At 42.6% G+C, this 53,359-nt stretch overlaps 1 protein-coding gene across 1 annotated transcript; it reads left to right on the forward strand.

The window, feature by feature from the left end:
- Positions 1 to 5,884: 5,884 nt before the first annotated feature.
- Positions 5,885 to 50,925, forward strand: LOC144668162 (putative E3 ubiquitin-protein ligase HERC4). The gene is made up of 25 exons (XM_078529937.1): positions 5,885 to 6,083; positions 9,911 to 10,067; positions 11,330 to 11,406; positions 12,930 to 13,151; positions 13,838 to 13,929; positions 14,530 to 14,660; positions 15,493 to 15,647; positions 16,238 to 16,314; positions 16,663 to 16,763; positions 18,389 to 18,448; positions 20,736 to 20,841; positions 22,863 to 23,043; positions 24,211 to 24,359; positions 25,562 to 25,630; positions 27,090 to 27,140; positions 28,327 to 28,389; positions 32,716 to 32,805; positions 33,388 to 33,486; positions 37,263 to 37,400; positions 40,610 to 40,776; positions 41,126 to 41,192; positions 42,837 to 42,922; positions 45,275 to 45,455; positions 46,031 to 46,130; positions 48,606 to 50,925. The coding sequence occupies exons 1-25, from the start codon at positions 5,903 to 5,905 to the stop codon at positions 48,824 to 48,826; spliced, it is 3,021 nt and encodes a 1,006-aa protein (XP_078386063.1). The 5' UTR covers positions 5,885 to 5,902; the 3' UTR covers positions 48,827 to 50,925.
- Positions 50,926 to 53,359: the final 2,434 nt, after the last annotated feature.

Below are 53,359 nucleotides of genomic sequence, written 5' to 3' on the forward strand. Positions count from 1 at the left end.
ACAAATTTGTTAGTCTTCTGTATTTGCAGAGGCAGTAAATCACTGACAAATTATCCGATAAAGGAATTTCCTACACGTGCATTAAGGATTTGGAAATATTTCAGCCCTTATTGTTCTAAACATACAAGCAAGACGTTGATCGACATTTGTGTTTCTGTAAAAAGTTGAGATCACTGCTTCTTGCAATATTTTCCTCTTTCCATTCTCAGATCTCTTCTTATCAGGCACAACAAGGCTCATTGTGTGAGCACCTAGCTCTCTAGTTAGAACTATTTTGCACAAATCTCTTTGTCCTAGTGAAATATACATATGTGCATGAGTATGTCTTGATAATATGTGTTAGCTGTGGATGTGTGTGGCACTTTCATCCCTGTATTAGCAGGCTGTGTGTTCCAAGTTCACTCCTGTACAGTATTAAGGGAGTGCTACACCGTTGAAGGTGCTGTCTCTCAGATGAGACATTAATGATGATTAATATTGAATATTATATTGAATGATATGATATATATTGAAAGATCATATTGAATGGTGGAGCAGGCTCAAAGGGCTGAATAACCTTCTCATGGTCCTATTTTCTATGTTTCTAAACCACCTTTGTCATTGTCTGCTCTCTCTGGTGGATGTAAAAGATCCCATGGTGCAATTTGAAGAAGAAGAGAAGAATTCTCCACAGCATCCTGACCAATATCCCTCAACCAACGTCACTAAGAGAGATTATCTGGTCATTATCACGTTGCTGTTTGTGGGACCGAAGTTGGCTGTCACATTTCTGACGTAACACTGACGACATTTCTGTAATAATTCATTAGATGTAAAGAGCTTTAGGAAATCCTGAAATTGTGATAGGTGCTAAATAAGTACAAGTCTTTCTTTTAGAACAGTAGCATCTAATCTTCAAGTTCATCACTATCAAGTTATCTACTGGTAGATTTTTCTATATATTTATTCATGGCATATGGGCATCACTGGCAAGGCCAGCATTTAATGTCCATCCTTTGAGGTGGTGGTGGTGCTCAGCTTTCTTGAACCATATGGTGTAGATACACCCACAGTGTTTGTAAGGGATGGAGTTCCAGGATTTTGACCCAGCAATGATGAAGGAACAGCGACATATTTCCATGTCAGAATGGTGCCTTCTGACATTGCTTGACATAATTCTGCCAAAGGTGCAGTCAACTTAGTCAATTCAAGATATTGTTTCCTCAGGGGCTAAATAAAAGGTCAGCAAATAAAATCGGCAACTATACCTTGATCATAAGATAAGGCACAAATGTTTATCTCAAATCCTTAGACTGATGGCTCTCCTAGTGGAAAAAAAGAGGGTGGGACTTGATGGGTGAATTAGAGGTGAATCAGGCACAGAAAGAGAAATGAAGAGGGAAAGAAAGATTGAGATTCACTGGCACTCATTAACAATTAGCAGGTGGGTAAAAGGTTACTTACACAATGAGTTATTAAACTTTAATGTACAATTACTGTGCAAACCCAGCAAGTTCTTAATAATAACAGGGAGGCTAAGGGTGAATTGATGTTAATACAAAGCAAATGGTGGACCAATATGAATCGACCAGTGAGTTCCAAAGATTTGTTGTCTCTAATTCACCTAAATTTGTGGGCTGATATGCACATTAATAACAGCATGTGTCATTTATTCAGCAAGTTCCAGCCCATTGCATAGGAATTCTGTCCTAGGCTGATTGCAAAGCTCTTAAAAGTACTCGAACACACTCAGAAAGTAAAAGGAAGGGCCAACATTTATATTGTGAACAAAAACAGAAATACCTGGAAAAACTCAGCAGGTCTGGCAGCATCGGCGGAGAAGAGCAAAGTTGACGTTTCGAGTCCTCATGACCCTTCAACAGAACTAAGTAGAAATAGGAAAGGGGTGAAATATAAGCTGGTTTAAGGGGAGGGGGAGGTGGGAAGAATGGGGGGGGGGGGTGTTGTTGGGACAAGCAAGCAGTGATAGGAGCAGATAACCAAAAGATGTCACAGACAAAAGAATAAAGAGGCGTTGAAGGTGGTGATATTATCTAAAAGAATGTGCTAATTAAGAATGGAGAGCGGAACAAGCAAGGTAGCTCTAGTGGGGGTGGGGTGAAATAAACCATGGGTGGAAAACATTTAAAAATAATGGAAATAGGTGGGAAAAGAAAAATCTATATAAATTATTGGAAAAACAAAAGGGAGGGGGAAGAAACGGAAAGGGGGTGGGGATGGACGAGGGAGTTCAAGATCTAAAGTTGTTGGACTCAATATTCAATCCGGAAGGTTGTAAAGTGCCTAGTCAGAAGATGAGGTGTTGTTCCTCCAGTTTGCGTTGAGCTTCACTGGAATAACGCAGCTAGCCAAGGACAGACATGTGGGCAAGAGAGCAGGGTGGAGTGTTAAAATGGCAAGCGACAGGGAGGTCTGGGTCATGCTTGCGGACAGACCGAAGGTGTTCTGCAAAGCGGTCACCCAGTCTGCGTTTGGTCTCTCCAATGTAGAGAAACCACATTGGGAGCAATGAATGCAGTAGACTAAGTTGGGGGAAATGCAAGTAAAATGCTGCTTCACTTGAAAGGAGTGTTTGGGGCCCTTGGACGGTGAGGAGAGAGGAAGTGAAGGGGCAGGTGTTGCATATTTTGCGTTTGCATTGGGAGGTGCCATAGGTGGGGGTTGAGGAGTAGGGGGTGATGGAGGAGTGGATCAGGGTGTCATGGAGGGAACTATCCCTACAGAATGCCGCCGGGGGGAGGTGAAGGGAAGATGTGTTTGGTGGTGGCATCATGCTGGAGTTGGCGGAAATGGCGGAGGATGATCCTTTGAATGCAGAGGCTGGTGGGGTGATAAGTGAGGACAAGGGGGACCCTATCATATTTCTGGGAGGGAGGAGAAGGCGTGAGGGCGGATGCGCGGGAGATGGGCCGGACACAGTTGAGGGCCCTGTCAACTACTGTGGGTGGAAAACCTCGGTTAAGGAAGAAGGAGGACATGTCAGAGGAACTGTTTTTGAAGGTAGCATCATCAGAAAAAGATGCGACGGAGGCGAAGGAACTGAGAGAATGGGATGGAGTCCTTACAGGAAGCGGGATGTGAGGAGCTGTAGTCGAGGTAGCTGTGGGAATCGGTAGGCTAGTAATGGATATTGGTGGACAGTCTATCACCAGAAATTGAGACAGAGAGGTCAAGGAAGGGAAGGGAAGTGTCAGAGATGGACCATGTGAAAATGATGGAGGGGTGGAGATTGGAAGCAAAATTAATAAATTTTTCCAGGTCCCGACGAGAGCATGAAGCAGCACCGAAGTAACCATCGATGTACCGGAAAAAGAGTTGTGGGAGGGGGCCGGAGTAGGACTGGAACAAGGAATGTTCCACATACCCCATAAAGAGACAGGCATAGCTAGGGCCCATGCGGATACCCATAGCCACACCTTTTATTTGGAGGAAGTGAGAGGAGTTAAAGGAGAAATTGTTCAGTGTAAGAACAAGTTCAGCCAGACGGAGGAGAGTAGTGGTGGATGGGGATTGTTCGAGCCTCTGTTCGAGGAAGAAGCTGAGAGCCCTCAGAACATCCCGGTGGGGGATGGAGGTGTAGAGGGATTGGACATCCATGGTGAAGAGGAAGCGGTTGGGGCCAGGGAACTGGAAATTGTTGATGTGACGTAAGGTGTCAGAGGAATCATGGGTGTAGGTGGGAAGGGACTGGACAAGGGGAGAGAGAAGGGAGTCAAGATAGCGAGAAATGAGTTCCATGGGGCAGGAACAGGCTGACACAATGGGTCTGCCGGGACAGTCCTGTTTGTGGATTTTGGGTAGGAGGTAGAAGCGGGCCGTCCGAGGTTGGGCGACTATCAGGTTGGAAGCTGTGGAAGGAAGATCTCCAGAGGAGATGAGGTCAGTGACAGTCCTGGAAACAATGGCTTGATGTTCAGTGGTGGGGTCATGGTCCAGGGGGAGGTAGGAGGAAGTGTCTGTGAGTTGACGCTCAGCCTCCGTGAGGTAGAGATCAGTGCGCCAGACAACAACAGCACCACCCTTGTCAGCGGGTTTGATGACAATGTTAGGGTTGCACCTGAGAGAACTGAGTGCAGTAAGTTCAGAGAGAGACAGGTTAGAATGGGTGAGAGGAGCAGAGAAATTGAGACGACTAATGTCATGCCGACAGTTCTCAGTGAAAAGATCAAGAGAAGGTAAGAATCCAGAGGGAGGGGTCCAGGTGGAGGGAGAATATTTCTGTTTTTGTTTTGGATTTCCAGCATCCGCAGTTTTTTGTTTTTATTTATATTGTGACTTGCATGACCTCTGGATACCCCAAAGTGCTGAAAAGCCAACTAAATGGCGACGCGGGAAATGCAGCAACTCCATCAAACTGCAACGTGATAATGGCCGGAGAATCTTTTTGGTTAGTGATGTTGGTTGAGGGATAACTAATGTCCAAGACATTGGCGTGAACTCCGCCTGGAGCAGTACGGGATCATTTACATCCGCCTGGGGCGAGAGGGGGTAGATGCGCCTCAGTTAAACATCTAATCCAAAATTCAGCAGCTCCAGCCATGCAGCACCTCCTCAGTGTTCCACTCGGGGTGGCCCTCTGGACTTTGTGATCGGTGCTCTAGAGTGTGACTTGAACAGATGGCCATCCGACGCAGAGGCCTGAGAACTGGTGACATTCCGATTCCATGAGGGATTCCCTCTTGGTGATGGAAACTCAGGGTGGGCTCTTCCCAGATGGGGGGGTGGTGGATGTGCCGCCACTGGTGAGATTTTCAGGGCTGCCGCGCCCGGGTAGGAGAATGATGCCGGGATGAGATAATGGAGAGCTGGCAGGTGGGGGAGGCGGCCAGCTAAGGGTGGCAAGGCGGGCTTCCCGCACCTGCTGGTCGAAACAGGGTCTGCAACCTTGGCAGCACCACTGGGAGAGGCGGCATGGGATACGCGATGGCGCGACCATTTTGAGGTGCCCTCGCAGGGGTGCCAGAGAGCTGCTTGTTTTTTTTTCTTTTTTTGCCAGGGGCCAAGCAGGTCGTCGGGCAGCTTCCTGTTGGGTCAACGCCACTCGAGCCAACGCCGTCCTCGCCACTGGGAAAAACTCCCCAGCAGTGGGTCTGTGTTGGGCAGTCATGTCAACGAGGCTCCCTGGGGGTTTTACCCACCTCCACTTCCCACCCGCCTTCTCACCAAAACTTTGCCCATTGTTCAGATGCCCACTTTCAAAAGGGAATTCAATAAATACTTGGAAAAACAACATTTTGCAGGGCTATAGGGGAAGAACAGGGATGGGGACTGATCGGACAACATGTTGTGCTCCCTGCTAGGCTTGTATGATTATGGTTTCATGATCAGAAGACAAGTGAGTCAGGGCTTGGTCAAGTCACAGCTGCTTCATAGCTCAAGCCCCTCCCCAATACTAACAGACTAGCCTCCTCCTTAATGCAGTGCTTCCTGCGGGTCTATTTGCATGTTCTTTCACCGAGCTCATTGCTCGATCATTCATGACGTGTTCAGAGTCAGTTTCATTTGCAGTTACCTTTCTTCATTCTGACCGCACTCCAAGGACAAAGTGTGTCGGGGAATAGAAACTGGTCGGTGAACACAATTGAAAAGCTACTTCATCCAAACAATCCAACTGTTGTTGCCATCGGCTCGCTCTATTGGTTCAGAGGCGGGGCCAGGCAAAGGAATTTCCCCATGTACTGTCAATAAATATATTGTGTGTGTGAGAGAGAGAGAGAGAGAGATAAGTAGATAGATAGGCAGAGGCAGTCGGATTAATAGCAGCTCCGGAAAAGAAAGCCTTTTAATCTGACAGCTATGTTTCTGCGGTGAGTTGATTACTCTTTCTCTCTCTCTCTCTGGGTTCCCGGTTGTTTGAAAGAGGAGCCCAGTGCCGACAGAGAGAGGGAAGAGTGGGGGCAACATGTTGTGTTGGGGGAACTTGAGCTGGGTGACCGGGCAGAAAGACGCCTCACAGACACGGGAAGTTCTCAAATGGGAGAGAGTTCAGCATGTGTGCAGCCGGGACGGATTCACTGTGTTTGTGTTGGAAAATGGAAACATTTATATCAGAGTCTGTGGAAGGAAGAAGCAAACAAAGCCTGGTAAGGAAATCTTGTCTGCAATAGGAAAGAGAATGTTTTAAAATTAAATTATTATATTTAAAGTTGGCTGACACGACACCTGATTTAATTTAGGTATTGTAAAGTAAATAAAGTGTTCAGAGTTTGTAGCAAACTATATATTTGATAGATCATGTATTATTATCAATATTAAGTTCTTGTGTGACTCTTTTGGTGATTCATTCAGATTTGCACCAGGAATTATATTTAATGTTTAATTTAATGTTCTGTTTTCCATCCCCCGCATTGCATTCATTTTAAAAGTGGTTATGGTTTGAGTATCGGTTATAATTTGGGTGACGATTATAATGCGGGAGAATAGCATCTGGGTGTCAGGTGCCGGAACTATCCAGACCGATGCGGTTTCGTTTTCCTCCTTATCTCCCCTTCCCCGCCCGAACCAATTCTCCTTTTAACCTTTTTTGATTCCTTCACCCCACCCCCACTGGGGCTATCTGTACCTTGCTTGCCCTGCTTTCCACCCTTAAATAGCACATTCCTTAGATAATATCACCACCTTCAACAATATGATTCTGGTCAGTTTCCGTTTCGTTTCTCTGAGTCACAGTGACAACTGCAGCAGCAACACTGAGCTCGGCTCTCAATAGAGACCTTTAGTGCTTTAACCCAGCGCTTGTTAAAGCTAATATTGCACCATTAGCAGGAACTTGGTTGACTGACTGGATCCCGCTGCGAGTTTCGTAACCTGCCAATTCCCTAAATGGACCATTTTATCACTGGAGTTGACCAGAGGAGAGATTGTTTTAATGCTGACCTTATTTTTTTTAACCTGATTTTTTTTTTAATGTAATCTTTACTTGATTAAAATTGCCCCTTTTTTTAAAATGTCGATTTCTCCCTCACTGAGACATCCCGGCCCAATCAAAAGTGAATTGACTGTAGTACCTAATAGGTTAATCTCTTGCTTGAAACTGTTATTGTCATTGATTGTTGGAGAAGCCTTAAAGTGACAGAAAATACATTTAGGCATTGGCAGCTAATTGAGTTCGGGTTGACAGTGCCAACTAGGAACAAACAAAATGTTGTTCAAAACAAAAGCACAAATACCTGGAAAAACTCAGCAGGTCTGGCAGCATCTGCGGAGAGGAACACAGTTAACGTTTCGAATCCGAATGACCCTTCAACAGAACTAAGTAAAAATAGAAGGGAGGTGAAATATAAGCTGGTTTAAGGGGGGTGGGATAAGTAGAGCTGGATAGAGGGCCAGTGATAGGTGGAGATAACCAAAAGATGTCACAGACAAAAGGACAAAGAGGTGTTGAAGGTGGTGATATTATCTAAGGAATGTGCTAATTAAGGGTAGAAAGCAGGACAAGCAAGGTACAGATAGCCCCAGTGGGGGTGGGGTGAATACTTCCCCTCTCCTCACCGTCCAAGGGCCCAAACACTCCTTTCAAGTGAAGCAGCATTTCACTTGCACTTCCTTCAATTTAGTCTACTGCATTCGTTGCTCCCAATGTGGTTTCCTCTACATTGGAAAGACCAAACGCAGACTGGGTGACCGCTTTGCAGAACACCTTCGGTCTGTCCGCAAGCATTACCCAGACCTCCCTGTCGCTTGCCATTCAACGCTCCACCCTGCTCTCATGCCCACATGTCCGTCCTTGGCTTGCTGCATTGTTCCAGTGAAGCTCAACGCAAACTGGAGGAACAGCACCTCATCTTCCGACTAGGCACTTTACAGCCTTCCGGACTGAATATTGAGTTCAACAATTTTAGATCATGTACTCTCTCCTCCATCCCCACCCCCTTTCCCATTCCCCCCCCCCCCACCTTTTTTTCCAATAATTTATATAGATTTTTCTTTTCCCACCTATTTCCATTATTTTTAGATGTATTTCCATCCATTGTTTTATCTCTACCTTTTACCCTTTTTTGATTCCTTCACCCCACCCCACCCCCACTAGGGCTATCTGTACCTTGCTTGCCCTGCTTTCTACCCTTAATTAGCACATTCCTTAGATAATATCACCACCTTCAACACCTCTTTGTCCTTTTGGCTGTGACATCTTTTGGTTATCTCCAGCTATCACTGGCCCTCTATCCAGCTCTACATGTCCCCACCCCCCCCTGTTAAACCAGCTTATATTTCACCTCTCTTCTATTTTTACTTAGTTCTGTTGAAGGGTCATTCGGACTCGAAACGTTAACTGTGTTCCTCTCCGTAGATGCTGCCAGACCTGCTGAGTTTTTCCAGGTGTTTTTGTTTTTGTTTTGGATTTCCAGCATCCGCAGTTTTGTGCTTTTATCCAAATGTTGTTCAGACTTGTTATTTTGCAGGGAAGGATTAGATTAACAAGATCTGTGTATTGTTTGTGTCACAATTATATCATGGACAGTTTACTGATTTTAACCCCATGGGCGAGTGGGCAGTTATCATCGCCAGGTTAATTACCCCCCAGGAGACAACTAGTTGGCATTTTGACCTACACCAGAGAGAAGGTGCCGAGGAGATATACCTAAATCCAGTGGGTCCTTTTTTAAGATTGGCATGTCAGGTCTGGATGGCATCAATAAAATTCCGCAGGGCTCATTCCTGGAGCAGCTGACAACTTTCTCACCCCAGGCATACAGGTCCCCATGTTCCTGAGGGATTTGGGGGAACAATTTTGATTACTGAGCAAGGCAGGGAGGTTGAACCTCAAATGGGAACTGTTCCTTTTCCTAACATTCTTGCCTCAATGAATACAAAAGTCAACAAAATTATTTTGGTGAGAAACCTACCGGGAGAGGCGGGAGTTGAAATTTTCAAACTAGGGTTTACAAGTGTGTAAACTGCTGTTAGTGGCCATTCACATTTTCAAGTGGTTTCACTGAGTGTATTCATAGGAACAGGAGAAGACCATCCAGCCCCTGAAACCTGTTCCACCATTCAGTTAGATCCCAGCTGGCCTGTACCTCAATTTTATTTACTCAGCTATTCCTCAATACCCTTACCGAATAAAATTCATCAATCTCAGTCTTGAGAATTTTAATTGACACAACATCCACAGCCTATTGGGTATTTAGTTCCAGATCTCACTGCTCTTTGTTTAAGAAATGTTTCCTCATTTCACTCCCAAATGGCCTGTCTCTCCTTTTAAATTTGTGCTGCTTTGTTCCAGATTGCCCTACCAGAGGAAATAGAATAGATGCAGAGAAACTATCGAATCCCTTTATCGCTTTAAATATCTCAACTGAATTACTCCTCCACTGTTTAAACTCAAGAGATCACAAGCCAAGTTTATGCAACCTGTCCTCATAATCTAAACCTTTAAACCTTGTATAATTCCAGTGAAGTGATCAATGTTGTTACAGCTCCATTTGCTAGCAATGTGACAGCGGCTAGACACAACTACTCCTTCGAATTTAATTTGTCTGTATACTCTATGCATTTTTTTTAAATATTCACCACTAGGATGTGGGCAGCACTGGCAAGGCTGACATTTATTGCCCATCCTTAGTTGCCCTGTGAACACATTGGTGGGTCTTTCTGTCATGTTTTGATGTGATTAAGTGGCTTCCTGGGTCATTTTAGAGGGCAGTTCAGAGTGAAACGCATTGGTGTGGGACTGCAATCTCATATAGTGGCTGGCAATGGACGGCAGGTTTCCCTCCCTAACGGACATTAGTGAATCAGGTGGGTTACGACAATCAGACAGCTTCATGGTAACTGATTTTTTAAAAATGAATCCAAATTCTCAAACAGTAATGGTGGGATTTCAGCTCACATCCTCTGAGTTATTAGTCCAGTCACAAAGCACTGTGTCCTTTTATATTAATATTCTGTTTTCATTCTTTCCCTGTAGGACATTTCGCTCAATTCAGGAAGCAGAAAATCCACTTTGCGGAGAGTGGAACATCCCACATTCTGTTCCTTTCTAAAGCAGGGTCTGTTTTTCACAGTGAAGTTAACTCAAAGGAAACTGCAGCTAAAACAAAAGAATTCTTCATAATGGAACCACAGTAAGAGTTACTTTATTCCTGGTGGCTTTAAGTATAAAAAATGATGTTTTTATTTAATTCTGCACCATCGTGTTGTAAATTGAGTTGTTGTCTAAATGTTAGAAGATGTTAAAATAATGATAGAGTTTAGCACTTAGACGCAGCAGGTACAAGGAAAAAGTTGTCAAAATGTTAGTGTCTCATTGGAAAGACAGTGCCGGACTCTGTCAGTATTGCAGTGGCGGCAACAGCTATCCCTATAAAATGATGTCTAATCTGGGTTGTCAGTTTCTGCCATGGGTCTTCAAATGACTGAACAAGTTGGTTCTCACCTACATATCTCTGGGCACACGAGGTGGTGGGATCCGGAGTGCAGGATTTGCTTTCTTTTCTTTCCTTCCCTAAAACTGCTCTGTCCCATCATTAAGACTTTGTGACTCAAAGCGTGATGCAAAGTGATAGACAAGTTGTGGCCATTTGGTACAATTGGTAGAAAGCTCCTCCTAGTCATTAATATCAATGCTGCTGTGCTTTAAGGAGAGCTTCAGAGTCTTTGAAGCGTTTTCTTTATCCTCCCCTGGAATGATGGTTCTTTGAGAGTTGAGAGAACAGGACCTGGTGGGGGAGACTGTTTTCAGCTATCTGGACACAGTGTCCAGTCCATTGAAGTTGATTTTGCAGTTTTCCCCAAATCCTTGTTGAGGTTTTGCAATCCTCCCATTGAATCCAAAGGATGTGGCAGATGCATTGCTGATGGAATTTCTCTAGTACTCCTATGTGTCACTGATACTCAATCCAGGTCTCACTGCAGTACAGGAGTGTGGTGACAACAACTGCTCTGTACATTAGGGCTTTTGTTGACTTGCGGAGGTCTTTGTTATCAAACACTCTCTGCCTCCTATGTGTCAGTACTACCCTGAAGTGTCAGCACTGATTATGTGCTCAAGTCTCTGGAGTGGGACTTGAACTTACAACTTTATAATTTAGTCGACAAGAGTACTACCAGCTGAACCCAGGCTGACTCACTAACTCACTTGGGTGGACTCGGCAACTGTTTATTGAGTGATATCTCTCTGATAAACTGTAGACTTTGTGTTTGCTCCCTGTGCTCATACAGAGACACAAGGATAACAGAAAATCTACCAGCGTGCAGTTACATATTAAAGCCCAATGATGACACGCTGTAACTTTCATTAAAAAAAATTAATGAAAGAGATATGATATGTTCCTGAGAAAGATTTAGAAATGATGTGTTATTATGTTTATGTTTTACTTATGTTTAGGTTACTTAACAGTTTGAGTCTGAGAAACATAATTCAAGTGGCCTGTGGAAACCATCACTCACTGGCACTGTCCAAAGGTAAAAATTAAACTAAAATATACTTGTTGTAATTTACTATAAGCAGATTAAAATTAAGAAGCTGTGCACCTAGTCCAGCGGTGAACCAGGTCTGAATTTAGCATCATTTGTAACATGATTGTCAAATTCATGATTAATATTGGAGTGTTTGTATTTAGGAAAAGGTCAAATTTACACCAGGTGCAACAAAGGTCAAACCAATCACGGTACCTCACATAAAAATAATGGCTGTTCTTCTGTTTAATCTTAACCTAATTTATCTCATTGAGAAACTAAGAAGGAACAGGAGCCAATTAAAAAAGTAGTAAAATACTGCAGATGCTGGAGATCTGAAATAAAAACAGAAAGCACTGAAGAAACCTCAGCAGGTCTGGCAGCATCTGTGGAGAGAGAGACAGAGTTAACATTTCGAGTACAGTATCACCCTTCTTCGAAACTCTGTCATCAGTTCAGAGCTGAAGAGAGCAGGAACCTATTGTCAGTTTTTGGTAATACACTAACCCCCCCCCAACCCCACTCTTCACTCTTTCACCTAGACACCTATATAAGCTGGTGCTGAGTTGGTTGCATCCTTGTTCCTGGCACTGAAGATTGTGGGTTTATGTCCCAAACCTGGACTTGAACACAAAAAAAATGAAGGCCGTTACTAAAGGATGCTGTGCTGTTGGAGGTGTTGTCTTTTGGATGAAATGTTAAACCAAGGCCCTGTCTGCCCTTTCAGGTGGATATAATAAATCCCATGACATATGAAATGATTGATATTACTCGAATGTTAAAACTATTTAAAAGAATAACGTCAGGAACGGTGCTTGTGAGTCAGTCCCTTCTGTTCTGCCCTCAGACAGGTGCTAACTCAGGTCCCGCACACGTGATCCTTCAGCCACACACATGGGAAGAGCAGCTGACGTGGTTTCCCATTGCTTTCCTCATTGTTTATGAGCTTCAGAGCATCATCCCCCAGGTGGGCAGAAACCAAAGGTATAAAGCCCCATCTACTCTTTACTAAGGGATTGGGCAACACACAACTATCAGACACTAGTACCCCCGCTGGGCCACTATTCAGAGCTAGTGCTCTGGTCTCCGCTTGCCAGGGCTGTCTGGTGTGGGGTCCAAACTCAATCTTTTCACTACATCTGGCTATGAGTAGCTTGCCTGGTTATTAACACCATACTTAGAGACCATTCTCTAATCCCCACTCACCAGGACTGTCCTGAATGGGGCTCAAACCTTCTGATTCAAACCTGGGTACAACACCACTGAGTGGAACAGTGTATACTGAAGTATATGGAGTGCAGGAGAAGTAGTTTGCTGGTCATTTATAACTAACTGTTTATTATCCTGAACATTATTCATATTCAGTACTTTATAGAAACTGGCCTAGAGTAGAAAGAAATTTTCCTATTTCTCAGTTTTCTGGTAGAAGTTAAACATAATCATGAGTTAAATATAATCATTTCAAAATTAGAATACACTTATTAGAACCTAAAGGTAATATTTTTTTCTCATTTGTCTTCCGTTGAAAGATGGCAAACTCTTTGCCTGGGGACAGAACACTTATGGCCAGCTCGGCCTTGGTACGAAAGGTGGCTCCGAGGACAGCCCTCAGTGTGTGACATCTCTCACTGGGATGCCAGTGGCTCAGATCACCGCAGGAGGAGAACACAGCTTCGCCCTGTCTCTCTCGGGGGCCGTGTTCGGTTGGGGGAGAAACAATCACGGGCAGCTGGGGCTCAAGGACACAGAAGGTAAGAGTGTTTCCAAAAACTATTGTCCCTCCTTTTCCTTTCTGTTGCTTCCATTTCCTGAGCTTTGCATCTGCCCCACACCAGGGAATCCTTTAACAAAGGCCCAGATTTTGCAGCCAGTGGCGAAATGATGGTGCTCATCATGGGTCTCAAAGAAATCTGCCCACAATGACTTAGTGATCTCTGTTGCATGGGTTTCACTTTTCCTGATGTGAATTTCATTCTGGCACCAGCAATCAGTGATGTCAGCAAGCAGGCTTAGCAGCCAATCACTTTGAAGAATTCTCACTGACAGAAAATCAGGAAGTAACAAGGTAAAATAATGATTGGACATAGGCATTGGATTAAGGAAGAAGCCTAACTATCATAAAAAAAATTATTTCTTATAGTGTTCATTCCTCCAACCATTTTCATTCTGAGTTCTCATCTTAGGCTTTCCACATTCCTCTAGCCAAGTCCACACAAACTTCAGAAAACATTGATCTTCCTGGTGGGCTCTTCTGAGCCTGAATGTTCATTTCAAAATATTGGACCTCAGTCATTCTGACTCATTGAATAGCTTTTATTTGGAACCTCTGCGGTTAATCCATTCTGATAACTTCTGTTTAAAATACCTTAGAACAGATTATTACTTTGGAAATAGGAGGAGGAATGTGAGTTAATCGCTCTTTCAATCCTTCTTACAGATAGAGACAAGCCCAAATATGTGAAGCTGTTAGAGTGTAAGAAGACCATCCATATCTCTTGTGGACAAGAGCACACGGCTGTTCTGACAAAGGTTTGTTCAGGAGGAATTTGAAATTAAAATTTCAGTTATTTTGCCTTGTTCAGGTGTGGGATATCTCCACGTTGTAAATGTCAATTGAGGACCCTTTAGCCTTGGTTGCAGCCTATCTAGGATAAAATAGTCCAGTGATAAAAATTGTGGGTTGACAATGGGGAACCACCTCAGCTCCTTGTCCCTTGTAAGTGGCTCATGAATCCCAGGTGTGAGTCTTGAGTTAAGTCCAGCTCTAGAGAAGATGGATGGACTAACCTTTAGTTATTACACATGGATTAGCACAAAGTTAGAACTTCAATCTGTTACCATAGGGCAAATATATACAGTATTTCATTTATGATTACAGAGATTGGGGTATATTTTCTGATTGCACTGCTTCTCTTACAAATATTTGATGAGCTCACTCTAGATCTCTCAGAGAGACAAGAATGACTGCAAGATAGAATCAGTTAAAGTAACAATTTTCCATCACTAGATTCTGTTAATGTGTACTAGTTAATGAGAATAAAAGGGCGCTATACCACTGATATTTCAGTACCAAAGGCTTTCCTAGCAATGAGATGTCACATGCTCTGAAGTCATTGTCTTCTCCTCTAGGATGGGCTTGTTTTCACCTTTGGGGCCGGGAGTTATGGGCAACTTGGACACAACTCTACAGAGGATGAGATCAAACCTCGTCTAGTCGGCTGCCTGTTTGCAAATAAAGTCTCTCAGATAGCATGTGGGAGGTGAGTTTGTAAGACATCAACAAAATAAAACACAGCTATATCTTTCATTCTTTCGTTTGTGTGGACCTAAAAGATTTAAATTTCAGCTATTCTTGAGTTACTGAACATGAATGGCCATTAGCAGTGTGAGTCCATCTGGTTAACTTTATTATCTCTAGAGTTCAATTTTTAGACTGTTGAGATCTAAAAGGTTCTTATTCCTCACTTGGAAATAAATAATGTCTCAGTGCATGATATTAGCATGAGAGCCAGGAATGGTGAGTGGACATTCAGGCTGGCACAGTGAAATAGCTGCCGGGAACAAGATTTCTGTGGGGGTGGGGAGTGTTGGTTAGAATGATGGTTGGATGCATGGGACAGTGGAGGCCTGGACTTTCCTTGTGGGTCCTGGAGGCGCAATACTGCTCTGACTGACCCCATGAGGGAAATTCTTCTAAATGCACCTCAGATGGTCTCCCTGGCTTCCTGACAGCTTTACCAGGTTGACGTACCACTTGAGAATGGGTTAACATTCCAAAGGAATCTAATGGAGCTCTATGTTCCATTTATCATTGAGGCTTTTGACAGGATCTGGAGAGACCCTGACCTGCCACTAGAACCAATGGCATTAAAATGAGGAATGAGTGAGAACAGAGTGGGAAATGGAGCTGATCAATTTGAATTACACTTTTCCTACTGATCAGCAAGAGTAAATATTCACACTTACTTATCCTGAAGCACTACTCCGAGATTAATACCGATGTTTTATGAGTAACAGAGACTTTGCAATGTTTGAAGCTCACTGGGGAAAGGCATGTAGAGTTACAGATATACATATATATATTTTAAACAGCTATCACACACTTGTCTTCGTTCCATCGTCTGGTAAGATTTATTCTTTTGGTCGTGGCGAATTTGGGCAGTTGGGAAACAGAGAGACCAGCGATCAGTTAGTGCCTCTTCCTGTCAACATACTGGACACATCTGACAATAATAGAATGGAAAATGGTAAGCAATGTAAACTTCTATACTTTTATAACTCCATTGTATAGATTGTATGGAAAAGATTTGAACAAGACTGGCATGTAATGTTGATCTGCGGTTCTGCAATTTCAGCACTAATTTAATTTTATATAAAATACAAATAAAGCAAGTTAACCTCCTGTGGCATTGCACACAGGGAATTCAAACTAAATGTAGTTTCAGGTGGAGGAGACTTAGCTGCTGGGGATAACTGAAGCAATACGTATAGGCATAATTTAGTCCTCATTTTAAACTCACATTCAATCCTACTTTTTATTTATATTGACATTATAAATTCTTATGTCTGTATTTATAATGGAACTGTCTTATGTAAACCTGTCACAATGCAATTAGACTCTTACTCCAGTGATGGCGCTGCAACATACAAGGGCTGTGAGTGTGTAATTACATAGACACTTTCCATTACAAATATTGAGAAAGGAGTTTGTAACAGAAGAATATGTTTTGAAAGAGACACAGATGTAAAATTAACTTATGACATAGAGAGGAACAAGCTGACACATATTTTAAGTAACATTGCTGTCTACTTAATCAGTGTTGATGCAACTTGACAGGGCATTCAACCAAACCAGCTGTGAGAAGAATTTTTGCAGGAGGAGACCAAAGTTTTGCAGAGTGCCGTGATGAAGTGGTAAGAAGAGAAGTACATTTTAAGACCACATGGTGGGGTGTTTGTTGCAATAAGGAGATATTGCTGGTGCAAGGCCACACAATGGAAATGGATGTACATTTGGCCAAAAAGCATTTCAGATAATTATCATTCACACTTGAAAAATAACTTTTCCATCTTTAATTCAATTATTATTTAATTAGTTAACTAATTACTTCAATAGTACTTACCAAGATGATTGAATATAAACTTGAAGAGAAGAGACTTGCAGGAGAAAGAGCATTGTCTCCACTGGAGAGATTTGGTGTTTCTTATCAGAGTTCATGTAGACAGGTGGACATTTATTGCGCTTGGATTTTTTCTGTCTAGGGTTTGGTGCCCTCTGCTGACCAATCTTCTTTCAATACTTTGAGGAGAATCATGACAGTGGACAGTTTACTGGAGAAGGAATTGTGCAAAAAGACAAGAAGGTAATTTATCTTCCTGAAAATTTCAGTTTACCTTCCCCAATTTCCCTATACCTTCCTTCAGAACTTTTCATTAACTCTACTGGGCAAACACATGATAGATTTTAACAAAAAGCTAAAAGCTACTGCGGATGCTGGAAATCCAAAACAAAATAAAAACAGAATTACCTGGAAAAACTCAGCAAGTCTGGCAGCATCGGCGGAGAAGAAATCAGTCAACGTTTCGAGCCCTCATGGCCCTTCGGCAGAACTGAAGCATAGTTTCAACAAGGGAGAAATATAAATTGGTTTAAGGTGGGTGGGGGGGAAGAGACACATTGAGGGTGTGGTGTGAGCAGATAATCAAAAGATGTCAGAGACAAAAGGGTCAAAGAGGTGTTGAAGGTGGTGGTCTTTGTCTGAGAAAAGTGCTAATTAAGAATGGAAGACAGGATATTCAAAGTACAGCTCTAGTGGGGGTGGGGTGGAAAGACTAAAGGTTTTAGTTTTAGATTTAAAAATAATGGAAATAGGTGGGGAAAGAAGAATCTATATAAATTATTGAAAAAAAAGGCGGGTGGGGGGGGAAAAGAAACGGGATGGGGATGGGGGGAGGGGGAGTTTAAGATCTAAAGTTGTTGAATTCAATATTCAGCCCAGAAGGCTGTAAAGTGCCTAGTCGGAAGATGAGGTGCTGTTCCTCCAGTTTGCGTTGGGCTTCACTGGAACAATAGATTTTACCTGTTGGTGTTAAGTGTGGCATTAATACATCTATTTCAAATGGGTTAATCCTCATGTTAAAGTATCTCAAATCAGAAAATTTAAGTTCCAGTCTCTTGTGGTACACATCTATTAAGAACATAAGAAATAGGAGCAGGAGTAAGCCAGACACTCCCTTGAGCCTGTTCCACCATCCAATTGGATCATGACTGATCTTCAACCTCAACTTTACTTTCCTGCCTAATCCTGATCCCTTGATTCCCTTAGATTCCAAGAATCAGTTGATCTCAGCCTTGAATATACTGAACAACTGAGCATCCACAGCCCTTTAGGGTAGAGCATTCCAAATGTTGTGCCACTAGATGGGTTCCCAAGATGCCTCAGGCAGCCATTGTGAATACTCTGGTGGGGTCAGGAGCTGAGGTCAATGGTACTTGTGCCAGACTTCGATCATAGGAGTGAATTGGAGCCTCTGTTGATTTTATAATCCATATTGTGTTGGATGCCATATCGAGGACATTGGTGTACTGTACAACACCTGAGGACTCAATTCCCCAACAATTTTCAATCATCCACCAGCAAGTTCCACTGTAGTTACATTTTACAGCAAATCTCATCTTAGTTTTACATGCTCGATTGATGCAGTTTCTGAATAAAATCCAGGTTGAAGATGCCTATATATGATCTTAGCGCAGATTTCAATTCCACTGTTTCTGTTAACTCTCGTTATATAGAAGGCTGTGCAAAACATATATCTTTCACAGGATCCAGCTGTACAGTTACTAGAATTTGAATTGCCTATAAATTAATACAAGTATTTAGCATTTAAAAAAATATGTAATTAATCATAGTCCAAAAAGGACCATAGGCATCTCTTTCCATTCAAAGTACAATAACTTGAATTAAATTTGTCTGAATTTCATTTACAGGGCAATCGTTCAGGCATTTTCTTCTTCTCAAACTCTGTCTGGAAGTTTCCTGGATGTCAGGTAAACAAGTGTTCTATTGTCTAACAATTAGCATCAAAAGACTTGTTACAGATTCTATCTGAGTTTGTTGCTTTGTTCCCCAGGCCCAAACCAAAACTAAATCATTTTTGACAAAGGTTTTTATTTTATTTCATTTTCTTGAGCAAGTTCATACACCTGAACAAGCTGAAGGATGGAGAAGCTAAAGGATTGTGTAGAAATGTCACTTGATTTACTTGAACAGATTCAGTTTTTTACCTGCCCTCTCCATACTATGTCGATTTTTTTTATTCAATCATGGAATGTGGGCTTCGCTGGCTGGGCCAGCATTTATTGCCCGTCCTTAATTGCCCTTGAGAAGGCGGTGGTGAGCTGCCTTCTTGAACCGCTGCAGCCCACGTGGTGTAGGTACACCCACAGTGCTGTTGGAAAGGGAGTTCCAGGATTTTGACCCAGCGACAGTGAAGGAACGGCGATATATTTCCAAGTCAGGATGGTGAGTGACTTGGAGGGCAACCTCCAGGTGGTGGTGTTCCCATCTACATGCTGCCCTTGTCCTTCTTGATGGTAGTAGTCGCGGGTTTGGAAGGTGCTGTTGAAGGAGTCTTGGTGAATTCCTGCATCTTGTAGATGGTACACACTGCTGCTACTGTGCGTCGGTGGTAGAGGGAGTGAATGTTTGTGGATGTGGTGCCAGTCAAGCGAACTGCTTTGTCCTGGATGGTGTCAAGCTTCTTGAGTGTTGGGGATCTGCACTCATCCAGGCAAGTGGGGAGCATTACATCACACTCCTGACTTGTCCCTTGTAGATGGTGGACAGGTTTTGGGGAGTCAGGAGGTGGGTTACTCATCACACAATTCCTAGCCTCTGATCTGATCTTGTAGTCACAGGATTTATATGGCTTGTCCAGTTCAGTTCCTGGTCAATGGTAACCCCCAGGATGTTGATAGTGGGGGATTCAGTGATGGTAATACCATTGAACATCAAGGGGTGATGGTTGTATTCTCTCTTGTTGGAGATGGTTATTGCCTGACACTTGTGTGATGCGAAAGTTACTTGCCACTTGTCGGCCCAAGTATGTATATTGTCCAGGTCTTGCTGCATTTGGACATGGACTGCTTCAGCATTCGAGGAGTCGGGAATGGTGCTGAACATTGTGCAATCATCAGTGAACATCCCCACTTCTGACCTTATGATGGAAGGAAGGTCATTGATGAAGCAGCTGAAATGGTTGGGCTGAGGGCACTACCCTGAAGAACTCCTGCAGTGATGTCCTGGAACTGAGATGACTGAACTCCAACAACCACAATCATCTTCCTTTGTGCTAGGATATCAGGCTTTGTTAAATGATGAGTCTGTCTCTCCCCCAACGCTTCATCCCCCAGAGTCAAGTTTGGGAATTCACTGCCCAGAATTCCCTCTGAGCAAACACTTCCCATCCATTAGTTTGTACACATAACTGGGGACCTGCCTCAGTTCTGCGGGGAACCTCACTGTGCTGTTTTATTGCAAAGTAGTTTAACCAGCTGAACAGGTACTCCACAAAAAGTAAAGTTGACTGATAATGGATGGACCCAAGTCTTACAATTTCAACATTTTGAAAGAAAATATGATGTTGGCCTCATGTGCATCTCCAACTTCCTTTACCCCACCATTGATGACCATGCTTACAGCCATCTAGGCCTTAAGTTCTGGAATTCCCTCACTAAACCTCTGTGCCTCACCACCTTTCCTCCTTTTAAGGCACACCTTAAAACCTACCTCTTTGACTATGCCTTTGATCAACTGGCCTAATATCTTCTTTTTTGACCTGCTGTCAAATTTCTGTCTGAAGAGGCTCCTATGGGACCTTTTCTTATAGGTGCCATGTGAATGCAAGTTGTTGTTGATGAGATGGAAGTGGTTTCCTCAAAATCAATTTTATAGGTTGAGGACTTGTACGCCACAAAAAGTAATGAAGTTGACTGATAATGGGTGGACTCAAATCTTACCATTCCATGGGGTGCATTTTAATTGGAGTGAATAGCAGGTGGGGGTGGGGGTGGGGGTGGGAGGGCTGTATGAGTTTTACAGTTTTGCATATTCACTTTACTAGATCACTGTCCAGGTGGTGAAGGTGAAAATTTACCCCAATGAGACTCGAGTGTTTGAGCTCCAGCACGTTGTGTTTGAGACCACTGTATAGATTTGGGTCAGCACAAAGAACCAGTACCTCAAATCAACCTGCAGTCACATTATAAAAGCAAGAACAATGCCAGATTGTTTCTGCAATACATTAATTATCATTCTTGATATCTTTCAAAACAGCAAGGATGGCCATTTCAAAACAAATGGAGCGGTGTCTGGTCTAGATATGTCCGCAATGTATCTGGGTTTCGAGAAGTTGGCAAAAAACTCCTCAATGCTGGAACAGGTAATGTTACTGACTAATCACTCCTGAGTACCTAGAATTTCTCACACCTTAAGATGCTGGAACACACTTTAATCCCTCCCTAAACATCTCTGACTCTCTACCTCCCTTTCTTCCTTGAACATGTTCCTTAAAACCCAACTCATTGACCAAGCTGTTGATCATCCACCCTCATATTCCCTTACGTGGCCCAGTGTTTAATTTTGTTTCATAACACAATGAAACGCTTGGGAGGTTTTATTATGTCAAAGGCACGACATAAATATAAGCTGTTGTGATCATCTTTATGACAGCCACAAGTCTGATTAGGTCCATGTAGCAAGAGGATTTTATGGGCTCCCACAATTTATGCAGAGGGGGAAAGGAATCACCCACTGGACCTGAGTATCCTGCTGGATGGCAACCCAGGGTTCAGAACCACTTACTGGGAATGTCTAGAGAGGGGTTTGAACCCTGAACCTTTTCATTCAGAGGCAGGAATGCTACCATGAAGCCAAATCCTCAACCCCTTCTGGCTCAGTAAGACTGGATTTCACTGTGGAGGTATCTTAGCAAAGACGCTGAGACATTTAGGTTGATGTCTGACAGCAGTGTCTAAATATGCTTGATGTGACGTTATTCCAAGTCCCGGTGCCCTATTATTTTTACCAAAACGTCCCCTGACCATAGTTAATCTGACCTCATAAGATTGTGATTAAAGATGCTGAGGGATTTACATCAATAATTACAAATATTTGAATTTATTAATTCACAGACGCAAAATTGTAGTTAAAATATTTTAAAGTGTACAGGAGGTGAATTTGGGTCTCTAGCAGTCAAGGCGAATGGGGCCATGGTGAATCAACAGATCATTTTACACCATACCTGCTTTCCTTTTCCATCTCAGTGAATTCCGTGATGTAAATCGAGTCCGTTTCCCACAGCTGGCTTCGAACATTTTGACACCACCAGTTGCATTAGTGCTATCCTAAAAGCACCACACTCGCTGTTAGATAACAGAGCTAATTAGCTGTAATTGAAACAGAAGATGCAGGAAGCACACAGCAGGTCAGCAAAAGAAGATGAAAGTTTCATGTGTTCGGGGTGAGACCCTTCATCGGAACTGATGAAGTGTCACATCCTAGGACACCAGATCTGGATTTTGGAACAGGATTTCCCAATGGGATACATTTTATCCCTTCACAAGCTAACCTATATTGTTACCATGAATTTTGAGACACACCACTTCTTTCTCCCCTTGTTCCAAATAACAAAATGATTCTATTCATCCATAGTGTACTGCTGAATTTATTAGTTTCACAATAATAACTTTATCCTTGATGAGGTACAGTTTGAGCCCAGAAAATGCCAAGTTGTTGGGGGCACTTATACAATGCAGTGGTGTATTTAGAAGTGCTAATTATTATTGCTGCTTGATGCTGAGAACCTGGGTTGATTTAGGGTTTGAAATCCAGCACAAAATGCTTGTTGGATGGACTCCAGGCAGTTTTACAATACTCCTCAACCCTTCAAACACGACACACCGATAAACTTTCAAAATGAAATAAAAAGCTGCTTCTGCAAAACATTTAAAACATGCTTTTTTTCTGCCTAACTCTGATGTTGAAATTACAAAACAGCGTACAATTATAAAACAAAGCTCCTCTCCATTTACAGTCTTCTACAAATAATCTCAAAAATCCTCAAAAGATTACTGCAGGAATCATTGCATTGGAAACCTCCTAAATTAAATTGTTTTCCCGTGTAGCATGGAATGCAGGAGATCTGTTAGCATAGCCCCTGTCAGCTATAATACTATGGCATCAATACATGAACATCTGCACTGCAGTCAGCTATTGACAAGGACGATTATATATTTTGCTACAGGAATTCACCTGTGAAAATTAATGATCTTACATTGTGACGTCATTAAGGAATAGGAGAAAATCACATTTTGGAGTTTAATTATTGCACGAAGTGTATAAAATAAACTTTAGTTAGTATAAAGCTGTTACCGTCCTGCCGCTATTTTCACGATTTTACAGGTGAAAGCAGCAGTACAAGATGAACTGATGCCGTCACTACCTCGTTCTCCAGCTTGTGTGGAAACAATGCGAGTTTACATTATTCTAACACAACTCGTTGCTGTGCTGGAAGAGTCAATGCTGGCAGACTTTTTAAACAAAGCCATTCTCTCACTCGAAGGAAGTTATTTTAAAATTCTTGGTAAGATTTTTGTTCATGTTTAAACGTCATTGAAAACACTGCTGGTCACAATTAAAAGAAAATACTTCAGAAATCAAATTGGTTTTCACATTTTCTCCATTACAACAGGGATAATGCTTCAAAAAAAACACCTAAATGGTTGTAAAGTTAAAGGTATCCTGAGGTAATGAAAGCTGCTATAGAAATAGCCTGTCCATTCTACACCACCTTAAAGGCCCAAATGTCTTGAGTTATCATAATTGGACATAGTTTTCAAACATTGGTGCATCTCCTGATCAGAGCTTTCGTGGAAACACCACTATTAACACCTTGGGGTTACCATTGACCAGAAACTGAACTGAACTAGAATACTCTCCACTTCCCCACTTGCCTGGTTGAGTGCAGCTCCCATAACACTCAAGAAGCTCAACACCATCCAGGACAAAGCAGCCCGCTTGATTGGCAACTCATCCACAAACATTCACTCCCTCCACCACCAACACACAGTGGCAGCAGTGTGTACCATCTATAAGATGCACTGCAGGAGTTCACCAAGGCTCCTTAGACAGCAGCTTCCAAACACACGGCCGCTACCATCTAGAAGCACAAGGGTAGCAGATAGGTGGGAACACCACCACCTGGAGGTTCCCCTCCAAGCCACTCACCATCCTGACTTGGAAATATATCGTCGTTCCTTCACTGTCACTGGGTCAAAATCCTGGAACTCCCTCCCTAATATCACTTTGGGTGTACCTACACCACATGGACTGTAGCAGTTCAGGAAAGTGGCTCACCACCACCACCTTCTCAAGGGCAATTAGGAATGGGAAATAAATGCTGGCCTAGCCAGCGACACCCACATCGCTTAAATTAATTTTTTTTAAATGGCCTTAACACGGGGCAGGGTGAGACTTGTCATAGGTGGGATCAGAAAATTTAGAAAGCCAGCCAAAAGTCCATTGACTTTCGGCAGCACCACAAAATCCTGCCCACAGTCTCTGCCAAGGCAGCTGAATAAAGGAGCACTCCCGAGGAACTTATTGGCAAAGGAGTGACACGATCATTTTAATCGTAGCACACACTGTTCTATCTTTACATTTCATCATTATGTTTGCTTTTTTGACCAGTGACCAGTTGGTCGGCTGTGTTTTATTTTGCGTGAACATTTCCGTGCTCTTTCTTGACTAGAATGCTGGTGGAGTACAATGCCTGATTATTTCTTCATGCGCCTTGTGAGGATGTATCAAAAAAAATCAAATCAACTTGTTATGATGGGCATCTCAAGATACAACTCCCCGCTACACAGTTCATTAAAAATTTTACAAGCACTTTACAAGGTAGGTTCAAGTTTAAGTGAGTCCCCCTTCACTTTGTTCCACCTTTAGCTGTCTTGTACCCACACTCTGGAAATCAGCTTGCTACCTCCCTCCCCACTCTTCAGAAGAATCCTGAAACCCTATTTCTTTGACCAGTCACCTCCCTTCACTCTCCTTGCTCTATTATTTCTGTTTGTTTTTCACTCTGTAAACACCTTGCGATGTTTTGCAAGATGTGAGGGACTTTTATAAATCCAACAATGCTGTTACACTTAGAATGCAACTGGGTCAGGGCTGAGTGATGTAAAATTCACCGTTAGATGGATGTCATAGCCTCACTATACCTAACCCACCCGACAGGAAAAGGGAGAGTTCGGTTGGGACACCCGTTCTTCATCCCATCCAAGTGAGCTCTGCATTGAAGTTAAAATAAAATCAGACAGGGTGTAAATTGGATGTTTAACCCAACCCTGTCAGTTTCTTAATTTTAACTCAGGTCAGAATTGGGGCATTTGTAAAATGCTTCTATCAGGAAATCAAAAGTGCACATCCCATAATTTTCCAACAGATGTGACCAATGAATGAGACTAACATACTAGAGAGTTTACAAGATAGGCCCTTGCGGTTTTCTCTTGGATGTTGTACCTGTTGTTTAATTTGGTATATAACAGAGCAAATTGTGTGTGGCCTGTTGGAAGGAATGGGACTTGATGGACCAATTGACCTTTCTTATGCCGCATCATATTGTCATAGTCAATGTTCCCAATCAACTGAATGAGTACCAAGCCTGTAAGGTACCGGGTGGGGGTTGTTCTATAATAAATACCTCGTCTGCGTGACCATAAAACCTAATTTAAAGGAACCACGCACTAAGAAAACTGGCCACACTAACAAATGTTAAAGGGAGCATTAATAGTAACATAGGAATTGATAGGGATGTGGAAAACCAAAGATTGACTTATTCACCTTCTAGTGTTCTTCTAGTCACATGGTAAAATGATAAGGGACTTGACAACTAATCATGGCTGCTGCAGTCTCTATTGATTAATCTGCAGCAGAGCCAGACATGACAGGAGGAAAACCCTAGAGTTTGAAAACTTTGAACTATAGGTCCAAGGTCATCTGTTCTTCCCAAGCACGCTATGCTTACCACATGTCATGTCTCAAATTACTTCTGCACTATATCCCAAAATGTTAATTTACGTTTAATTCCATCCTGGCAGGTAAACTCGAGCAGATGTACGAAGATCACGGAGAGAAATTTTTGCATTCCTGCAATGGAAAATGTAGTGGTAGGTGGATAAATATTTCTATACAAGGTTGAGCTGAAAATGATTCCAAGGCTTCCTGTTTTTCTGGGCATTCATGTTAAGGGGCTGATAACCCAAGGCACCTTCTGGCATACTCCAGCTGCAATCCCCATGGAAGCATGTCGGAAGGGCTGGAAAATAGTCTTGGAGTTTCTCTGCTGCTAGCTCAGATCTTGCACAGAGTTTTGGCAGAGAAAAAGTAAGCAAAATTGATGGCAGTTTAAGAAGCGGAGTTGGAAAAAGCAGAGGGGTTTCTCTGCAGTACAGGCGACAAAACTGCAATGCCACCACTGGCAGGAAAGTATATTTACGGTGTGACATGTTACATAGGTGATTTCATTACAAATGTGGACTTTTTGGATTTCATAGTGGGAAAATTAAGTGCAAAATTGCAGATTATACTGCATCTTTACACACTTTCATTTTCCTTTGGGGAATAGTGAGAAAGTACCAGAAGGATTAGCATGCTGAATATCAATCTGTTGAACTGAGTTATGTACACTTTTTCTATGGCTAATGTCCAGGAATGGGACTTGAACCCATAGTTTCTGGGCTAAAGACAGGGTCATTACAGACCAAGCCACAGAATCTCCATACAAAAATCTGACAATAAGAAGTGAGGTTTTGTATATAGCGTACATGCAGATGGCAGATATTCAATATAATGTGGCATAGGTTATTCATAAATGTTTGATTACAGTTCCAATGGAGGTTTGAATGCTGCTTCACATTTTGTCAATCTAAACATGCAAATCATTGCTTAAAACAACATTTATTCAGGAAAATTAGGATTATAGAATTATACGGCACAGAAGGAAGACATTTGACCCATTGCGCCTGTGCTGGCTATTTGAAAGAACTACAGGAGTTAATCCCATTCTCCCTGCTCTTTCCCTGCAGCCCTGTAAATTTCACCTTTTCAGGTATTAATCAACTTTCTTTTGGAAGTTACTATTGAATCTGCTTCAGACAGAGCATTCCAGATCATCACAGCTTGCTGCATAAAAATGATTGTCACTCCCTGCATGATTCCATGATTTGTCAGTTACCTTAAAAAAGATATACCATTAAACTTCAGTGCTGATTTGGTGTTGTGCTAGACATACTAAGTGGTCTTATAACGTGGAGACAATGCGAGCTGAAACTAAAGCTCCATGTTATATTATGACACGACACACTTTATTCCCAGTGTGTGTGCCATTTCTAACATACTTGTTGTACAATGAAGAGCAGCTTCATTGTGGAAAGGGATTTGGTTACATTGGAGGGCTGAACATTACAGTTTATTTCAATGGACAGGAAACAATGTGAAAAGGCTCAACATCTGAAATGTTCACATTTTCCCTGCCCTGATTTGATTTATTATTTATTGATTGAGCACAAAGCAAAGTATTTATAAACAAATTCTCACTTTTACTTATTTTCATGTCATTGTTTTCAGGCAAGAGCTGCACAATGGATTTATGTCAATCCCCAAGTTTTGAATATTGAGGTACTTTTTAAGTTACTACAGTGATGTGTGAAGATGGCCAGAAATTGAATAGAGATAGAAATTCATAAACATTTTGTACAAAATCATTAATTAATTCCTGATAACTGAGAACACGATAAATGAATGTTTCCCTCAATTACCTCTTATATCATGATTGCAATTCAAATTGTGTGCAGTCACCTACCATGGAAAAAATATTTAATAATTTTTAAAAAAATATTTGCCTGGAGTTAGAGAGTCAGATAAGTCACCTGTTAGTTTGTATTGCTGACGCCATGAGCAGTTGAGGTGACCTGTTCCAGCCCGACTGTTTTAAAATTTATTCTTGGGATGTGGGCGTCACTGCAAGGCTGCATTTATCACCCATCTCTGGTTACCCAGATAGAACTAAGAGGCTGGCATAGGACCATCAGAGAGTAACAACTTCAAATCTGGTTTAATGTAATAAACTCTCTTAATAAGTGCTTCACAGGGCTGCAAGAGTCAACCACATCAGTGTGACTCTCGAGTCACATGTCAGTAAGGATGACAAGCTTCATTCTCTAAAAAGGTCTTCAGTGAGCCAATCGGGTTTGACAGCTTTGTGGTCACTTTTTACTTCTACCAGCTTTATTTCCTGAATATTTTTTTTTTTAAAAAAGGCAACTCAAATTTTCAAACTGCTATGGTGGGATTTGAATTCTGCAAATTATTAGTCCAGTAAGATAATCACTACACTTCCCAATATGAACTGACTCTATTTGATATTAAAAGAAATAAGTTGTGCAGACCTGTACACATTCTGTTCCAGTTGGACAGATCTAATGCATTGAGTAAACAGTATGAAATTTCAGGTATTATTTTCCTTGACATTCAGTCTGCAGTAAAATCAAAAACACATTGGTATGACTCAGAAACTAAAAAATGAGGTTAGAAATTAATATTGGGAACTGGAAACACAAGAGCAGAAGCCCTGAGTTCCAACCAGACTGACCATTCTTTCATACCCAGTCTCTACTCATACTTGAGTTGTGCTCTCAAGATTGTCCAGTTCTAAGACAGGTTCTTAATGGAATACTTCACAAGGCAATGTGTGTCATTCAGGGAAGCCAATACATTTGTAGGAATGTAAATAAGACACACACAGCCATTTCCTCGTCATGCTAGAGCAAATTGGATCTGTGATGTTTTTGTGTTTTCTTCACAGCTAATGAATGGCAATATCGGGCCAATATTTGCTATTCAGCAAAGCTTATCAGTGCTTGACACGGTAAGTTATCAGCATTGAATCAAAAACAGCAAATTATGGAAAAACTCAGCAGGCCTAGCATCTGTGGAGAGAGAAACAAAGTTAACGTTTCAAGTCCGTACGACTCTTCTTCAGGTGCTGCTAGACCGGCTGAGGTTTCCAGCATTTTCTGTTTTTGTTTCAGATTTCCAGCATCCGCAGTATTTTGCTTTTAAATCAGTATTGAATGATTGTTTTTGTGAATAATGACAATTTTGTTTTCTGATTTTCTCCCCATTCCATGACACACATGCCCAGGTGCCAAGAGAAGTCAGGAAACCTGCTCTCAGGCCCACACTAAAACTAGTTATGAGAAGATGTAGGCTTCTTCCACTCTCTTTGATCTGTGGGGGATGGACTTGGCCCTTGCTTGTTGTTCTCTCACAGTGAGCCAGCTGAGAATTCTAACTTCACATGGTAACTGAGCCACACCATCACAGAATTGTTGCAGCGCAAGAAGGAGGCCATTCAGCCCACCGTGTCTGTACTGGCTCTCAGTGAGCATTTCATCGAGTGCCATTCTCCCACCTTCTCTCCGTACGTAACCCTGCACATTGTTTCTTTTCAAATAACCATCTAATTCCCTTTTTAATGCCTCGGTTGAACCTACCTCCACCACCCTCTTAGGCAGTGCATTCCAAACCACTTGCTGTGTGAAAAAGTTGTTTTCTAGCTTTTGCTGCTTTTACCAATTTCCATAAAGTGGTGCCCTCTGGTTCTCGATCCTTCTGCCAACAGGAACAGTTTCTCCATATCTCCCCTGTCCGAGCCTCTTGTGATTTTGAATCCTTCTATCAAATCTCCTCTCAGCCTTCTTTTCTCCAAGGAAAAAAAACTTCTCCAACCTATCTTCATAACTGAAGTTTCATATCCATAGGATTATTCTCATCCACACTCACTCCAACACCTTCACAGCTTTCCTAAAATGCAGTGCCCATAACGGCACATAGTGCTCCAGCTGAGGTCTAACTAGTGTTTTATACAAGTTCAACATAACTTCCTTGCTCTTGCGCTCAATGATTGAGTTAATAAAGCCCAGGATACTGTATGCTTTATTAACCACCCTCTCAACCTGTCCTGCCACCTTTAATGACTTAGGCACATATACACCCTGGTCCCTCTGCACCCCTGTACCCTTCATTTTATACTGTCTCTCCATGTTCTTCCTATTAAAATGTATCACCTGACATTTCTCCGCACTGAACTTCATCTGCCACCTATCCAACCATCTTGCATATGTCCTTTTGAAGTTCTACACTGTCCTTCTCACAGTTTACACAGCTCCCAAGTTTTGTATTGTCCACAAGTTTTGAAATTGCTCCCTGTACACTGCAAATGCTAGGTACTATTTGAACTTAAATTCCAATTTTGTTCATTTGAGACTTTAACCATACAGGCAACAAGAGACAGTTTGGTGAAGTAAACTTTATAGGAAACTTTAATAAATTATAAATTAATACTTATCACAGCTGGGCAGCAACTTTACAGGCATACTACAGTTCTTGTTTCCCAGTTCAGCTTTAGGCACAGGTCGACACTCAGTCTCTTTTGCCTCTCCATCACTTCTGTGGTCTTCTGCTTCCCTGTGGACAGCAGGCTCTATAAACTTCAGTTTCTAACCTGGTGTACATCCTGGTTAGTGAAAGCTGTTGCTTATTACCCCTTTCCAAGCCACAACCCACAGCGTGATCAATTACGTTATTGCATTCTGATTGGCCTGCACAAGGCGAGGCTATTTTCTAATTGGCTTAAGGGGTGTGTGAGCAATCTGTGATTGGACCTCAAGGGTGATGGTCATCGATTGATGTCACTTCCCACTTTCATCTTACTGGCTTCTTAAAATGACAATTACCTGTAGGACCATCCTCCTCAATGTAGTTTGTTTTTGTCACTTTCATGGGCAGCGTTTTCCCATTGGTGGGGGGGGGGCCCACTTGCCAATGCGTAAAATGATGTGTGGTGATGTCGGGGCGTGCATCCCAATGTCACCGCACGTCATTCTGATCCTCAGTTCGGCGGGTGCGCAGCGGAGTCAGCATATTAAGGCTTGTTAAAAACTAATTAAAGTTATTAACTGAGCTGTCCGTCCAACCTTAAGGTTGGGGGGGGCAGGCAAAGAGCCCCAGCGGCCATCTCATTTTTCTTGAAACCTCATCCACGGGCGGGATGAGGTTTCATGAAGGATTTATTAATTAAATAAAAATTTTTGAAAAAATGCATTGACATGTCCCAGCTCATGTGGCACTGTCACATAAGGGGAGATATCTTAAAATATTTTTTTTCCTTTATTTAAATTTTAAAACCTTAAATTGATCTCCCTGAGGCACCTCTGCACTCTTTCGTGCGCATGTGCGAAAGAGCACAGGGAACCACTCAGGGAATTCCCTCCCTCTACCCGCACAGGGAGCGCTCAGCACTTCTGGGCGCGCGTCACGATGGGCGGGCCTTAATTTGCCCGCCTACATAAAATGGTGGTGCATCCCTGGTCGGGGGCGCCGATTGGATTTGCGCCCACCCCCGCACAATCCCCCCAACGGGGGGAAGTTTCTGCCCGATGACTTCTTGCTAAGATAAAGGGATGGTTTATGATATTTTCTTTGCTCATTTGTTCAGGCTAGGGAAAGTGTGCTATCATGCCCTCATGAATGATACCTTGAGTTCATCGTCTCGGATTTTGCTTAATTGGTGCAGGTTCCTCAGTAAATCAGAACTTTATCAGTGACTGTTCTTAGGGGCCGTTTGCTAGCTGATGTTTTTCTCAGTTGGTTGTTGGTAATGTGGAATGAGTTACTTCACTTTTTAAAACAAAGGATAGAATGGAAAAGTTGCTTATGACCTTAAAACTATGTAGACGAAATATAGAAGATTACAAAGTACTCAGAATCACAGAATCACACAGTGCAGATGAGGCCCTTTGGCCCATCAAGTCTGCACCAACACGTGAGAAACACCTGACCTATCTGCCTAATCCCATTTACCAGCACTTGGCCCATAGCCTTGAATGTTATGACGTGCCAAGTGCTCATCCAGGTACTTTTTAAAGGATGCAAGGCAACCCGCCTCCACCACCCTCCCAGGCAGCGCATTCCAGACCGTCACCACCCTCTAGGTAAAAAAGTTTTTCCTCACATCCCCCCTCATGCAAAAGATTACAAAATAAGTAATACTTAAAAGTCATACAGACTGTGTATAAAATATAAATGCATAGCCATAATCTGTGTTCAAAATGTAAGGTAGTAAAGGCTCCTTATACATTCAGCTAATACATAGTCGTGAGTGATAAAAGTCTAAAACGATTATGCAGGTACAAAACTAATCACAAACTGTTACAAAAATTAACTCTAATACAAAGAATACATTGAGCCAAATGTAATTGTTTTTTTCCAGAACACTACAAATTAAAAGTAACTTAATGTGGGACAGAGCTGTTATTATTCTTTCCTCCTCTCTGCACAATAAATCCCTTCTAACTTTCCTGCGCTGATAACATCAGGTTTCGGTAAAGTTTTACGATGCGAGGGGATGTAAGTTCGCCGATCAATATTGAAGGCGGCAAATTCTCGCAATGTGGCTCTATGCTATAGAAATAAGCACAACAGGGGCCTCTTCAGCAGTTGTTCTGTAATTAACTCACTAGTATGTTACCTCTATTGTTTCTAAGATCCAGTGGTGCCTTTCTCTGTCAAATGAAGCTAAGCAGAGTCACATGATATTAAATGCTGAAGCCCTCTATTTGTTAAAGTTTAAAAAGAATAATATACTATTAGGTTAATCAATTAATATACTTTGATCGTATGATCTAAACTAAATCATTCAACAATATAATTTCCCCATAATACCAAGGTTTAGATCATTAATATATATCAGGAAAAGAAAGAGTCCCAATACCCGATCCCTGGGGAACTCCACTACAAAACCTCCTCCAGCCTGAAAAACATCCATTAACCATTATTCTATGTTTCCTGTGGGAAGGATGTAGAGGAACAAACCTGCAAGTAAATTACAGAGAGGTGTAAACATTATAGAGCAGTTATAATGGGGGATTTTAATTATCCAGATATAGATTGGGATAGTAGTAGTGTAAAGGGCAGAAAGCAGTGTATATGTATAATATGCGGAGGTCTGAGATTCACATTGTCCCATATTCGTAGATAAGCGGTGAACTGGAGCAGTAAGACAACGTCACTAGGAAGTCTAAAACGGGGGTAAATATTTTAGATGGGAATCAATTGTTTTTTGTAGAAGTGAATATTAAACACATGTAACTGGTTTTGATCAGCAGCCATAATGTGTTCCTTGCTTCCATAGATCCAAGGGCAATTTATTGCTTATCCTTGCATCTTTGACATGAAAACAAAGCTTCAACTATTGACTATGGAATCCAAGGGAAAGCAAAGAGTATGTATTAAACTGTCTTCTAGAAGCGTATCCGAATATTTGAATACCCATACACACCGTACAGACTGGTGCACATTTCAACATAGTGGCACTTCACGGACTTTAGGTTATGTCACAGATTGTAAGAGAGAAGCTTACGCTGTCCGCTAACTTTAGCCCTGAGTTTTCGTTGCCTGCAGTCCTAGCAGTTGTGTCAAGATTGATCAGTGTCCTCCAAGACTGATCCCATCAGAGTATGCATGGATGGCATTAGGAGTTGCTCATGCTAAAATATATGTATCTTCAGTGTCCACGAATCTCCCCTCTCATACAGACATGAAAGATCTCATGGCATTATTTGGTAGTATTTTGCAGTTCAGCTGGGGTCCTGTCTAAAATAGACTACCCAGCAGCATCACCAAAACACATTATGTGGTCATTTGTGTGCAAATTGGCTTTGCTTTTCCTGCATTGCATCAGTGATGACACTTCAACAAGTCCGACATTTTATGTAAAGCGCTTTGAGATCCTGGTTGCCCTGAGAAATGCTATATGAATGCAAGTCTTTCTTTCTTTCTTTCTTTCTTTCTTTCTTTCTTTCAGCTAGCACTGGAATTCCAGGTATCAAGGAAAACAGTTCTTCAGGATGCTCTGGAAGGCTTAAGACCCAGCAGATCAGCTGCTTGTCATCTTGCACTTCAGGTACAAAACTGGTTCATATTGATGAATGATCAGGGTTTTTTTCACATGTGAAATATATCTTGTATCTAATCATCAACTAGCCATGACTGCTTAGTTTTTACATGTTAATAGTTTTGCATATTAATCGATATCCATTGGTATTGCACACCAAGGCAAAAGGTGTAATTCAGCTCCCATTTTAAAACCTTTAATTTTAGTCAATAATTAGGCAAAACTTGCGGCAATTTGGGATACACAAAAGTTGAGTTAGTTGTGCCGAAATGATTTTCCACAGTACAGGCCCAGGAGATTGGAGGCTATTGCAAGCATTAGGGGGAATGGTGGGGTGGCGGGTACAATTTTTAAAATATATTTGTTCACGGGATGCGGGTGTTGCTGGCTAGGCCAGCCTTTATTCCCCATTCCTAATGGCCCTCAAGAAGGTGGTGAAGAACTACCTTCTTGAACCACTGCAGTCCCTGTGGCATAGGTACACCCACAGTGCTGTTAAAAAGGGAGTTCCAAGATATGGCCCAAAAACAGCGAAGGAAGGGCAATGTATTTCCAAGCCAGGGTGGTGTGTGACTTAGAGGGGAACTTGCAGATTCTGGTGTCCCCATGTATCTGCTGCCCTTGTCCTCAGTGGTAGAGATCGCAGGTTTGGAAGGTGCTGTCAAAGGAGCCTTGGTGATTTGCTGCAGTGCATGTTTTAGATGGTACACACTGCTGCCGCTGTACATTGGATGGAAGGAGTGAATGTTGAAGGCAGTGGATATGGGGTGCCTATCAAGCAGGCTTTATCCTGGATGGTATCGAGCTTCTTGAGTGTTGTTACAGCTGCATTCATCCAGGCGAGTGGAGAGTGTTCCATCACAATCCTGGCATACTATTGCCGGAATATTGTCAGGGCCCGTAGCCTTTGCAGTATCCAGTGCCTTCAGCATTGATATCACATGAAGTGAATTGAATTGGCTGAAGATTGGCATTTGTGATGCTGGGGCCCTTAGGAGGAGGCTGAAATGGATCAACCACTCAGCACTTCTGGCCAAAGATGGCTGCAAATGCTTCAGCCTTGTCTTTTGCACAGATGTGCTGGGCTCCTCCATCATTGAGGATGGGGATATTTGTGGAGCCTCCTTCTCCAGTTAGCTATTGAATTGTCCCCCACTATTTGTGACTGGATATGGCTGGACTGTAGAGCTTAGTTCTCATCTATTGGTTGTGGGATCGCTTAGTTCTGTCTTATCGCATGATGCTTCCGCCTTTAGGCATGCAAGTCGTCCTGTGTTGCAACTTCATTAGGGTGACACCTCATTTTAGGTATCCCTGGTGCTGCTTCTGGCATGTCAGCCTGAACACTTCATTGAACCAGGGTTGATCCCCTGGCTTGATGGTAATGGTAGAGTGGGGGATATGCTGGGCCATGAGATTACAGATTGTGGTTGTATACAACTCTGTTGCTGCTGATGGCCCACAGTGCCTCATGGATGTCCAGTTTTGAATTGATAGATATGTTCGAAATCTATCTCACTTAGCAGATAAGGACAGCAGATTGTTGAGGAATCTCTGGGAAGTTCCTTCTCGACTGTATACCACTGTGCTGCCACTCTGGTGGGTCTGACCTGTCAGGTGGGACAGCACATACCCAAGGGTGGTGATGGTGATGTGTGGGACATTTTCAATGGCAAGTTTATATAAATTCCCATTCTGAATGTGAATGGAAAAGTTCATGCAAAATTGTGCCAAAGAAGTGTCAACAAGAAGTAAGATTTTGTAGACAGGAGGAAGATTTTTAATGCATTACCATTGTAAGGGTAATAGATCTCCCATGGTATCGTATCTAAACTAATGTATGGTCCTATGGTGAAATGCGGTTAGAGGGCAGGCGGATAATTGTACCCTGGAGTGCATAAATATAATTTTGTCCCCACTTTAAAATCATATATTTGTCCCCTATTTTCATATTGTCATTAGATTTGACCTTCTTGTTAATTTATTGACGCGATGCGGGCATTGCTGGCTAGGCCAGCATTTATTGCCCACTCCTAATTTCCCTATAAACACCAAACACTTGTCGGTCTTGATTTTGTTTTGCTTTCCATTAGGTGGCATAGTTAAGAACTGATAAGTCACCATATATACCCAAGGCTGGTTGATCTCTATAGCAGAGAAAATAGGGAATCATAGTTAGGGTATCATTGTTAGCTAGTAATTTGGGAAACAGGGAAGTAGAGTTCAATGGAGCGCCTGACCATCTCTGCGGGAGAGGCTGAGGAGGTGGGAGATACAAAACTGGTGTTACTGTGCCACCACTGTTAAGTGGGTGTGATTATAGCGTGACATGTGTACACAGGCAGTTTCCATTATAAAAGTGAACATGGAAGGTTATAGTGGAGAAAGTTGACGAGTGCACACAGACATAAAGGACCTGAAAATCCAGAGCCATTGATCTATCACTCTGGATACGTCAGGGGTGGGGAGAAGGTATTAGGCAAGAGAAGAAGCTCCAGCCAGTCACTGAATTTAACATGAGCAACTTGGTCCAACGAGTTTTTGTCATGTTCATCAGCCGCATTGAGGTGATCAATTCTAGAGCCTGACTCAGAATTGGTCAGGAGTGCACTTCACGCTTCAGTCTTAGACTCCTAGGTTCCACTTCTGTCAGCAGGAGCCTGGTTGGGCTCCTTTCACCCGCTATGTCACATTGATAATGGAAACTGCCTATGTAAACTTGTCATGCTGTAATCGGTTAAGGTGGGAGGCAGGGACATAGTGGTATTGTCACTGGACTAGTATTTTGGAGACCCAGGGTATTGCTTTGGGGTTTTGGGTTCGCATCCCACCATGGCAGGTGGTGAAATTTGAATTCACTAAAAAATCTGGAATTAAAAGTCCCATGATGACAATAAAACCATTTCTGATTGTTGTAAAAACCCATCCGGTTCACTAATGCCCTTTAGGGATGGAAACCTGTCATTCCTTGCCTGGCCTGGCCTACATGTTACTCCAGACCCACAGCAATGAGGTTGACCTCTGAACAAGAGCAATTAGGGAGGGGTAATAAATACTGGCCTAGCCAGTGATGCCTACATCCCATGAATGAATTTTTTTTTTTAAAAATCAGTGGTGGCACTGTAATATCTGTTTTGCATTTCCTACACCCTCAGCCTCTCCCACAGAGGTAATCCTGAGTTCCTTTCACTTAATATATATGACACTTTTGTAAATTGCAATTTGGGGCTGAGGAAACTTCTTCACTGAGAGTCCCCTCCACCAGCCATACCCCGTCTGATGCAGGCGATGCTGTTTGGGGCAGATGAAAGTTCTGTTGCAAATAAGGCCTGATGCAAATTAGAAGCAGAGGCCTAGACCGGCCTGTCAGAGTGCCAGCCAATTCACAGAATTGCTATTGTCCTCCTGTCCAACTTATGTAGTTAGAATGTGCTGGAAAACCCCATTGATCTTCAGGTCCAAGGCTGTCAATGTTATATAAGCTTACAGTTAACTGATTTCCTATTTACAATGCTATGGAGATCGATCAGCCCTCTGCATATATGGTGACTTATCAGTTCTTAACAGCCAGCTAATGGAAAGGTTATTACTCAGTGAAAAAACAAGACCAACAAGCGTTTGGTTGTTTACAGGCTAGCAATACATCAGGAATGTGGAATTGTGTATGTAAATGTATAAACAATACTATATAAAAAGAGAGAGAGAACACCAAAGGACATTAGAAGCCAAAACTCTGAAATATTTTAGAGTGTTTTAGTATTTTATGCCTGATGCTGTCATTTCAGGTCAGATTTAAAGATGAAGCATGTTATGGCCCTGGGGTAACGCAGGAATTCTTCACCCTCGTTGCTCGGGAACTGCATAGCAACAGACAGATATTTCAGTGCTCTGAGGATTCAGGGCTGCTTTGGTTCCCAGACTGGGTAAGGCTTATTATACAGCATGACCCGTGAAGGTGGGCATCAGAAATTTCAAAAAGCACGCCGGCAATACTTTCTGCTGCCTTCTTTTCTACTTCTGATACTGAAGATAAGTGGGTTTTAATAGACAAACGGCCAAGTCATAATGTGGGGACCGGAGCCCTGGTGCCATGGAGTTATTAACATTGAAAAAAATATATATAAAGTGATGTTGCACCAACAATCCCTCCCGTTGGTAACCCGGTCATCTTGGTACCTGAGCAACTTGCCACGTCTGATGATTTAAGAAGTCCCTATGCCGGAAGAACCCACTCTCTGATTTCTCGTGATAGCTATGTTGCGACCGCAGCCAGTGTTAATCCGAGAGGGAAACTTGGCTTGTGGGCCGTCGCTTTTTTTTTTGTATTCTGAAACTGAGAAGAAGACATGCCTGCCTCAGCAGTAAGAGGTCCAGTAACACTTTTGGGATTTTAAAAATGAGAAGTGTAAGTTTTATTCACAAAAAAATAAAAGAAATCTTAAACACACAAGATTGCAGTTACACAATTAAGGTTAGCCTTACAAAACGTTCCCCCAAAACTCTCTACTTGGTTAACCCAAGAAGTAAACACCTTCCAGTCAACTTTCCCTTATAGGTGTTTAAATGGGAAATCCAGTAATATTACTCAAGGCAAACTGCTGTAGCTTCAATAAAGCTGTACCACATGACCTTTACCCTCTTCCGCTCTGCTGTGGAGTCCACTTCAGAATAAAACTGCTTGCTGTAGTCCAAGACTTCTCTTGCTTTGATGGGTGATTCAAACTGCATCCACTCTCATCCCAGTGTTCCACCTATCTCAACAGCTCAAACAGCTCCAGCTATCTCCAGCCATCTCCAGCTCAACAGCTTTCCACAGTAACTCTAATATACCTTTTTCCCCTTTCATCTCAGTCCCTTTGTTCTCACACCCCTTTGGAACTCAAACCCTTCCAAATATAAGATCTTTCATGTGTGCATCTTGTCTCTGTACTTGATCAATAAAATATCATGCCCCCACTACTTGTTTACCTATGAACTCCTGCAAGATGCAAACATTTTTCTTGTCACCTCTTTGATATTAAAACTACCTCTTTGATATTAAAACAACCTTTCAACTTATCTAAAAATGCAAATGTTAGATCTAACCTATTTACTGGTAGCTGAAATTAACACCTCTATCCTTTTCATGTTTCCAAACTCCTTGACAACCTGCCTCCTATCAAATTCTGCCCAGCTTAATTAAATTACGCATGCACACAAGCACACACACACACACACACAGACACGCACACACAGACACGCACACACAGACACGCACACACAGACACGCACACACAGACACGCACACACAGACACGCACACACAGACACACACACAGGCACACACACACAGGCACACACACACAGACACACACAGGCACACACACAGACACACACACACACAGACACACACACACACAGATACACACACACACAGACACACACAGACACACACAGACACACAGACACACACACACACACACAGACACACACACACACAGACACACACACACACACACACACACACACAGACACACACACACAAGCACACAAGCACACACAGACACACACACACACACACAAACACAGACACCCAGTGTTCTTTAGAAAATTACACTTTATTCCCCAAAATATATTTTAAAAATCCACTCTCACACTAGGGATGGGCAATGAATACCGACCTTACCAGCTGCACCCATGTCCCATGAACAATAATAAGGTTTTAAAACTGCCGCTCCATAGCAGTCCAGTGGGACTGTACAATTCCTATTTCCTGTGTGCAGCTTAAATACCAGCACTACTGCACCTCCAAATGAAACAAAACCTGAGCATTATACAGGTGGACTTTATGAGTACATGCTCGCAAAATTCCCAATATGCAGTCAAGGTTGGGGCTCCAGTAATGTACAAGCAGTGGAATGTTATTTTTCTTTATAAATTTTAATATTTTGGGGTTAAGCATTAGATTGCTGGGGTTGATAACAGATTTTATACTTCAGAGATGGATTGCCAAGAAATAAATGTCTTAGCAACTTAGCTATATAAAAAAAGTAATTGAAGAATTCTTAGTCTTGGGATTGTGACCATGGGATTTTTCTTCATTATGGCCTGACTTAGCTGCAAAAGAGATGACTTTACGAATTCTTGACAGGCATGATCCTATTTCCTGAACCATAATCAGTAAACCATTGGAAAATCCTACAGAGCTCATGTCCAGATTCCCACTATAAGCTCTTCTGGCAGGTGCTTCCCTCTGGGAACACTTAATCTGAAAATGTCCCTGTGGAGTCAACTAAACCTAGGCCTGAATATAATGGTGGGGGGGGGGGGGTGGAGGAGGTGGGGCTGGTTGGCACCCCCTTCCCCCCCCACCCCCAGAAGCAAAATCTATTTGATACCGACCCAGCTGCAGCCATAACGTGCTGTGGGCGGGCTAAACGAGGGCTGAGTGGGACTTCCACCCCTCGCTGGGGGGGGTGGGGGGTGAGGGGTGGGGAGGGGGTGGGGTGGTGGGGGTGGAGATTGCCCAGTACCTCCATCAGCCCCAGCAGCACCAAGAGCGCATTAGTGGACTCTGCCAGGTCTGCAAGAGGAGGGGGGATGAAGACCCGCAGAAATAGGTAGGTGCGGTTCTTGGACAGGGAAGGTTTCGACAATTCGGGGAGGGAGCCAGGGGATGTGGCCAGGGTGGGTTTAAGGCTGTGGGTGGGCTGAAGGTGGGGGCAATGCCCCCAAACCACAAAGCGTGGCCCCCGAAAATTGAGTCTTCCCCTTCCTTCCCAGCCTTTGAAGAGATTATTTTAAAACTCGGGCTTCCCACTCCTGCCTGACTCCCCACGTTAAACACCTTATGGTGTGGGCAGCATATTATCAGGGTCAATTGGCTTGGTAAAAATCCTAATTGACCCTTGATTGTCTATTTAAATATGGTGAGTGGGCTGAAGATTTCGGCGCCCACCCACCCCTTGTGTTATGAGGCTGAGCTTGGCGGTGGGGGGAAAGGTGGGGCACCTGAACTATTTTACATGCCCAGCCCTGCCAAAAACATGACCAGTGGGGGCATATGAAATGCAGACCCTAGATTCTGTTGTTACAAAATATTGTGCAGACTTTGCAAGGAAGGATTTCACAGTTTTTTTTTGTAATATACACAGGAACCAGAAACGGATGATGCATTTCATCTGGTGGGAATTCTCTGTGGACTTGCTGTATCCAATTGTTTTATTTGCAATTTTAACTTCCCGTTGGCTTTGTACAAGAAGCTACTCCACGTGCAGCCAACACTGGAAGATCTGAAGGAACTCTCACCAACAGAAGGAAAGTGAGTGAACTTCAAACAATGACATGACTTTTTAATCCACCAAATTAGCTAGTCTATAATATCAGTCACTTCTGTTAAATGGATTTCTCATCCTTGGTTCAATGACCTGGGGAAAATAAGACCGATCCTATTTTTCAAATTACCGCAATCAATTATGGCAAATTAGTCATAAAAACGGTGACTTAAAATGTAAAGTTTGCAAAACTGTTTCGATGAATACTTTCTAATCAATCAAAATTAACCAATTTGCAATTAGCTGCAGTCTTATACAAATGCTGCTGTGAAACTGGTAATACAATGACGAATCTTACTGCCTAACTTTCGACTTCTCTATCTTTTCTCGGTAAAGTTCACTCCAGGAGATCCTTGACTACGAGTACGATGACATTGAAGACATGTTTTGTCTGGATTTTACTGTAAGTTTACTCTTGTACCACATCATTAATCAGCTTCCTTTCAAATTATTAACAAATTGAACTAACAATGGAAAGACCACCATGTAGGCTGGAGGGGACAAAGGAATGATTCAGAATCAGCAATGCTCAAGCAGTGAGCACTCCAACCCAGAGGACCAAGATGACCCTCATAAGTTTGGAGAGGCAGAGGCGTCTGTCATGACTCCACAAGCAGCTCACCAATCCTGGAGACAAATTGTTCAAAAACTTTGCTGGTTGTGACCCTGCGGCAGGTGCTGGGGCTGGGGAGGGTATGAGATTGTAACCAGTTTGTCAATAATCTGAAAAAAACAATGACTTATTTTGACCAATTTGCTTTATGTGGTAATAAAAGATTAAGGGGAATTAATTTACTCCTCCCCAACGATGAAATCCTGCTTGTAAATGGGAATCCTGCTGAACTCCCGCACAAGTTAAATAAGGGGACATCTGCAATGACTTGGTCATAATCATTGGATGGATGGCAGGTGTCTACCCAAAGACCTTCTGAATGGTAAACTGGCCACTGGGCCATGACCTGCTGGACTTCTACACCTTCGCTATAAGGACACCTGGACGTGAGATATGAAGATGAGTGGATGAGTGAAGCTCCAATACCACTCAAGAAGCTCGACACCATCTAGGATAATGCAACCCGCTTGATTGGCACCCTATCCTACCACCTTAAACATTCATTCCCGTCACCACCAACACACAGCAGCGTGTACCATCTAAAAGATGCACTGAAGAAATTCACCAAGTCTCCTTTGACAGCACCTTCCAAGCCTGCGATCCCTACCATCTAGAAGGACGTGCAGCAGATGCATAGGAACACCACCACCTGCAAGTTCCCCTCCAAGTCACAGGCCATCCTGACTTGGAAATATATCGCCATTCCTTCACTGTCGCTGGGTCAAAATCCTGGAACACTCTTCCAAACAGCACTGTGGGTGTAACTACACCACATGGAGTGCAGTGGTTCAAGAAGGCAGCTCACCACCACCTTCTCAAAGGCAACTAGGGATGGGTAATAAATGTTGTCCTGGTCAACGAGACCCACATCCCATGAAAGAATAAAAAGAAAAGATGGCGGTCATTGACGCTGACAACTGGGAGACAGCTGCTGACGGCCAAGACCTATGGAGGCTGAAAGGCTGGAGGGGCATTGGAAGAGATGAGGAGAAATGGATAACTCAGTTGGCTGAGGAGAGGGTGCAGAGAAAAAGAGGCCTGTGACTTCTGCACCTTCTCAGTCTTTATCTGCAGCATTTCCACCCCCACCGCTTCCCCACCCTCAGGGGAGAACTCATCTCAGGGGGGGGGGGATTTCCTGGCCCCGCCCACCGCCAGGATCGTCCAGTCCTGCCGAAGGTCAATTGACTTTAGGCTGGGCTGCCGAATGACCTGTGGCGGGTCCCACCGCAATGGGGCAGGAAAATCCTGGCCTCGGAGAAAAATTCAGTGCATAAAGAGCCTAAATGAGTTGATTGGATTAAAATGAATTGTGTAGTTAAATGAAAAGTTAAATGTGATAAAGTTTGAGCTTATTGTAGAATATGTTTGTGAGCTGTAGACAAACCTGGAGAAAAGGTGCAACCCATAACTTTGTGAGTTTTATTTCTGCAGATATCCAAAAAATCAGCTGATGGGAGCAGAGTTATACTGGAACTCCTTCCTGATGGTAGCAAAATCCCTGTTCAAAAGCATAATAGGTAAATGTTATCCATTAATATAAACTGTCCAATTATTACTGAATTAATTTGCTCTTTGAGCTGCAGTTATAATAATATTCAATCAAATGCCGAAACCTAGACCACAGCATCATGTGTTTGTGCACCTAGCATTGTGTATTAATTAAGGATGGTTACGTAGGCCAGGATATTGAGGCCGGCAAGCGGGGGTGCAGGGTCCGCTCACTGACACGTAAAATGACCCGGGATTACGTTGGGCAGAACTCCCGACCTCACCCCGCGTCATTTCAATTTTCAGGTCGGCGGGGGCGCAGCCGAATCAGCTGTGCGCCCGCCGACCTGTCAATGGCCAATTGAGGCCATTTAAAAACTAATTCAACTAGTTCGTGGACCTACCCCTACAACCTTAAGGTTGGCGGGCAGGCCAAGAGCCCTGGCTGGCTTCAGAAAAAGCATGAAACCTCATCCACGGGCGAGATGAGGTTTCATATAGGTTTTTAAAAATTTAATAAAACTTTGATTGAAAGTGATGGACATGTCCCAACTCATGTGATAGTGTCACATGAGGGGACATGTCAGGGAAAATTTTATTTCTCGACATTTACCATTTTTAAATTTGGCGCCGATCTCCCTGAGGCAGCACTTAGCCTCAGGGTGATGATTGCACTCTTTCGCCCACGTAAAATGGCGGCGTTCCCCCGATTGGGGGCGCTGATCAGAAGCGCACCCGCATGTGCCCACTCCTGAACTTCCCCCCCAACGGGGGGAGGGGGGTGGTATTTCTGCACATAATTCAGTAATGCACATTGCAGTTATATCCCTTGTCTCTTGAAGGATATGCCTTGTTTGGTGGTATGGTTTCATATATATACTGTAGCATGTCTTTTAAGGAGATTTACTGACGGTGCAAAGAGACCATTGCTTTAATATCAGTATTACAATACATATATACTTTAAAAGGAAAAATTTGCAACGCTATGGGCAAAGAACATCAGAAGTGAGACAAATGAGATAGCTCTTTCCAACAGCCAACAATGACATGATGAGCTTCTGTGTTGTGTGATTCTGTGATTAATGAGAAATGTCATTCACCACACTTGGCGCGTGGTTAACATGTTAGACACTAACTTATTCTTTGCAGCAGTTTGATAAAACTGAGTGGCTCGCTCGGTCGTTTCAGAGTTAAGAGCCACAGCAACAGAAGTAGACCAGTCAACCCCTTAAGCCTATCCCTTGATACCCTTGTCTAATAAAACTTTGTGAATCTCAGTCTTGGTGTCAGACTGGAGTCACATATAGGCTAAACTGAGTAAGGGACTGCTCCTGCTTCTATTTCATATGTTCATATGTTTCCCTCCTAAGGCATATTAGTGAACCTGTTCAATTGGCACAATAATCAAACATCATCACAGTCACTCTTACTGGTAGAAATTTTTCATTCCCAGATGTTTGTTTAAACTAAATACAAATTCTCAAACTATTAAGCTGAACTCACATTCTTAGGATTACTGAGCTAATAAACTACCATAGCTGAGTTACTGGAAGAAGACGCGCTATTTTAGGGGAGATGGTGATATAGTGGTAATGTCACTGGACTAGTAATCTAGAGGCCTGGGCTAATGCTCTGCGGACATGGGTTCAAATCCTATCATGGCACCTGGTGGAACTTGAATTCAGTTAATAAATCTGGAATATAAAGGTAGTCTCAATAATGGTGACCGTGACAGCTATTGTCAAATGTTGTAAAAACCCATCTGGTTCACTAATGTCCTTTAGGGACAGAAATCTACTGTCAGTACCTGGGCTGGCCAACATACAAAACAGGAGCAGAATTAAGCCATTTGGCCCCTTGAGTGTGCTCTGCCATTCAATAAGATCATGACTGATCTTTTTGACATGTGACCACAGCGATGTGGTTGACTTTTAGCTGCCCTCTGAAATGGCCTAGCAAGCCACTCAGTTCAAGGGCAATTCGGGATGGGCAACAAATGCTGGCCTTGCTAGTGACACCACATTTCAATAGCAGTTGATGTGCCAACATGTGACTGTACCACCAAGAATCTGATAGGGAACAATGTGCCAATGATATTCAATTCAAGAGGAGCAGTGCCTTCGCGAAACTGGTTTTAGCTACTGAATGTGTTGCTCATCTCCAGTCCAACTCTACCTCACAGGAAACCATGGCAATGTGATGGATAAGGCGGAATGCGAACTTCTACAGAATTTTAGAGCTCTTTGCATTCTGCCGATATAAAACATCAATTAATGGACATTGGCTTGTATTCCCTTAAGTCTAGATTGTTCGAGGGGTCTTCGAATTCAGGTGTCATGTGTAAATAATGCATCTTCTAAATCTAATTTCTTTTTAAATAGGAAGCAGTATGTTGATGCTTATGTGGATTATAAACTTAACACGTCCGTGAAGAAAGAATTTGAAGCCTTTTCGCAAGGTTTCAGGAATGCGTCACTGCCGACTGTGAACGTATTCCAGCCTGAAGAGCTGAAGGACGTGATCCATGGAAACACCAATTATGAGTGGGAGCTGCTGGAACAGGTACTGTGCTGTGTTGCACATCTGCTTTGCTATGACCATGACAATTTCTGCCTTGTCTGTACAGGGAATGGATGCAGCACCACAGCCCATTGAACAATGGTCTATAAGACCTAACCACATCAGATGGTCTTCAAAATCCCTGGGGGCAATTTTAATTTGATCAGCCACACAATTTCAGTGGAAAGTACAAAGGGGCATGAGTATAAAAGGAAGAGGCCACTCAGCTCCTCTAGCCCGTTCCACCATTTAATTAGAACATGGCTTATCTATACCTCTGCTCCAATTTAACCAACTTTGGTTCACATTCATGGATAACCTTACCTAGCAAAAATCTGTTGATTTCAATACCAAATTTCACTTGAGCCAGCACCATAGCCGTCCCTGGTGTGTGTTCCAGATTACCATGATAGATCCTTCCTGAAGTCACTCATTAATGGCCTTACTCTAATTTAAGATTGTGGCCCCCTTAGTTCAGGATCCTCATCACCAGTTTAAATCATTTAGATCATCACTCAACCACCTAAACTCAAGAGAATACAAGCAAATCTATATTAATCCGTGTTTTATATCTATAGAATGCAAAATACCGTGGATATACACATACTGACAAAACAATCAGGAATTTTTGGGAAGTCTTTGAAAACCTAGCAGAGGAGAAGAAAAAGCAGTTTCTTGGTGAGTAAGCTTAGTGTGTTTTGATGGATATAACATTGGTGCATCTTAGCATGGCTCATTACCTAGCCAGGGATGTTTTTGTTAGGTACAACTGAGATTATTCAATTAATTGACCAAGGTGGATTGTTCTCAAGATTAAACAAAAATCATGGAAGATTACAGGATAAAAGGAAGCCATTTGGTCCTTAGTGCCAGCTCTTTGAAAGTGCTATCCAATTATCCCCAATCTCTTGCTCTTTCCTCACAGCTCTGCATTTTTTTTCCTTTTTCAAGCATTTGTACTTCCTCTTTTTAAAATCACCATTGAATGTGCTTCCCACATCCTTTCAGCCAGTGCATTCCAGATTGTATCAACTCATTGCATTAAATAATTCTCCTCATTCCCCTCTGGGTCTTTTGCTAATTATCTTAAACCTGTGTCCTCTGATTTCAGGACCTCCTGTCAGTGGAAGCATTTTCTCCTTATCTTCTGTATCAAACCCTTCAAACTTTGGAACACCTCTCAAATCTCCTTTTAACTCAAGATGCCCCGAGGAGAACAATTCCAACTTCTACAGTCTCCAATTAACTGAAGCCCCTCATCCTGAGATGATATTGACTATATCCAGCATTGATAATTATCAGTATCTACAAGATCTCTCATGTCGTTAGTTATAGGTTAATGCATAATGACACATTATGCTACAACACTGGCATCTACCTGGCAATGTGGAAAATTGCCCAGGTATGTCCTGTACACAAAAAGCAGGACAAATCCAAACCCAGCCAATTACCGCCCCATCAGTCTACTCTTGATCATCAGTAAAATGATGGAAGGGGTCATCAACAGCGCCATCAAGTGGCACTTGCTTAGCAAAAACCTGCTCACTGATGCTCAGTTTGGATTCCGCCAGGGCCAGTCAGCTCCTGCCCTCATTACAGCTTTGGTTCAAACATGGACAAAAGAACTGAATTCCAGAGGTGAGGTGAGAGTGACTTCCCTTGATATCAAGGCAGCATTTGACCAAGTGTGGCATCAAGGAGATCTAGCAAAACTGGAGTCAATGGGAATCAGGGGGAATATTCTCCCCTGGTTGGAGTCATACCTAGCACAAAGGAAGATGGTTGTGGTTATTGGAGGTCAGTCATCTCAGTTCCAGGACATCGCTGCACGAGCTCCTCAGGTTAGTGCCCTATGCCCAACTACCCTCAGCTGCTTCATCAGTGAACTTCCTTCCATCATCAGGTCAGATTTGGGGATGTTCACTGATGATTGCACAATGTTCAGCTCATTCAGACTCCTCAGATACTGAAGCAGTCCATGTCCAAATACAGCAAGACCTGGACAATATCCAGGCTTGGGCTGACAAATGGCAAGTAAAATTCATGCCACACAAGTGCCAGGCATTGACCATCTCCAACAAGAGAGAATCTAACTATCACCCCTTGACATTCAATGGCATTACCATCGCTGAATCTCTCACTATCAACATCCTGGGGATTACCATTGACCAGAAACTGAACTAGACTAGCCATATAAATATAAATACTGTGGCTACAAGAGCAGGTCAGAGGCTAGGAGTCCTGCAGTGAGTAACTCACCTCCTGACTCCCCAAAGCCTGTCCACAATCTACATGGCACATGTCAGGAGTGTGATGGAATACTCTCCACTTGCCTGGATGAGTGCAGCTCCAACAACACTCAAGAAGCTCGACACCATCCAGGACAAAGCAACCCGCCTGATTGGCACCACATCCACAAACATCCACTCCCTCCAACACCGATGCACAGCGGCTGCAGTGTGTACCATCTACAAGATGCACTGCAGAAACTCACCAAGGCTCCTTAGACAGCACCTTCCAAACCCATGACCGCTCCCATCAAGGGCAGCAGAAACATGGGAACACCACCACCTGGAAGTTCCCCTCCAAGTCACTCGCCATCCTGACTTGGAAATATATCGCCGTTCCTTCACTGTTGCTGGGTCAAAATTTTGGAACCCCCTCCCTAACAGCACTGCAGGTGTACCTACATCTCATGGACTGCAGCGGTTCAAGAAGGCAGCTCACCACCACCTTCTCAAGGGCAATTAGGGGTGGGCAATAAACAATGGCCTAACCAGCCCGTAAATGAATTTTTAAAATATGGAGGTTTGTGCCTTTGAGGGAATAACATCAGGCTACTGATTTAGTGACTGAATGTATGAAATTCCATCTGTTTTAAATGGCATAATGGCATACTGGCATTTTTGCTGTCGCTTTGGGGATCAAATTGAGTTTTAAAAATACGAATATACAACCAAATGGACCAGTTAAGGTAGACTTTGGGACACTGAATTTACTTGGCTTTGTGTAATAACTTCTAGTTCACCCACAGCAAACAGGTTTAAAGGTGAAGGGGTGAGTGTGTTGAGGCCACTTTGCTGATCCAATAACTGATCTCCATATTTCTGAATATGACTTTTATTTCGATGTCTATTCTTTCCTCATTCTCAGCCTTTCTGTCGGGAGGGGACAGGATCCCAGTGGGCGGGATTCAGAGTCTCAGTATTGCCATTATTAACACCAGGAGCAGTGAACCAGATTCCTCATATCCTCGTGCCTACACCTGTACCAGGACGCTGGACCTCCCTGACTACAGCAGCATCGAAATATTGAGAGAGAAGTTACTTCATGCAATGGAATTCAGTGAAGAATTCAATGCACAAGCGCCATAATGTTTTCAGCTAGCGAATGTGTTTAATTAATCTGAGAAATTTTGGCGATTGACTAAGAAAAACCTGATTAATGAAAATAAATGGTACTCTGGCACTTGTTTCATTGCAGCACAATAAACACCCTGTGATTGTGCAATGTTGCAGTGTTTCAAGTCCCTCGACTCATTCACAGGATGTGGGCATTGATGGCAAGGCCAGCATTTATTGGCCATCCCTAATTTTCAACTAGAGGGCGGTGGTGAGCCACCTTCTGGAATGCATCTAAGTGGTCTGCTGGGCCATTTCAAAGGGCAGTTAAGGGTCAGTCACATTGCTGTGAGTCTGGAGTCACATGTAGACCAGAGACAGGAAGGACAGCAGATGTTACTGAACCAGATTGTCTTTTACAATAATCCACTAGTTTCACTGTTCATTCCAGATTTATTTAACTGAATTTAAATTATTAAGCTGCAGTAGCGGGATTTGAAGCCACATCCCTGGAGTCATCCAGACCTGCTGGATTACTTGTCCAATTGCATAACTGCTATGCTACTGTATTCCACGTTCAGTCATGAACATGGGAGAGGCGATGGCGTAGTGGTATTGCCACTGGACTAGTAATCCAGTTACCCAGGGTCTGGGGACCTGGGTTTGAATCCTGCCTCAGCAGATGAGGGAATTTGAATTCTGGAACTAAAAGTCTAATGATGACAATGAAACCATTGTTGTAAAAACCCATCTGGTTCACTAATCCCCTTTAGGGAAGGAAATCTGCTGTCCTTACCTGGCCTGGCCTACACATGTGGCTCCAGATCCACAGCAATGTGGTTGGCTCTTAAATTAGGGATGGGCAATAAATGCTGGCCTAGCCAGTGACGCCTAAATCCCATAAATGAATTAAAAAAATGCCATTCAACTCGCTGTAGGGAAATATGCTAACTCAATGGAACCAGTAGATGGGGGATATGTTACATGCATTTGGGAGGAAAAGAAAAGAAGGTTTCGTGACTATTATTGGCATGACAAGTTTTTAACTTTGGCCTCATTCTGTGATAATAATACAAATAACTGAAGCAAATTCATAATCTCTTCAGAGAAATTGCTGTTATTTCAAAGTATACCAAGAGAGGAACAATGTAATGTCAAACCACATAGAATTACATTGAATATGCAGCACAGAAATAGGCCATTCAGCCTAACCAGTCCATGCCAACATTTCTACTTTACTTCAGCCTCCTTCCATTCTTCCTCATCTAACTTTATCAGCATAACTCTTTATTCCTCGCTCCCTCATATGCTTATCTAGCACCCCCTTAATTACTATTCACCTCAACTACTCAGTGTGGTAGAGAGTTTCAGGTTCTCATCACTTTTTGGTTGAAGAAGCTGCTTCTAAATTCTCGATTTGACTTCTTGGCAATTACATGATTTCTCAAGCTTTTCTCAAGTGGAAACGCACACTGTTGTGATTACTCTGTCAAAATCTCTAACAGACCTCTGTTTGAACATCCTTCTCTTTCCAAGAAAAAAGAACAACCAGCCTGTTCATCCTTTCCTGTAAAGTACACGTTTACATTTCTGGCTGTAAATCTGTTCGACACCCTCTTGAGTGCCTCTATATCATTTTTATAATAATGTGACCAGAACTGTACACACTATTCCAAGTGTGGTCTAATCCAGATTCAGTACAAGTTTAGCACAACTGATCTACTTTTCAATTCCATCCTACTGCTTGGTTCACTACCTCTTTGGCCGTATTAACTTGTGTTGCTATTTTTACTGATTTGTGTATTTATACTCTCAGACCCCTCTGCTCCCCTACCTCATTTTGATTCTTAATTTTCAAGTAATATGTGACCACCTTTATTTTACCAAAATGTAATATCTCTCAGTTATCTGAATCTCATTGTCATTGATATTTCCATTCTGCAACTTTATTCTGCATGTTAATATATATTCATTTGGATCAGAGACCTAATTTTTATCAATATTACATGAATCTAAAACAGCGCATTGTTGCTGTTAACGCACTTTGTGAAATGTAAATTATTTTCATATATAAACTTTTCATAGCTTTATTGGAATATTTGTAATTAAAATAAATGATTTATTGATTTTTATTCCTCATTGTGTCAGAGATGAGTTATTGCTAAGAGCATTCATTGGAGTGGAATGGTCAAGAACGTCTCTCACTCATTGTTTCCCTTCTACTTAACTGCTCCTTCAGTCTGTTGCCGATCTTACAAATTCAATGTAAAAACCTTCCGGGCACAAGCAGACCAAGTGACCACCTGGCTGCTTACAATTTCTCAATGTTGGGAACCTCCAAAGTATTGCTCCACACTTCCCAAGCTAGAAGATGGACACAGTCAGTGACAAGCCCTCACCACACAACAGTATTTAAATAGTTCTTTTTAAACATCTGCTCTAACCTCAACTTTCGAGGGACATAAACCTGATACTGTGGTGCTTTTTGTTTTGCTTCACAGTCCTGCTGGTGTCAGAGATCGGGTGGGAAAGAGGCACAATTTTACAGCCCTGTTTCGGTGGGGACGGGGCCATAAAATGTGGCGAGACATTATAAACCCCATTGACTTCAGCGGGAACGTAAAATCCCGCTGCCGTAAAATTCTTTGGAGTTGTAAGAACAAGAGGAGGTCTTTCGGCTAGTCGAGCCTGCTCTACCATTCAGTCGGATCATGGTTGATCTGTACCTGAACTCCACTTACCCACATTTGATCTATATCATTCATACAAAGCTGTGGATCCCACGTTTTGAACTTCACAATTGATTCAGAAATTCATGGAGCAGACATTCATGTTTCAATTACACTTTGGGTAAAAAAGCATTTCCTTATTTTACTTAGCAGATATGTATGCCATTTTTCTACTATTTTAATTGTGGCATTGGCCCATAATTTCTTGGCTCTTTTAACCTAGATGGAGTCATGTTAGTCATTGCCTTCACTAAAATGTGGTGAATTATTCTTCCCCATGACAGGAAACAGATCATTATATCGTCTACCATCTAAAATGGTACAGAGGGATTCAGTTCAGCACCCCATCCAAAAGATAACACCTCCAACATTGCTGTACTCAGTGCAGCAGTTGGGTCCACTTAGAATATATGCCAAAATCCTGGAGTGCAATTCAAACCTATAACCTGACTCAAAAAGTAGATGTTCAGTTAACCAACCTGGGCCACTCTTGGAGTTTTAGGAGACTACTACATGTCAGCTTTGCCCAGAGCAGTAAGGTGAAAGTGACACTGTAGTCAGTAGAATCGACAAGTTGTCAGTCAAGGTACATGAACAGGGAGTTGATTCTAGAATGGTGGTACGTTGGAGAGCACAATCCACTCTGCTAATCCAGGCAAGGAGGAAATGTTTAGAACCTTCAGTATTGTAAACAACGCATATGTGTGCTCAGGAAAAACATAGTTGTCACTTGAATTTTAGAAACACATTAGCAACAGAACCATAGGACTGGCAATTTCAGTCATACCTTCAGCACTTGCCTCTATCAACATATCTGCATGAACATCTAAACATCCACTCGCTCCCTCCACCATCTGCACGTTATGGTTGCAGTGTGTTCTATCTACTGGATACACCGCAGCCAATCACTGAGGCATCTTCAGTAGCACCTCCCAAACCCAAACCTGCCACCTGCACCACCGTGAAGGGCAAGGGCAGCAGGTGCTCGGAAACATCACCTCCAAATCACACACCGTCCCAACTTCACAGAATCTTGGAATGATACGGCACAGAAAGAGGCCATTCAGCCCATCATACCAATGTCAGCTCCTTGTCAGAGCTACCCAATTAGTCCCATTCCCCTGCTGTTTCCCCCCCCCCGCCCCCCCCACCCCATAGCTCTGTAAATGTTTCCCCTCCAAATATTTATCCAATTCCCTTTCGAAAGTGACTGTCGAATCAGTTTCCACAACCCTTTCAGGCCATGTATTCCAGATCACAGCAGTTGGCTGCGTCAACATTTTTTCTGCTCATTTCCTCTCAGTTTTGTTGCCAATTACCATCATTCAACACTCTCAAGTTGCTGGCCCTCCCATCACTGGAAAGCTTCTCCTTCTTCACACTTATCAAACTCTTCATTCTAACCTTTCAGGGTTGTGACAGAATTTCTGCAGAAAGTTTAAGATAAACATACAAGATTATTTTGTTCTTTGATGAATTATAGTATAAGTGAAGAACGTTGTTTTATTCCTCACACCTGGAGTTGTGTCTCATGGGTCAGAATTCTTCCCATCATTAAACAGGAAAGATAATTCTTAAGGATGTATTATAAAATAGTATATCGCATAGAGAATTCCCATCACTATATTGCTGACTAACCATGAATATTAAAGGTCAGCCAATCAGGCACTTTTCACTTTAAATCTCATCTGAAAGGCAGTACGTGCAACATTACTGTACCAAAATGCAAACCCAGAATCATAGACTGGTTACACCACAGAAGAAGGCCATTCAGCCCATCGCAACTGTGCCAAGTCTATGTGAAAGCAACTCGCTTAGTCCCATTCTCTCGCCTTTT

Source organism: Cetorhinus maximus, chromosome 1 (genome assembly GCF_964194155.1).
Source record: "Cetorhinus maximus chromosome 1, sCetMax3.hap1.1, whole genome shotgun sequence".
Lineage (NCBI taxonomy): Eukaryota > Metazoa > Chordata > Chondrichthyes > Lamniformes > Cetorhinidae > Cetorhinus > Cetorhinus maximus.

Coding starts and splice junctions, on each gene's coding strand:
- LOC144668162 (XM_078529937.1), top strand. CDS start 5,903: ATGTTGTGTTGGGGGAACTTGAGCTGGGTGACCGGGCAGAAAGACGCC. Junction 25,631..27,089: donor CTGCAATGGAAAATGTAGTG/GTAGGTGGATAA, acceptor CATTGTTTTCAG/GCAAGAGCTGCACAATGGAT. Junction 27,141..28,326: donor CCCAAGTTTTGAATATTGAG/GTACTTTTTAAG, acceptor TTTTCTTCACAG/CTAATGAATGGCAATATCGG.